The 55,966-nt window shown below is 54.8% G+C and overlaps 1 protein-coding gene across 6 annotated transcripts; it reads left to right on the top strand.

The window, feature by feature from the left end:
• Nucleotides 1-8,035: 8,035 nt before the first annotated feature.
• ADGRG1 (adhesion G protein-coupled receptor G1) lies at nt 8,036-54,238 on the top strand. Of its 6 annotated transcripts, XM_027516456.1 has the most exons (15): nt 28,223-28,430; nt 28,795-29,017; nt 38,796-38,889; nt 39,440-39,862; nt 41,451-41,583; nt 42,444-42,591; nt 42,963-43,094; nt 43,684-43,800; nt 44,012-44,057; nt 44,317-44,420; nt 45,134-45,252; nt 47,674-47,942; nt 49,253-49,361; nt 50,908-51,176; nt 52,780-54,238. In XM_027516456.1, exons 3-15 carry the CDS (start codon nt 38,802-38,804, stop codon nt 52,908-52,910), a joined length of 2,088 nt encoding a protein of 695 aa, XP_027372257.1. In that variant the 5' UTR covers nt 28,223-28,430; nt 28,795-29,017; nt 38,796-38,801; the 3' UTR covers nt 52,911-54,238. The 6 variants fall into 6 exon arrangements, with proteins under 6 accessions (XP_027372254.1, XP_027372258.1, XP_027372255.1 ...); XM_027516453.1 differs by lacking the exons at nt 28,223-28,430; nt 28,795-29,017 and adding an exon at nt 8,036-8,147 and having other exon boundaries at nt 52,780-54,222; XM_027516457.1 differs by lacking the exons at nt 28,223-28,430; nt 28,795-29,017 and adding an exon at nt 16,232-16,803 and having other exon boundaries at nt 52,780-54,222.
• Nucleotides 54,239-55,966: the final 1,728 nt, after the last annotated feature.

The following is a 55,966-nucleotide window of genomic DNA, read 5'->3' as shown; positions in this document are numbered from 1 at the left end:
ATGTTGGGAGTATCTATACCATAGAAGTCTGCACATGCTGCAATACAGATCAGGCCTTGATCGCTCGCTTTGTTGGTCATCTCGCTAGACTTAAGGAAGTGGTGGAGAAAATAGCGATAGAGCACATTCAATGCCGTGTGTCACGTCTGTGGCTGTTAGGTCGTGAAAGGCGCAAGACAACAGAAAACTGTTCTCCCATTCAGCAGTATATTCAGAAGCTTATCTGAGTCAGCAAGAATTCCAGGCTTTGAGGACTGTGATCCAATTCAGTTAAAAAAAAGAAATCACTCATGTCACTGATGAACAAGAAAAGTTCCAACATGTCTTTGTCATTTCACTCTTGTCTTAGATGTTGATACAAATAAAAATTTCAGTGTTTGGGACTTTCCTGGCAATTCAGTGGTTAAGACTCTGAACTTCCACTTCAGGGGCCACAGGTTTGATTCCTGGTCAGGGAACTAAAATTCTGCATGCCATGCAGTGTGGCAAAAAAGAAAGACAGAAGGAAAAAAGAAAATATCACTGTTTATGTCTGAACAATACACAGAGAGCCAAGTGTTACTGTTTAGCTGCTCGCTGTTGGTGAGGGGCAGGGGAGGCCAGCCCGGGACCCAAAACTGCAGAGGGCTGTTGGGCAGATAGACAGAGAGACTGCCTGATGGATAGACAGGCGACTACCTGACGGATGAACAGATGCCAGCCTTCCAGCTCTGGGGAAACTAGCTACTGTGGATGGACCAGCCTCAGTGTCTCCCTCCTGGATGGGAAGGGAGGTTGCCCTGCCCTCTGCCCTGGTGAATTTCTGCACAGTTCTTGCTTGACCCCACAGGACCCTTGATCCTTGACCCAGCCTTGATCAACAGCCTTGACCTAGTCAGGGCAGAGACTAGGTCTTCAGCTACTCTCCTTAAAATGTAAATGGATGCCCTCACCCCTTGCCTGAGTCCACCCATGGCTTCCTCCTGCTCTGGGATCAAGATTGCACCTCCCTCCCTGTCTCCACGGCCCTCCTTTCTGGCCTCATCTCTCTTGCCTCTGTGCTCCAGACACATTTACTAGCTGCCTGTTTCCCCAACGCTCTGAGTTCTTCTCCCACTCTGAGCCTGTGTGCACAAGCGGTCCCTTCTGCCTGGTACTCTGTGCCTCAGGCTCATTCTTTCCCAGACTGGCTCTTCCTCACCCACCAGGACTTTATTACAAATGTCACCTTCTCCAAGAATCCTTCCGCGCTTACCTGGCTAAAAGCAGGTTCCCTGTTGCATGTCATCTCTGCCCTTACGTGTGTGTTTTTTTTTCCTTTTTTTGCCTTCTGCATTGCCCTTACATTATATAGAATTATTTTTCTTCATATTTATTGAATTACTTGATTCATGAATTACTTCACTGAATCTTTTTTTAATCCTTCACCCCATCTGGCTATAAATTCCATGAGGGCAGAGGTGATGTCTGTCTCATGTTCTAGGAGCTCAAGGGTGAGGTCTGGCATTTAGTGGGCCCTTGTAAAAATGTTTGTTGAATGAATGAATGAAATACATTTACTGAGAAGCTGCATAAAAGAGACAAATTATGGTCTAACACAGATATGGGTTCAAATGCTAACTCCGGCACTCATGGGCGATGTGTTCTGCGGTAGGTGACTCAATTTCTTTGGGGCTCCATCCCCTCACCTATAATAATAGCATCCCTCCATCGCATTGCTTCCTATGGAGCATCCCATGGAGCATCCCTCCATAGCTTCCCTGGTGGCTCAGCTGGTATAGGATCTGCCTGCAGTGCAGGAGACCTGGGTTCAATCCCTGGGTTGGAAGATCCCCTGGAGAAGGGAAAGGCTACCCATTCCAGTATTCTGGCCTGGAGAATTCCATGGACAGTATAGTCCATGGGGTCGCAAAGTCAGACATGACTGAGCAACTTTCACTTTTGATCTTTCAATAGGACTGTTATGGGCATTAAATGAATCTGTCCATGCAGAGTTTAGGCTTCCCTGGTAGCTCAGATAGTAAAGAAACTGCCTGTAATTCAGGAGACCCAGGTTTGATACTTGGGTTGGGAAGATCTCCTGGAGAAGGGAATGGCTACCCATTCCAGTATTCTTGCCTAGAGAATCCCATGGACAGAGGAGCCTGATGGGCTAGTCCATGGGATTGCAAAAAGTCGGACATGACTAAGGGACTAACATACACTTTAAAGCTTTATAAAGGAAAGGGCCTGGCACAGAGATGCTCAGGAGAGTTGGATGGTAGTATCCTTGTAGGTAAAGTGCTGAGGACTTTTGAGATGGTGGGACTCACGGCAGGCTGCTCCCAGTAGGCCATATTGGTGTATTGATTATTTTGAATTGAAGTTATTCAAGGACCAGCTGATGCAAGAAGGAAGCTCTGATCCTCCTCTGTCTCCTTGAAAAGCAGGAAACAATTCTCTGATGTGAAAGGTGCCCTTCCTGTGGATGGAGGAGGAAGGACACCCTTATCGCCAGAGACAGGAAATTTGGGCCGAGAAGCTGCATAAACAAACCTTGTTACTTCTTTCCTAATTTACAGCCCCGAGTCCACACTCTTGATTATTTCTGGCTGTGCTGGGTCTTCGTTCCTGTGTGGGCTTTCTCTAGTTGTGGTGAGTGGGGGCTACTCTCTAGCTGCGGTGCAAAGGCTTCTCATTGAGGTGACTTCTCTTGTTACAGAGAACAGGCTTTAGGGTGCATGGGCTTCAGCAGTTGCAGTTTGCGGGCTCTAGAGCACAGGCTCAGTAGGCGTGGCACATGGGCTTAGTCGCTCCACAACTTGTGATATCTTTCTGGATCAGGGATGGAACCCGTGTCTCCTGCGTAGGCAGGTGGATTCTTTACCACAGAGCCACCAGGGGAGCCCCCCAAACTCTGTTTAGATTCTTCACTAATTAAGTGATAAGTTTCTTTGTCCTGTTAATTCCTCACAAATGTATTGTTTCTCTGTCTAAAAAGTATAAAACCTGCCAGCTTTGGCCACTTCTTGGGTTCCATTTTTTCTTTCTTTCTTTCTTGGCTGCACTGCATAGCTTGTGGGATCTTAGTTCCCAACCAGAGATCGAACCTGCGCCCCTTGCAGTGGAAGCACACAGTCCTAACTCCTGGACAAGGAAAGCCCCTTGGGTCCCGGTTCTGAGACCTCCCTGCTCACGAATTAAAATTTGTTTCTTTTTCTCCTGTTAATCTGTCTTGTGTCAATCTTATTATTAGTACATCCACAAGAACTCAAGCGGAGTAGGGTTGAGATGCCCCCCTTTCCAACAGAGGTTCAGAGGCTGAATTCCCCTAGGGAAGAATGGGATAACTCCAAGAGGACTGACTATTTGGAAGAGGGGACATTTGAATCAGGCTATAAGGGCAGAGGGTGGGGTTTGTCTGGGCAGACACGGGATGGGAGATCAGGAGAGGTGAGGGACACTTGGTCCCAATAAGGGACCCGCGGGCAGGTCAGGGCCACGCTGGGACTATGAGAGATTCTTCAAGCTTTCCCAGACATAGCCCCGGCAAGAGCTGCCCTGTTCTAGGCCCACAGCTCCTGCCCCCACAGTCTCAACAGCTGGTTTGTAACCCATTTCCTGTGTTTGGTTGCTACCCGGGGAGTGCTGACTTCAAGGAGACATGGGGGGGACCCAGCAGAAAATGTGACTCAGTTGTCCTAGAACTCAGTCAACTCGACAGAGGACCCCGGGACCACAAAAGGACAGCCTCTGCAGGGCCACGGAATGCCAGGGATGTGGCCTGACACCACCAACACACTAGGCTATGAGTAAAGTTCTCTCTCTGGGTCGCCCTGGTCTCAGACACTTGGGGACAGACCCTCGACAGTTGTTGGGATGGTGAAATGAGTCTTTTGGTTGGCAGAGTGGTTTCAGAGTGGTTCGCTGCCCTAAGTCTCCTCCTGTGATTCATTTGAAAACACTGTAGCATGGGTCATCTTATTATGTCCATTTCACAGATGGGAACGCTGAGGCTCAGAGGAGGGCCCTGGCCCGTTCAGCCTCACAGAGCCAGTGAGCGGCAGACCCAGGACTGGAACCAGCTTCTCCTGACCCTCAGACTGGGTGCAGATGAAGGAGCAGGTACAGACAGAGCCTGGAACACGTGTGTCCAAGGATGCAGAAGGTGGGGAATGAACTTCTCGTGCGAAGCAGGGTAATTCACTTGGCTCTCTCTCTGCCCATCAGAGCAGGGAGATGTGGTTTGTACACCCACATCTGGCCGGGGAGGTCACTTTCTTCCAAATGTGGCCAAAAAGGAGGAAGAGGCCAATTCTGTTCAATTCAGAGACAGCAGCAAAAACCATAACGGGCTTTGAAACTGAAAGTCAGTCTTGTCTGACTCTTTGCGACCCCAGGGACTATACAGTCTTTATAAGGTCCATAATTTCATTTCCCCTCTGCGTGTGGGTATGGCAAACACTGACTGAGCCCTTACCACATGCCAGCCACTGTTGGAAGCACTTAGCATTTTCTCATTTAATTCTCATAGATTGATACTGATATCACTCTAATTTTGCAGATAAGCAAACCAAGGGTACAGGAGGCAAACTGACTGGCAAGAGGAGCTGGGATGTCCCATCCAGGCAGTCTGCTCTAGAGCCCCACGCCCAATCACAGCGCTGCTGCCTGCCCATCCCAGCACAGTGAGAGCCGTGGGTTTGTTGAGAGCTGTGGGCTGTTTGCTTTTGAAAACATAAGGAAGGTCCTGGCACCTAGGAGTCATTCTGCAAGTATCAGTTTAGTGAATGGATAAGTGCATTAGTAAAAAATGACCCATGTGAATTAAGCTGTGATTAGAAAATTATTTTAGAGATCATTGAGGAGAATTCACGCACAGTTCAGTGGTTAAGAACTCTCTGCTTCCATTATAGGTGACACAGGTTTGATCCCTGGCTGGGGAACTAAGATGCCACATGGCATGGCCAAAAATAAATAAATAAATAAAGACCATTGAGTCCTCCTCACAGATGTGGCAAGTGTCTTTTCTGCAACACTTCAGCTTAGCACTCCTTGGTTTCCCCTGGGGATGGGGAGCTCACTCCCTGACAGTGGGTAGCACTAGCTCTCAGAGGGAGCTTGGACTGAGCCCGAGGCCCTGCTAGAGTGTGAGATGTCACAGCTGGGGACCCTTTACACCCCTTCACACGTCCCCCTTACCCCAACAATGAAGGGGTCTGCATTTCCTGAGACCTCTGAGTGGGGGTAGGGTTGAGCAGAGGGAGGCGGGGTTCACCTAGGGTCAGATAAAGGGCCCCAGTCCTGAGTCAGACTGTCTGGGTATGACCTCAGATGTGTTACTTAACAATCCCCCCACCCAACCCCACCTGTATCTGTAAAACATGAAAAAGCAGGTGTAGCGGGGAGTTGAGGGGATAATCTGCAGGTCCTGGATGGGGGCTCCTAGAGACCCAGCCCCCAGCCCCACAAGTTCTTCTCAGACACCTGCTCTGACAGGGCACTTTCCCATCCGTCCCTTCTCCTCCTCCTTTTGCCGCTGGAAGAGAAGCAGGGCCAAGGCCTGTGCTTTTATTCCATAGATGGCCCAAGGCACAGGTGTTAGGCAACCTCCCCCAGGTGCATCCAGCGAATGACGAATGACGGCTCCAGCCCCTCCTGTTCACCTGAAAAGCCTGCAGATGACATCACCAGCCAGGGCCCTGAGGGCACAGTGGGGCAGTGTGGAGGTTGGAATGCTGGTTCAGGAGTGGGGGAGTCACCAGCAGGTATACAGGAAATCACAGGGACTCCCCCGGTGTCCTTATCGGGGTGGGTGGCATCTCTGGGGCCACGGGTGCCGCTCTCAGAACCCCAGGGAAACTCCGTGGTTTTAGGGGTCAGGCTGTCTTCCTGCAGGCCTATTTCTCCCTGACACCCCACTGCTCTCCTGGTGCCCCCATCTGTGCTCAACTGTGGGCACATCTTGCTGCTGAGCAGAGCAGCCACCCAAGCTCATGGGCAGAGCAGCAGTCGTATCAGCAGTTAGAAATTTCCCTGGGGTGAAGACAGGAAGGTGATCTGGGGACCACAAACTGCAGTGGGGTATGGGCTAGCCTCCGGAAAGGGGCTGAGCTGTGGCCAAGAGGCAGACCCTCCCTCAGGGAGTTGGATCTCTCCCACACCTCACCAGACCCGCATCCCTCCCCTGTTCCCGTCTGTCCATCCATCCTTCCTTCATCTCCCTGAGCTCATCTCTACTTCGACCCCTTTATTCAGCAATGCCCAGCTCCTCCTTATTCCTCAAATGCATCAAGCGGCCACTCACCCCAGGGCCTTTGCACATGCTGTTCCTGCCCCCAGAATGCTCTTGCTCCAGACATCGCAAAGTCCACCTCCCTCATCACATTCAGCCTGTGTCGTGTCATACTCTTGGAGAAAATCAAAACCAACGCTCCCTCCTCCATCCTTCCCTGCCTCCCTTGCTTTATCTTGCTCCATAGTTCTTATCACTGAAAATATTTCATATTAATTTCCTAATCAATTTATTATCTGTCTCTCTCAGCTCTAGGAAGGCAGAGGTTTTTCGGCTGTGCTGGGTCCTCGTTGCTGCGCGTGGGTATTCTCTGGTTGCAGTGAGCAAGGCTTTACTCTCTAGTTGCAGTGCATGGGGTTCTCACTGCAGTGGCTTCTCGTGTGGAGTACAGGTTCTAGGGCAGGGGCTTCAGTAGTCGTGATGCATGGGTTAGTTGCCCGCTGGCATGCGGAATCTTCCCAGAGCAGGGGTCAATCCCATTTCTCCTGCACAGGTAGGTGGACTCCCAACCACTGGACCACCAGGGAAGTCCAGGCAGAGATTTTTATATTTTGTTTGCTGCTGTGTCCCTCGTGCCTAGAACAGTGTCTGGTACGCAGTAGGCCCTCAATAAGCACTCACTAAATACGTAGCTGAGTCTGTCCACCTGTCCATCTGTCTGTCCATCCATCATCCACTGCTTCTCCCCATATTTGCTCCTTCACCTACCAGTCACCCAGAATTTCTCTGCACTAGGCCCTGTGCTGGGGTGTGGTCGTCTGGCAGGGTTCACAGACAAGGAAAGAAATGACTCTGACCCTGGGGGATAGGCCCCAGAGGAGGGGAACCCATGGGAACCCTGTGTTGGGGTGGCGGTGGCAGGGGGAGGTGAGGAAAGGTGCTCAAGGCGTATTTATGTGGCTCAGGGCCTCACCTGGGGCCGAGTCCGCAGTGGCTCCTGGACTTTGCCAAATGAATCAACAACGGCCTGGATGGCTTCTTGGAAAAAGTAGTGGTTTAATTCTCAATACTATGGCACTGGGGTGGGGGTGGGCAGGGAAACAAGCCACCTGTGGAAGTGGGGCCAGAACTGCTGGCCTCAGGCAAGGCTGCAAGGGTGATGCAGGGGCCAGGCGGGTAGCACTGGGCAGGGGAGGTGGGGGTGGGCACGAATGGTCAAGAGGCCCAGGCCTCTGTGGGGACCTCCGGGATGGATGGAGCAGAGCCTGCCTGGACTACTCCCCACTGTACCCCTGGAAAGCTGGCGCAGCTGCCCACAATCCCTCCCATTCTTGCCCCCATCCTTCCTCTGTGTCAGCTCCTCTTTGTGCCCCACACGAGGCTGAATATCTGACAGCAGGGACCATGCCCCCAGTCCCCAGGCCCCAGAGCCCCACCCTCGCCTTCTGTCTCCAGCCAGCTGCAGGCTGTTGGCTTGTTCCTACTGCAGGCAGGTGAGTCTGGGCCCAGGCTTCAGGTGGGGTCTGAGCTCGGAGAGGAGGCAGGCAGGAGCTGGCAGAGCTGGTCATCACATACGGTGATGGGGGCAGTGACGCCCACCAGCCTTGGGGAAGGGGGCACTGAGACTCAGAGACATTGGGGAACCCCTGGAGGGCCACAACCCAGGAGGCCCCGAACAGAGGTGCAGAAAGCCCATTAAGGGCTGTAGTGAGGGCCGGGGAGGCTTCAGCACCCAAGAGTCCAAGTCAGCCCCTGCAGGGAAAGCCAGGAATGAGAGAGGGAGGCAGGAGCCGTGGGGCCACCGGAAATGGGAAGAGACACGCACGCGGGCGGAGCCATACCTGGGCCTGCCTGCCCAGACAAGCTCCGGCTGGGTGCCTGGGAGCCCTGGGAGAAGGTGGACGGGAGGAAGTCGCACAGGCAGAGTCCGGCCAGGGGCCTGTCCAGACTTGAGGTAAGAAGCGGCTGCTTGGAGCGGAGAGGTTGGGGCAGCGTGGCTCCCAGCCTGGCTCACTTGACCTTGGCTGATCTCAGTCTAATTCCACCTCTGAAGGCAGGTGTGCGGCCCAGCAAGGACTCAGGATTCTGCGCTGACGTGAAAGTCCTGGCGGTCCCAGGGTGGCCCCTCGGGGCTCTGAAGGGGGTTTGGCCATGCTCACGTGCTGGTCATCAGGGAAGCTGGCAGGCGCGGTGTGCTCCCTGGGCTCAGCCGGGGAGACTGCGGAAGGTGGGGGGCCGAGGGGAGGCTGCAAACCTCGGTGCTTGGATGGGGAGGCAGGAGGCAGGCACCCAGCACCCAGAGCCTACTTCCACCAGCGATCTCACAGGAAACCGGTTTGGGAGCTGGTTGGCCCAGGTTGTCTGACTTTTGACAAGGCGGGGGAAGGCAGTCTCCCTGGGTGAGACGGGCCAGGGTGCGGGCCTGGGGGCGTGCCTGCCCCTCTGGCCAGCACAGGGTCCTTCCCGCCGCTCCCCAGACCCCTCACCTAGCAGTGTGTCCCGTCCCAGCCTGGAGGAAAGGGCTGATCCCACCACTGCCTCCTGTGGGAACTAGGGCAGCCTGCTGTCTCTGGGGTGGTTCCCTATCTGCCTCGAGGGAGGTGGCAGGAGCGGAGATCTGAAAACAAAGACGGGAGCAGACATCTCCAGCCCCACCTCCACCCACACACACGCTGTCTCCTGGCCCCACACGGCAGCCAGATGGAGGTGGGGGAATGGAGCCGGGAGGGGGCCTGGCGCCCAGCCAGCTCTGCCCCCACGAGCTTGGCTCCCTGGGGCGTGTGGGAAGCAGAAAGGGCTCCCCATGTTCCCTCTGTTAATTAGGCCACCCCTGCTATTGAATGTCTGTCATCATCGCCCCATTACGCCTCCTGAACCATCTGCGCCCCAGCACTTATGGGGAGACCCTGGGGCGCCCTGGCTGCCAGGGCAGAGGCGCAGGCGGGAAGTGGTGCTTCTGGGAGATGCTGGGGGCGTCTCCCGGGGTGAGGATGGCCTTTCCACAAAGTACACCTGCCTCTTTATTTATCAAAAGAGGAGTGACGGTAGCCCCGGGTTCCAGGTAAGGACTCTGAGGCACCCTCTTTATGGCTCCCAGGTGCGTCTCCTGCAGCCAACCCCTTCCACACAGCTCTGTGTGCGTGTGTGTGTGTGTACGCTCAGTCGTGTCCGACTCTGTGACCCCATGGACTCTAGCCCACCGGACTCCTCTCTCCATGGGTTTTTCCGGGTTTTTCCAGACAAGAATACTGGAGTGGGTTGTCATTTCCTACCTCAGGGGATCTTCCTGACCCAGGGATCCAACCTGTGATTCCTGCGTCTCCTGCACTGGCAGGCAGATTCTTTACCACTAGCGCCACCTGGGAAGGCTGTGCTGTTGCGTGCATGCGTGCATGCATGTGTGCGTGTGCGTGTGTGTGTGTGTGTGTGTCTTGCCGGGGGTGTGGCACTGGCTGCCTGGGAAGGTCAAAGTAGAGAGCCTGAGCCCTGGGGAGCCTGTGGCAGTCAAGCAAGATGGCACCCTGTTACCCCACGATGAAGCGAGATCTGACGTCTTTGCCTGCTGCTGTGCCACCTGGCGGGTAGTCGCTCAACCTCTCTGGGCCTCATTTGCCTCCCGTGACTCAGGAGTGGTGATGCCTCACCCCTGACCAGAGACACCTGGCCCAAGTCTTGGGTGTCTGAGTAGCTGCCACCCAAACCTCACAGCCCAGGCCTGGGGGTGAGCACCGACCAAAGGGGCACAACCATCGAGACATCAGCAGCAGCTGGGGTGGCCAGCCTGGGTCTCCTGTCCAGAAAGGGAGGCTCCTATGGAGGAGTGAGAAGCCTCTTCTGCTCCTCCTAAGAGCCAAATTTCCCTTGAAAAGAGAGCCTGGAATAGTGAGAGCAACTGTGACTGCACTCCCTGGAAGCCCTGGCCTCAGACAAGCCTGTGCAGGCCCATGTTACACCAGTGAACACAGGCTCAGAAGCTCGAATCTGGACAGTTGGATGCCAGGTCCTGGGCTGTGCTGATTGGAGGACTTTGGGAGCAGTGTTGGGAGGAATCCAGGTGGGAGAGGGGCAGTAGGGAGCCTCCTAATCACCAGGCGAAGAGTCCACTCATTGGAAAAGACCCTGGTGATGGGGAAGATTGAAGAGAAATGGAGAAAGTGGTGGCAGAGGATGAGATGGTTGAATGGTATCAGTGACTCAATGGATACGAATCTGAACAAACTCTGGGAGATAGTGGAGGACAGAGGAGCCTGGCATCTTGCAGTCCGTGGGGTTGCAAAGAATCGGACACGACTTAGTGACTGAACAGCAGCAATTACCAGGTCTCTCCCAGGCAAGCCTGCCTCAGAGCAGAGCACCAGAGGTCCCCTTGGGAACAGCAGTTCTCCCAGATGTCAGCCCCCCAACCCCGGAGGAAGGCTGCACCCAGCTCACCAGCTCCAAAACCCTGGGCTGCAAAGGGGTGCCTGATACGTAAAGACAGCATGGGATCTCACCTGTGGAACCCAGACCTCTGCGTGCCCCGCCCTGCACCTACTTCCTGCAGCAAGGGTGGTTCAGGCTGGCGGCCTGGGGAGTGGGATCGTGGAGAGGGCTTGCGGCCCCCGTTTGCTGGGCCTGCCCTTGCCCTGGGTTCAGGGGCTTCTGGAGGCAGTAGTGTGGTCAGAATGGCCTTCCAGGCCTGCTCTGGCTGGATCCAACCTTCCTGGCACGTGTACTTGGGGGGCTGGGCTGAGGTCAGACATTCCGTCATGCCCAGGGAGACGGGGTGGCTGCCCTGTCTACCTTCTGTCTTAGGTAGCTGGTCACCCAGGCGTGCCTGCCTCCGGGGAAGGTCAGAAGGGTGGTCCGGGGAGGCCCAGCCAACCTGAACTTTGTCTAAGGACCTGCATAATGTGTCTATGCAGGAATAGGGCGACTGCAGGAGGTGGCGGGTGGGGGAGAGGGGTGGCGGTGTCTGTCTGTCTGTCTGGGGCAGGTCCAAGGACACTTCTTGTTGGCATGTGGTCAAGATGCCACTGGGAACAGGAAGAGGGTATTAAGGGAAGATGCTGGCCTTGAAGTCAGATCCTGTGTGACCTTGGGCTGGGTGCCCTCCCTCTCTGAGCCTCCATCTCTCCCTTCAGCAAAAGGGGCAAGACTTCCTCGGCAGGGCTGTGGGAGAAAACATAAGTCCCCTGCTTGGTACACAGTGAGAGCTCAATAGGGGCGCATGGACTCTGAGTCTAAAGCCTTCAGGGGGAAAGGTGGCGAGAGGTCAGTGCTGGGGACACAGGAGCCCAGCGGTTGGTATCCAGGGAGTGTCTTTTTCCCCAGACCACAAGCCCCATGCTTTTGAAACCTGATGCAGGTAATCATGGGTGGGGCACCTTCCTGGTGCCTTGGGAGGAGCCAATGGGGTTGAGTCTGTCCTTGGCCCTCCAAATAAGGCCTCAGAAAGCCAGCTTGGACCTGGGTGACCCCTGTCCTTCATTCCAACGCTGGAGCTGGCACCAGCCTCTTGCACCCCAAGTCTAGACTTGAATCTCCATTAAACCTGTCCCATTGGCTGAAGGATCCTCTAGCTCTCCTGTGTCTTGGATTTGTCAGGCTCCCTGCTCCTTCTCCAGCTGGGGGATGGGTGGTGGAGGCAGGCCCAAAGCACCAGGCACACAGCTCCCTTTGTGAGGGCGGCTGAGTCACATGGCCTGTGCCAACCCCCTGCGCCCTGGGGTGGCTGTGATGGTGTTATCATGGGACTGTGACTGCCCCCACGCCTGTGGCCAGGAAGCTTTCCCACGGGAATGAACAGGGAGGTGGCTGACAGCATTGGCCACCAAGTACATAGTCTGAGTCACAGGACCAGGGTTCGAATCCTGTCTCTCATGCGGATGCACTGTGAGGCTTTGGAAAAATTCTGAGCCTCCGTCTTCATCTCTGTTAAGTGGGAACAGCCATCACTGTCTTTAGAGGAGACACTGGACATGAAAGAGCTTTGCAAATGGTGGAGTGTGGGCCTGTGGCATTTGCGTTGACTTGGTGATAATCATGATATTGGCCAACATTTGTCAAGCACCTACTGTGTGCCAGGCATGGTGCTCCGTTATTTTCAGGGACACTCAACTTGCAAGGGGGAGACGCCTGAACTTGGACAATTCTTTCCAATAAGAACCCACCCATACACAGGCAGTGGTGACTTTCCTGACGGTGGGCACAGTGCTTCACTGTTTGCAAGGCTGCCCAGGCTGGAGGATTAGAGTCGGGAAAGGGTGAGGCCTCCAGGAAGAAGCCCCACTGTACCCTCCTACTTGCCCACGCCTCTGCCACTGTGACCACCACGAATGTCCTGTCCTCCCTCCTGTACTGGGGACCACACGTCCTCCCACTGTGCTGACAGCCTCACCTCTGTCTCCTGTGCAGGCTTCTCTGAACAGCAAAGCCCTTGCAAATACATCAGAGTACGCGTTTGTGCCAGGCTGGGCCAGGAGCTTGACGTATGTGGCCTCATTTATTACTACTGGTGGTGCTGTTACCATCTGCACAGATGGTGGATGGCTAGAGATGCTGCCTGAGTCCCTAGGCTGCCAGACCCAGGAGCAGAAGCCCGTTGGCCTGAGCCCAGAGTCTGAGTCCAGCCTCTCAGCTGTAGCATTACCACCTCTCCTCCGTCCCTTCAAATGAAGCCCTTTTCTGCAACTTTATGCACTCTCCACCCCATCTCTGGCCACTATCACCAGCCAGTAAAGTTCATGACCTTCCCTGGCCCTGAGGGACCCCAGCCCTTCACCCCTGAGCCCTAGCTATATGTTTCCAGTGAGCTTTCGGAAGGTTCCCCACTATATCACAAGGATACCCCATTCTGCTGTGCCCGAGGGCAGCCTCTTCCCTGTCACCCAGATCTGCAGTCTGTCCCATGCCCCCTGCATTTCTGGACAGTCTATGACATTGTATCCCCTCTCATGTGTGGAGTGGGGGTCCCAGCCTCTGCTTCTCATTTCTTGGACCAAAATCCCTAGCCTCCCACCCGCTTCCATCTCTAAAGCCCCAGCTGGGCTCTGGCCTCCCTTCCATATCCCATCCCCTCAATGCTGGTGCAGCTGCTAGAGCAGACCAAGGTTCCTCCTGCTTGAATAAATGCTGGGACCACCTAGGATCTTGTTTAAATACATACTCTGATTCGGTAGGTCTGGGGCACACCTGAGATGCTGGATTCCTAATGACTCCTCTGATCATGCTGTAGGTCTGTGGACCACCTTTTGCGTGCTGGTCACAAGAAATTTCCTTCCCTGGCTTCTCAGCAGCATTGATGAAACCCCTTCAGAAGCAAACTCCCTGCTTTCAAGATCTTCCTGAATCTGCCTTCACCCACTAATTAGATCCTACTTCTTTCCAAGGATGCCTCCCATGTTGGAGGCTTCTCCCCTCTCTGTTGATGCTGTCCCCTCTGCCCAGAAAGTCCTTCCTGCTGGTCTCTGTTCATTGAAACTGATTCTTTGAGACCCAGCTGCTCTCAAGGGCCAACAAACCTGTTTCAAACCCTGGCTGTGATCCTCAGCCTCTCTGAGCCTTGTCCCTCTTCAGTGGAGCAGAATAACAACTGTCCTGAGACGCAGGGGAAATCATGACTGTGATGAACCTAGCAGGAGCCTGGTGCCTGGCAGGTGCTTGGTTAGAGCCCATGGGTTGGAGACCCAGACACAGGCCATTTGGGTCTGAAACACAAGCATGACCAGCCCACAGGGTGGAGGATACAACGAGAATTCAGATAGAGCTGAGCATTTTACTCAGAGCCTATGGACACAGCCCTGGTAATCAGTCCCGGTAGCAGTACTAGGAACAGGCAGCATGCGTGCTAAGTCACCTTAGGCATGTCTGACTCTCTGCGACCCCATGGACTGCAGCCTGCCAGGCTCCTCTGTCCATAGGGATTTTCCAGACAAGAATACTGGAGTCGGCTGCTGTTTCCTCCTCCAGGGGATCTTCCCTACCCAGGGACTGAACCTACGTCTCTTCTGTCTCCTGCATTGGCAGGCAGGTTCTTTCCTGTAGCACCAGCTGGGAAGCACAGTAAGAGGTAGTGTTGTGATTAATAATAATTTATTTGGTTTCTCTTCTCCGACTCCCAGAGCTCCCTGGGGCTCTATGGTGCTGATAACTGACTCCCCAGTGTTGCTACATTGTGAGCCAGGCTTGTCCCCCAACCCCTGGAGCCTGGCACAGTACCCAGCAGATAGTAGGTCTCTGAGCAGGCTGATGGTGAGAGAGCAGGCAGAGCCTGGTGAGCAGCTCCTGCCCGGCTGAGCCACCTTCTAGGGCCTTTCCTACGTGGCCAGGGTGGCAGTTAGCTCCAGGCTTCTGCGTCCCTTGCTTGGACATCCAGCTCAGCAAGTCCCTGCCAACTGCAGAGTGGCGCTGCTGACCCTCCATCTGCACCCTGCTAGCCAGTACCCTCTGTGGCATGTGTGTGTGTGTGTGTATCTGGTTGCTGTCTGGCTGGCCTGGATCCCGGAGAACAGCTGAGGCTGCTCCAGTGACCATCTGGCCTGGCCCTGAAGGACAGACCTTAGGGGAACTGAACCTTAGCAGTGATGATTTGCCCAAAGACATGAATTTAAGAAATCCTGGATCCTTTTCCTGGGTTCTTTCCTCCCTGTCCTTTTTCTGGTGAGGAAGAACATCTTCACCCCTTGTTTCTTGGTCTCCAATGTGGACTGGCCCTTCCTGCCCTGGCCATGAGGCAGTGCTCACTGCAGCCCTGGGAGGGAGCAGCCAGCTGGACACAGACCCAGTGCCCACCTCTCCCAGGCAGGGGCACAGCTTGGTCAGCGGGCTGACTGGAGAGCACAGCACTGCTTTCCAGAAGCTCAGGCCTGGGGACTTCCTTGTACCCCGCTATGTAGCTTTATTGCCCTTCCTCTTCCCTGCAGCTTGATTTATACGAGCAGGTAAGGGATGGACTTCACCGGCAGCAGCCCCTGGCCTCCTGGGCTGCCTGAAAAGCTTCCATTCATGCAGCAGCAGGTGAATGATCCAGGCCCTTCTGCAGATCCCCGTGAGAGAGAAGGGACCTTAGGGCCCTGGGCATCCATTGTGTCCAGGGCCCGCTCCAGAGGCCTGGGAGTCTAAGTTCATGAGCGGTTAGGACGGATGGCTGTGGAGCCAGACCATCTGGGGTCCTGTCCCACCTCTGCCACTTCCCAGCTGTGCTATCTTGTGCAAGTTAATTCCCTTCTCTGGGCTTCCTAGCTCTTCCTTCTGCTTCAGCACATTCATGGCGAACATTGACTGAGGGCTCATCAAGTGTCAGGCGCTGGTCTGAGCAACGAGTTTTCCCATGGTGCAATGGGTATGGCGCCAGGGAAGAGTCTGGAATGTAGTAAATGGTCAGTACATATAATCCTTATTATTAATTATTATTATTACTGTTGTTATTGTTGCTCTCATCACTTGCCCTCATTAGGCTATGAAATCCTTCCAGCATCTGTGACTTGGAAATCATTGGTTCACATTGCAGGGATGAGGGAAGATGAGGGATTCCCCGCCCTCCACAGTGGGGGAGCGTGGGCCATCTGAAGTTTTCTGACTCCCAGGATGGCCGTGAAGGTTAACAGTGAGAGGAAACTGCAGACAGAGGCCAGTGGCCAGAAAGGGAAAGAGAGAGTCAGCCCATTTTCAAATTTCTCTCTCTGAGCTTTCGGAGCCCCCTGGAAGGGTTCCTCCCCTGGGCCTCAGTTTCCCCCTTTGACCCAGCAGACAAACTGGAAGGCCATTTCAAGAAGCCCCTGGAGTCTCAGACTGCAAGACCTGAGTCTGCTGAATGTTGTGAGTGCTTGGGGAGCACTGAGGTGGGTCCCTCTGCTGGGAGGACGAACTGAGGCTCAGGGAGGAGTCAAGGTCAAGTGGCCAGTTGTGTGTGGCCTGGCTGGCCGCATGCCAGGTGCTTGACACCGCCCCCCCCCCCCCCCTTTCCACGGAGTCCCTTCCGCTCTGCTGGTCAGCACCGGCTCCTGCCTGCTGCCAAGGAGGCCGGCCTTTTTTTCAGGAAGGGGCAGTTGTTGCCGGGCCCTGGGTGGAGGCGGCGGCATCGGGGCAGACTGTTGCCATAGTAACCCTGGCCTCTCTGCGGGAACTTTGGGGAGAACAGCCTTGGGGAAGTAACAGATGGAGGGCGAGGAGGCAGTTATCTCTGACCAGCATCCGTCCACAAAGCCTGGCACCTGGATGGGGGGTGGGGGGAGGTGAGGCCAAAGTGCCCCCTTGCCCAGTGCTGAGTCATGGGCATCCCCCAATGTCCCCGCCTCGGTGCTCTCAGCCCTGCCCCCTCCCAGCCTCCCTGTGAGAAATCCGTGTGACTCACGTATGGTCCCGTCATCCCCGGCCGAGCTTGGAGGAGGGAGGAGCCCAGCTGGGGCAGGAGGGGGGTGTCCTCCCCCACCCCCTGCAAACACACCCCGGAGCCTCCCCCGGCTCCACACTGGCTGCTTGCCTTGCACTGCCTCAGGAGAGGGAGTCTCCACGCGCACCAGCTCCCTCGGCCCCTGCGGGACCACGGCTGGCAGGTTAAGCCTCAGAGGTGGATCTTTAAAGGTGGTTCCGCTGCCTGGTCCCACACGGGACCTTCTGCTCATCACCAGGTACCGGATCAAGGGCTTGACGGCAGGAGGGAGGCGGAACGGGGGTGTGTGCGGCTGAGGGTGGGGTGGCGGTGGAGCGTGGTTCTTAAGTCTCTAACCCACACATGAGCAGGGCTGTGCCGGGGCTGGAGAGTTGCAGGCAGATGGACAGCGAGATGCCGCGGGAGGGGGTGGAGCCGGAGAGGGTGGAACCTCTCAGAGCCGTTTGTTAGCGGGGGAAACTGAGGCTGGGAGTGGTAGGGTCCCTGGGTCCGACAAGCCTGGGTCTGCTCCGTGGACGGGGAGGTACCGTTGTCTCCTGCTCCTGCCGTTCAGATGATAGAAGCAAGGTTGCTGAGAGGGCAGGGGGCTCACTCAAGATCACAGAACAAGTGCGGGGAGGGAAAGCCAGACTCTGGCTTCAGGGAGGAGAGGATAGGGCAAGGCGGCTGGGCAGGGGCACTTGAGGGGCAGCCTTGCCTGTAGCTGCCCTGGGGCTGTGTGTGGGGACCCCCCCGCCGCCCACTGAGCCAGGGGCAACGTGGTTCTTCATGGCCCAGGCCCAGCCTTTGGGAGGAGACGAACCTGGCAGTGGGGTCTGAACATGGGGGACCTGAGATGAGAGAGAGCATCCTGGGAACCAGCGGCAGTCGATGGGGAAGTGCCCCCGGCTTGCTAACCGCCAGGCCCCAGGTCCCTGTCTGCTCGGAGTTGATAGGGCCTCCCCACCTGTGGGACTTCTGGTTTCTTTCCCCACCTCCTTCCCAACCAGCCTCCTTCCTGTGGTGCCGTTTCATGGGAGTTAGGGTCTCCCATGGCCCCCACGGAGGTGGCTGGTGCTCATTTTACTGAGGAGGGTTGCGGGGGACATGAGTTGAGGCAGGGGCCCCTCTCACCATGCCGCCACCACTACCATCCTGCTTGGAGCAGCTCTTGCCTGGGTGAGGTGGGGTGGGGAAGAATAGCCTTTGTGGCTATAGAGGGCCCAAGAAGTTAATTATATAAATAATAATTGAGTGCCTACTGTGTGCCTGGTACTGTTCTAGGGGTGGGGACTCATTTGAATGAGACAAATGGAGTGTGGGTGGTCCAGAGCCAAGCCCCTGCCCTACCCACCCCACCCCACCCACGCTTGGGCTATGCTGAGGGCAGAGTGTTGATTCCTTGGGATTGAGTCGGGGAGAAGGGTCTGGAGTCAGTGAGAACCATCAGGGACTGAGTTAGTCCCCCAGATCCCAGGCCAGGGTCCCCGTGGGGTCTTCCCTGCCAATGACCAGGGTAGGACTAGCTCTTGGAGCCAGACCTGAGCCCCTTTGCTGCAGGGACCCCAGGGGCCTGAGATGCACCCCCACCTTGGTCTTAGCATCACCACAGCCACCTTGCCTTGCCTCTCTCTCTCTCTGGGTGCAGTTGGCCCTGCTGATAAGTGGAAGTGTGTGTTGGGGTGGGGGGTGGTAGCTGGCCCGCCTCCTCTCCTGGGCTTGGCTCCGAGAGGGTCAGGTTGTGAAGGACACCATTCCGGGCGGGTGTGGTTCTGAGGGAGGCAGAGGCTCTGCTAGACAGCCTGCTCTGTTGTTGCCAGCCTTGGTGGTTCCCTGGGCCACTGGGCAGGACACCCTCAACTTGTTAGGGATACAAACAAACAAGACAATTAGGATCTGAGGCCAAGGAAGGAGATAAGCTTGCTGACGGAGGAGGAGAGAGTTTCCTGACCTGGGAGGATGGGAGGCTCCGCAGAGGGCATAGAGGTGGCCTTGGAGGCTGGTGGGGAGAGGGGGAGGGCTGATGGGGTGGCAGGGGTGGCATTCCTGGCTGAGAAACTGCAGTGGGAAAAGGTTTAAGAATGATGAGAACTGGGGGGACTGGAGCAGATGATGGTACTGGAGAGCTGGCATGTGTCATTTTGGTAGCCTGAGTGCCAGGCTGGCGGGTTGCAATCTGCTCGCAGGGGAAGGGATGGTGGGAAGACTTGGCAGTACTGCAGCCAGGCCAGGTGGGGGATGAGGGGGAAGTTTCTGGGGGTGTGGGCTGCCACCCAAGCTGGATGAGAAGGGCAGGATTGTGATTGGGGTGGGAGGGTCTGGCTACCCCAGGCCCAAGGCTCCTGTTTGGAGGGAGGAGTTTCATGGCTGAGGGAACAGAGTGGGGTAGTGGTCGGCCAGTCCAGGAGAAGGACAGGTACAAGAGGCGGCAGAACTGTGGCCAGTCCATGTGCAGCGGGGGTGGGCTTCCTAGCAAGGTCCAGCATGACAAGTGCAAGACGGGCAGGGCAGAGTCTGCCATGAAGGAGGCCACGTGGACGGTGCTCTGGTTGAGTCTAGCCCCGGGTCACTTCATCCTCAGCAAGACCTGCGTGTGGATGGTGGATGGCGGGGGCTGGAGTGAAGAGTCAGGGGCAGGGCTGGTGGGGAATGGGGGAAATGTGACCACACAGCCCCAGATCTCACTGCTGCCACCCCACCTAGAACCAGAGCAGGTTCAGCACCCCCAAGCCTGATCCCGGGGCAGCCCTGTGACTCTGTGTTCTGACTCACAGCAGCTGGGACATCACATGAGCAAACCCAGCAGCTGGGGGGACCAGGACCCCAGGGACCAGGCAGATGGCAAGTGGGGGCAGGGCAGGCCTGGCACCGAGGGGCCTCTCAAGTGGCATGGAGTCCTGGCTGGACCCCAGCCTCCCCAAGCTTGCCCTCTGCCAGTCTGGTCCTCTCGCTCATCAGGAGTTCCTTGGGGCCCCCGGGGAGCCCTGCAGATTTGGGGGTCAGGTTGGAGCTGCTGGAGGAAGGAGCAAAGATACACATTTTCGGACCCCTGCCCGGCGCCTGCCCTGGCACAGGTGGGCTGAAATATCCCCACCCCCTGCAGGCCCCTCAAGCCCCAATTCTGGTTCCCTGGGGGCTTGGCTGGACCAGAACAGTCCTGGATCCTTGCTGCCCTTGCACTCTGCCAGGCCTAGGCTCGGCGTTTTGAACACTCCTCTATTCCCACAAGCTACAAGCTCCTGGTGCACCCATTTTAGAGATGAGAGCACTGAGGCGCAGGAGGCTCCTCCAGGAGTGACCTCTTATCTTGGGGGCTGCAGAGTCTGGGCTCTTGTCCACTGTGTTCTTCTGCCCCTCTCCATGGGAAGGGGACTCCTCAGCCAGGCCGGACTCCATGCTGGGGGCAGAGGACATGTGCCCTTGTCCTGAACCCCATCCTTGCCACTGTTAAGCCCATGTGCTTTTAAGGCAACAGGACCCATGGAGAAAGCAAGGCCACTTATCTGGGGAGAGCTTTGTTCCTCTCGGGTTGTGTGAACTTGGGTGTCTGCGCCTCATTTTCCTTATCTGGAAAAAGTAGATAAAACATAACAGTATCTACTTCAGGGGCTGTTTTGAGCCTGAAGGACTAATGTGGTGAATTGCTGACACCAGCGCTTGTCCCACAGGTTAGCCTTCACTATTGTGATCTCCTCCTTGGGCAGAGGGGTGCACGGAGGCCCAGAGACACGTAATAGCTTGAGGGGGGACATCTTCCTGCCTCCCATCCCCCAAGAGACCGAGAGCTACCTGGGCATCAGCAGGAACCGCCCCCCTACCCCCCCACCCACAGCCTGACTTGTGTTTTGGCGGGGAGGCCAGGGTGGTGGGAGTTGGGCTCTTGGGCTGGCGCTGGCTCAGGCTCAGGCAGCTTGTGGCGCACTTGGCAGTTCAGGCAGGCTGAGATAAAAGCTGAGCCCTGGAGGAGCTGGCAGGGCTTCCGGGCACCAGTAGACAGGCTTCTGCATTAGAGAGAGATGGCCTAGGGGTGGGGGCCTCTCTGTCCGGGAGCCAGCCCAGCTCTGGTCCCCTGAAAGGCCGGCGGTTAGACAGCTAATGGCTCCAGCCTGGCTCCCAGGGCCACTCACACTACCTCCAAGATGAGCAGCAGTGAGCGATCAGAGCCACCTCTGACTTCCCTCCAGTCCCGGGTCTTTGCCTTCCTCCTTCCAGAAGCCCTGCCCTTAGCTCTCTGGGCCCAGGGGTGAGAGCAGAGGACTTTCGGGCTTGTATCCTGCTGCCTAAGGTCACAACCTCCCAGACCTCAGTGTTCACACCTGTGCATCGAGGTGACCCCCCCCACCCCAGGATTATTGCTGGAATTTGGGGGAAATGGCTGCAAAGCATGTACTCAGCACAGTGTGCAGCATTGATGGGTCTTCCCTAAACCTCTGCTGGAAGTCTGGGCTTCAGGTTTGGTCACACGGTAGTTCAGTTAGAACTGAGTTTACATCCTTGAAAAGTGACCTTGAGCAGGTGGCTTAATTTCTCTAAGCCTCATTCCTTAGGCTGGAGAAGGCAATGACACCCCACTCCAGTACTCTTGCCTGGAAAATCCCATGGACGGAGGAGCCTGGTGGCCTGCAGTCAATAGGGTCACTAGGAGTTGGACACGACTGAGCGACTTCACTTTGACTTTTCACTTTCATGCATTGGAGGAGGAAATGGCAATCCACTCCAGTGTTCTTACCTGGAGAATCCCAGGGACGGGGGAGCCTGGTGGGCTGCCGTCTATGGGGTCGCACAGAGTCGGACACGACTGAAGTGACTTAGCAGCAGCAGCAGCAGCATTCCTTAGGCTGTCAAACAGGCAGAAGGATACCTGAATCCCTAAGTGAGACCCTGTGGGAATCATCTGAGTCAGCCCCGGGCTGTAGGGGCCCTTGAACAGTAGACCCCCCCCATTCCCAGCTGTTCTGGACCTTTGCTTTCCCATTGCCCAGCTCAGCTGTCCCCCTGGGGGAGGCAGCACAAGATGGGTGGCTCTGGGTTGCCCCATTCTGGCCCAGCTGTGTGAACTTGGACAGGTGTATTAGCCTCTCTGTGCCTATTTTTGTTATCTTCAAATTGAGGATAATAATGGCACCTTGGGGCTTCCCTGGTGACTCAGTGGTAAAGAATCCACCTGCCAATGCAGGAGATGCAGGTTTGATCCCTGGGTTGGAAAGATCCCCTGGAGAAGGGCATGGCAACCCACTGCAGTATTCCTGCCTGGGAAATCCCATGGATGGAGGAGTCCATAGGGTTGCAAAAGAGTCGGACACCGCTTAATGATTCAACAATAATAAATAACAGCAATGGCACCTTGAGAGGGTTAAGTGAGCCAAGAAATCTCAACCACTGGGTATAGGGCCTGGCACACCATTAGCGATGTCATCGCCACTCTTCTGGGCCATCACCGAGCCCTTCTCTGAGGGAGCCACAGTGAGCTTATCACAAGCATTAGCCCTGTCTTCCCATGACATCACTGGGAAAGGACCCAAGCCCCAGAGAGGCCCCCTGGACACCCTCATCCAATGGCCTCTTGATCTGCTGGCCTGAGGAACAGTCCCAGAATGAGGGTCCCTCCTGCCCCTGGAGACCCAAGGCCTGCCTGGCTTGACCACTGTCCCAAACCTGCAGGGGAGACCTGGGTTTGAGCTGGGCTGGTCTCCTGGGGTAGCTGAGTCCCCTTGACCCCTGGGCAGTGAGGGTGGGGGTCCCTGGCTGAGTCTGGCCCTCAGGGGTGTGGCTCTGTGGCTGGCATCCTGGTTTCTGACCCTATGGCAGGGGCACAACTGCCCAAACCCACCTGCCTTAATGGTGACAAATGTGAGGGGTGACCCCAGGGGGCAGCTGAGTCATGCTTGGCCTGGCACCCTCTGCCCACTGCTCCTCTGCTTTGTCACCAGTTCAGTGTGTGTCAACCGCCCTGGGCGACTCCTAACCAACCCCCCAGCCCTGGTGCGTACAGCTCCACTGCCTACAAAGACCTTCATTCAGTCGTGGTGCAGCTGCCCTCGGAGTTTTGAATCTGTACATTTCACAGATGAGGAAGCAGGCCAAGGTCCCCTGGCCGGTCAGAGATAGTCTCCTGACTCCGAACCTGGATCTTTGCCTGTGGCCCCGCAGATGATGTTCCCAACTGAGGTAGTGAGTTCCCCGCACCTGCTGGTATTTAAGTCTGACAGGGAAGTTGTAGGGGGACCTCAGATACCATGTGGGGATCTTCACGGCTCTTTCCAGTCCTGAGCTTTTCCGACCCTGCCCATTCTAGCATCAGGCAATGTTTGTGGGTAGGTGGCGCCTCCATATAAAAGCCCTCTCCAAGTCTTGCCAGTACACCCACCATTAGAACCATCCATTACATCTTCAGAGGCTCCTCAGTTCAGTTCAGTTGCTCAGTCATGTCCAACTCTTTGAGACCCCATGGACTGCAGTACGCCAGGCTTCCCTCCCTGTCTATCACCAACGCCTGGAGCTTAGTCAAACTCATGTCCATTGAGTCGGTGATGCCATCCAACCATCTCATCCTCTGTCATCCCCTTCTCCTCCCGCCTTCAATCATTCCCAGCATCAAGGTCTTTTCAAATGAGTCAAATCTTCGCATCAGGTGGCCAAAGTATTGGAGTTTCAGCGTCAGTCCTTTCAATGAACACCCAGGACTGATCTCCTTTAGAATGGATTGGTTGGATCTCCTCACTGTCCAAGGGACTCTCAAGAGTCTTCTCCAACACCACAGTTCAAAAGCATCAATTCTTTAGCCTGTAAACAGCTCAGTAAGCTGGATGGGAGGCACAGAGGGCAAGAGGACATCAGGGGAACAGGACAGGCGTGAGGAAGAAAGGTCTGATGGAGGAGTTGGGAAAGGTGGACACCCACCTCCTGAATTATCAGGTACCCCTTGCTCTCCCTCATCCAGTAGGTCTGCGCCTGGTAGGTGTGTGCCTGGCCTCATGGCACTTCCCCTCCCCCACACCTTCATGTGACATCACCTGGTGAGAGCTGCGGACAGTGGGCAAGGCTGGAAGGAATCCTCATGCAGTTTCCTCAAAGCTGTACTTATCCTTTGTCCATGACCACATCTGCCACACCCGCCTGGGGCTCTGCCACCTAGGTACACACCCCAGACCAAATGGGCAGAGTCTATTATTCAGTTCCTTGGCTAGAAGCCGAGAATATCTGGGTCCTAGTACCTGGGCCAGGTCTGGAGGCAGTGCACATTGCCATTTGTGGTGGAAAGGACAACCAGGGTCTCCCCAAGGAGACCCTGCAGTGGGTGTCAGTGCATCTGGGAGTCTGGCCTCTGCTCTCCCACCCGGGTTTAGGGAACCAGAGTTGGGAGCTGCAGTAACTAATGACCTGGAAGGATGGGAGTGCTTGCAAACCCCATGAGCCTATGGGTGAGGGTCTGACTTCTGGGCTGGAATGCTTTGGACACATCGTGTAGCCTCTTGGGTCTCATGTCCACTTCCCTGGAGTGGCTGGCAACTCCTCTCCATGTTCTGGAGATTCCAGGGCTGGGGCTGGGGGCATCACAGGTGAGGGAGTGCATAGAACTACCTGTAAGTTCAGTTTCACCGCCATGTGACCCCAGGAAAGAAGCTTCTCCTCTCTGAGCCTCAGTTTTCCCAGTTGTAAAATGAGCTTAATAATACCTACTCCTCTCAGGGCAGCTGTGTGCATTGCAGAAGGTCAGGTGCACATCATGTGGTTCATGCTCCCTCATGGTTCCTATCTCTGCCCCAGCTCCATCATGAGTCTCTGCAGGCTGGTCCTAGGGATACACCTGCCTCCAGGTGCCTAGACCCCAGGATCCTCCCTGGCCACAGGCACATACCATTTCCCCTCCTTGCTCCACTCTGGGGAGCCCACAGGGAGTCCAGATGGGAGATTTGGCATTTGGAGCAGTGGGTGCACGACCCACCTTCGTTGGTAAATTGCATGCCTGGGCCCCCTCTCTCCTGGGGCCATGGGAGCAGGTGGTGGAAGGTGTAGTAGTGTGTACTCTGCCTCCACGTAGAGAGAAAACTCTAATTTTGATCACAGTTCAGACAGGATCTCAAACATCAAATAATCCAGCACCTGTGAAAGTATGTCTGTGGTCCCACTGGTCTAGGAAAGCCTTGGGCTTCCAGGCTTGTGCACAACAGTTCAGTTCAGTCATTCAGTCATGTCCAACTCTTTGCGACCCCATGGACTGCAGCATGCCAGGCCTCCCTGTCCATCACCAACTCCTGGAGCTTACTCAAGCTCATGTCCATTGAGTCAGTGATGCCATCCAACCATCTCATCGTCCCCTTCTCCTCCCGCCTTCAATCTTTCCCAGCATCAGGATCTTTTCAAATGAGTCAGTTCTTGGCATCAGGTGGCCAAAGTATTGGAGTTTCAGCTTCCACATCAGTTCTTCCAATGAACACCCAGGACTGATCTCCTTTAGGATGGACTGGTTGGATCTCCTTGCAGTCCAAGGGACTCTCAAGAGTCTTGTCCAACACCACAGTTCAAAAGCATCAATTATTTGGCGCTCAGCTTGCTTTTAGTCCAACTCTCACATCCATACATTGCTAATGGAAAAACCATAGCCTTGACTAGACAGACTTTGTTGGCAAAGTAATGTCTCTGCTTTTGAATATGCTGTCTAAGTTGGTCATAACTTTCCTTCCAAGGAATAAGCTTCTTTCAATTTCATGGCTGCAGTCACCATCTGCAGTGATTTTGGAGCCCCCCAAAATAAAGTCTGCCACTGCCATTGTGCACTACAGGACTTCTTAAAAGCCTTTATCAGGTGGCTCTGGATGGGAGGTGAAGTTTCAGGTCCTGTCCTGGCTCTCAGGCTGTGCACAGTCTTGGAAGCCCCTCTCTGGCCAAGCCTCTGGCAGCGATGTGTGTGCCCCTAACTCAGATAGAAGCTGGGAAGCGGGGACGGCTCAGTGCTGGAATCCCCCTGCCCTAAGCATCGGGAATGGCTCCTTTGGAAACAGGCTTGGAGCCAGCCTGGCCTGGTCAGACTCCCAGCTCTGTCTCATTCACTCATCCATTTATTAACTAGCTGTCATTGAGCATCTACTGTGGACCAGGCTCTGTGGCATTAGGTACTGGAGATACAAGTGCTGAGCAAGATAGATAAGAAAGAGCAAACACAGAGAAATGGATGACAAGCAAATCACAGGGTCATTTCAGACAATGTTAAGTGCTTTAAAGTTTATTACATAAGGTGACATGGAAGAGGAGATGAATGGGGAGGCTATTTTGGTTGGGTGGACGTGGAAGGCTTTTTAGGAGAGGGGAGACTTGGATTAAGACTTGAGAAGGGGGACTTCCTGATAGTCCAGTGGCTAAGACCCCATGCTCCCAATGCAGGGGGCCTGGGTGCAGTCCCTGGCTGGGGAACTAGATCTCACATGCTACAACTAAGAGTTTGCATGCCACAGCTAAAGAGCCTACATGCCGCAGCTAAGACTGGGCACAGTCTAATAAATATTAAAAGAAAAAGAAAAAGTCTTGAGATGGAACCAGTCAGGGAAAGAACCCAGAAAGAATGTTCTATGCTGCGGGGAAAGCAGGTGCAAAGGCCCTGATGTGTGTCTGGAGATAGAAAGAAGGCTAGTGCGCTGGACCTGGTGTACGTGAGGAAGGGTGGGGGTGGCATAAGGTGGAGGAAATGGAGCGGGGTCACTAGCTTGTTATTTTGGCAGTCATGTTGCTCTCAGAGCATCAATTATCTGATTTATGAGGCTTATCACTTTGTCCCCGATCTCCACCCTGGTCAGGAGTGTTGTGGGTGTTAAGTAAGAATCTTTCCGGCAGACACTTGGTTATGGGCAGCTATGCGCTACTGTAGGTTTTTTTTAAATTCATTTTGATATTTGGCAAAACTAATACAATTATGTAAAGTTTAAAAATAAAATAAAATTAGAAAAAACAAAAAAAACCAAAAAAAAATTGTTATTATAAGTGCTTAGTGACTATGGGTGGGACCAGGGATCCTGGGCCTCTCTTTCTCTGCATGTGGCTGCAGTTAGTGAGTACCAAGTGTGTGTACAAGGCCAGGGGTGCCCCATCTGTGGCCCCCTCTCTGGCTCCCCTGAACCACAGCCCCCCGCCAGGTCCTTTCAAGCCTAGGATCTTTTGATCCACAGCGACTGCCTTCTCTGGCCCAGCAGGCCCTGGAATCCTTTCCGGGCGAAGGTTCCACCGAGAACAGCAACTCCTTTCTTTGCTTTCTTTTCCTCTTCCTCTGGGCGCCAAAAATAGTGCCTGAATAGGACACAGCTCTGCGCCGCCAGTGAGACAATAGCCCTGGCTCTGGTCCATCAGTGGTGGGGTAGGGGGGCGATGGGAATGCAGGGGCGCACCATCCCATGGACCCCAGCTCCTGCTGCTTTTCCCATGGCCTCGGCCAGAAGCCAGCCCAGAGCCCCCTGGAGTGTGAGTGCCGAGGGGATCCTTGCTTATTCTGGGGAAGGGCTCTGAAACCCTGGGCTCCTTGGCGCCCTGAGCAGCCCCATCCTGTCTCTTAATCAGCTGCTGGTCTGGAGCTGAAGGCCCTCGTGGGGGCGTCCACAGCCCTGGGCCTCTTCTGGGCCCTGTATGGCACACAGAGGCCATCCTGTGGCTTTGATGTCCTTTTGCCTTTAACTCAATGGCTATGAAAGACTTTTCAGAGGTCAAAGAGATGTGTCCTCTTGAAATGAAGTGAGCCCTCATCAATGGAGGTAATCAAATAAAGTCCGGATATACATTGGATGGGGGTGGGATTAGTCAAGCATCAGATGGACACTGGGTCTTGATGTCTTCATGCCTCAGAGGAGATCATGGTTTGAATTCCATACATCTCTCTTACCAGTTAGGTGGCCTTGAACAGGTCACATCATGTGCCTGAGCCTCTGTCATTCCATCTGTAAGATGGGTTCAACAGGGCTAACCTTTAGAGTGGTGGAAATGGATTTCCAAAATGCCCAGTGGAGTGCCTGGCACATATGCAGGCTTGCAGAAGCTTTGCCTCTGTTCTCTTCCCTCCTCAGACAGGTACTTACTCTAAGGCATAAAAAGGACCCACTCTTGGCCCCTAGGGAGCTCTGGAGGAAAGCCAGGGGGAACCTCTGACTCCAGGGCTAATTCAGGAGAAAGATTCCTGGTGGGCTGTGGATATCTGGGACGGCTTCCTGGAGGAGGCACTCCTCTAAGACATTTCCAGGGAAGTATTGTACATATTCTGTGCTCTTGGAACCCAGTGGTGGGGATTAGATGGGTATCCAGGGGGATCAAGCCAAGGCCACAGGCTGGCAGCCTCATGGGCAAATATAGCTGATAGCAGACACTTTTGATCACAAGGGTAGACCTCACTAGTGTTCTAAAAAGATTTGGATTTAAAGTAAATGTTGACGAACTTAGGCAAGTGTTCCCCAGTGTTCCCCATAACTTAATGTACTAAACTCTGCCCTTCTTCCTGCCAGCTCCATTCCTGGCCGGCATCTGAGTAAGGGGATATGGGCACAGGACAATTAGGGGAACTGCGCTGTGCTGGGTTGGAGTTGGGTGGTGACGTAGTAGTCACTGCAGCTGCCAATGGTTGCCAGGGCAACGGTTGCCAGGGGTTGCTGTCACCTGCGCCCCTTTTCCTGGGCTGTGGGCTGGGGCTTGCAGCCCATCTTCCCGCTGCTTTGTTTGAGGCTCTGGTGAGGAGGCGGGAGCCGGAGCTGGGGTAGTTCAGCTTCAAAGTGCCCCTCTGGCCTCTTGGACTGGGAAGAAGCTGACCCACCGCCTCAGCAGGCTGCAGCCTGCAAACAAGGCAAGCCCTTAGCCTACTCATTCACGCGCTTTATGTATTGATAATCCGCTTGACGGCACGAAGGAGGAATCCAGGTATGATTCTTGCCCTCTCTCTCCATCCTTCTGACTCCCGCTCCCCAAACCCCACCCCCACTTCTCATCTCTCGCCTTTTCCTTGTCCACCTTCCCTGCCATCCCTCTCCCCCTGTATCACCTTCTGCTCCCTCTGCCTCTCCCTCCCATCCCCACAACCGCCCTTCCTCCCTAAACTGAAAGCTTAGCTGATGGGGAGGGTGGGGCTGGGTGTCTGTGACACCAGGGGCTCAGATGCGACTCCGAGGGGAATTGGTCAGTGAAACAGACAGCAGCCCAGAGTGACGAGGAAGTGGCTGGGGGTAAGGGCCTCATACCCCACATTCCTTCCCTCAGCCACACTCCAGCAAAAATTCAATTTCAGTTTATGGGCTGTACCCCCGTCATCGAAGACAAGCCTCTGCTGGTGCTGGGAGTGGGTGTCCAGAGCCTGCGGCGGACAGAGAGCAAGAGTGTTGCTGGGAGGGGGTCCTGACAGCTCCCAGGACCAGGGCTTCTTCAGAGGAAGGGATTCAACTAATACCAAGCAAACACATTTCTGGAAGCATCTTTTACTGGAAATTTTAAAGAGAAGCCCTTTCTAACAGGTAATGTCAAGCAGAAATGGACTGCAAAATCGAGAGCCTGTGCTCTGGAGCCAGGCCCCAATGCTGCACCTCAAGCCGCGTGATCTCCAGCAGCCAACCTGATCTTCAGGGCCTGTTTCCTTATTTGTTAAATGGACAGAATGGTATTTGTCTCAGATTTGGGGGAGGATTAAATGTGCTCCTTTGGGTGGAGAGCTTAGAATCGAGTCTTGCATCTTCAGAGAGCTTCCTTTAGTGCTAGCTGTGTGGCTGGAGGTGGTGAGCACCCCGCCCATGGGGGTATGCAAACAGTAGCGGAGGACCAGGTGAGGCAGCGCTGTGTGCTCAGTGAGCTGGGGTGGGATCCTAGTCTGTGCCTCCACCGACCATCCCTGGAGGGAGCGGGAACCTCAGGCTCACCCTGGCCCCCAGCCCCTGTTGGGGAGGATGCCTGGCTATGTGTCGGGTTTGCCCCTCAGCCAGGGATCTGGGACCCGGAGGAGGAGAAAGGAAAGGGAGGGCTGGCAGCTGACCTTGGGAATGCTAAGGGGTCCTATGCTCCAAAGGCAGGCATTCTGCCAAGGCCCCAAGGAACTGAAACACAGCCCCCAAAAAATGAACAGGGAGGTAACTGGGCTGACCTTGTATGCCTGGCCTTAGCCACTTTTGGAACACAGATGCAGAAGGGAAACTGCAGCCAGACAGCTGAGGTCAGTCTGTGGTTTGAGAGAGAAGACAGGCTGGGCAGGAGGATGGGATGGCCAGCACTGTTTTCCTCCCCGTTCGCTGTCAACCAGGAGGTAAGCTCTTCCCTTCCCTAGAAGCAACCTGGGGCTCTGGTCTATGGAGAAGACAGACGGGGGGACAGGGATCTTGTCACCTCCTCTGTAGAGGAGGAAGCTGAGGCCCAAAGAGGGGACTGGGTGCTACAAGAGTCCTAGGACCAGTTAGGTGTGGCACTAGTTCAGGACCCTATGGGCTTCTCTGATGTCTCAGGTGGTAAAGAATCTGCCTGCAATGCAGGAGACCCAGGTTCAATCCCTGGGTTAGGAAGATCCCCTGGAGAAGGAAATGGCAACCCACTCCAATATTCTTGCCTAGGAAATCCCATGGACAGAGGAGCCTGGCAGGCTACAGTTCATGGTGTCCCAAAGAGTGGGATATGACTGAGCGATTAACACACACACATGTCTAACTCCTGCCACCCCTACTCTGGGAGTGTGCATTCCCTGGGCAGGTGCTGACTGGTGAGGGCCCTGAGGCCCAGCTTCAGCTGCTCCTTGTGGGGAGGGCTGTGGGGAGCCCTGCATGTGGGTTGCAGGCTGCCCCAGGGGCATGGAGCTGTGCAGGGCTGGCACCACTGTCCCAGGACTGCTCATGACAGGTCCTGCTGTCTGAACACCACCCCCAAACTGGGCCTGACCCAGACCTTCCTAATCCCTCCCCTTCCCTGAGGTTCTAGATTTTTTCCATCCTCACTCAGATTCCAAAAAGGTTGTGATTCTCAGCTTCTAAAAGCTCTTGCCTCCCCATCACTTTTCTCTCTCTCTTTTTCTCTCTCTGCTCCTCCCTCATTCCCTTTCAGTCCCAGCATTCTAAGTGTCTCTGCTGCTTGAGGTGACTGTGGTTGACTTTAATGGCAATCTAGAAACATGCTGGCACTGCCCCTTTTTCCAAGAGCTGGTGCTGCCGGCCAAAGGGAGGTGTGATGGGGCTGCCATTACCCCAGGTTCCCCCAGGACCTCTGGCCTGGAAGTGTCAAAGATGGTGATGAGTTGCCCTGGGGAACATCACAGCCTAAATGGCTCCTGTAGCCCATCTCCTGCTAGTTAATGGCCTTTGGGACAGCTCAGAGGGGAGGAGAGGGGAGGCAGCTGGAGGGGGAATGCTGACAGCTTTCTTATCTGTGTGGTGTCAAGATTTCTGAGCGCTCCTCTTTTCATATTGGTAACAGGTGTTCTGCAAAAAAAAAGCTCGCACCATCACACTGGGCTGGGAAACTAAGCTCAACCAAGCTCTGTGGATTTTCTTTCTGCAGCACTTATCAGAGCCTTTGATATGTTAATTCATATGATCAAGTAGGACCTGCAGTATTTCTCTAGCTTGGGAACTAGTGCTTCTTAGGGAGGAACTTCCCTGTAGCTCATACAGTAAAAAAATCTGCTTGCAGTACAGGAGACCTGGGTTCGATCCCTGGGTCAGGAAGATCCTCTGGAGAAAGGAATGGCAACCCACTCCAGTGTTTTTGCCTGGAGAATCCCACGGACAGAGGAGCCTGATGGGCTACAGTCCATGGGCTTGGAAAGAGTCGGACATGACTAAGTGACTAAGCACACACAGCTTCTTAGGAAGTGCTTGGCTAAGTTACCTCATAGTAAAGTCAGGGAGATAGTTCCAGAGAAGGGAAGGAAGGGGCTCTGGTGACCGTAATGGCTGAAATCACGGGCTTTGATGTTTGGTAGACTAAAGTCTGAATCCTGGCTTGGCTACTTACTTGCCTGAGTATCACTTAGCCTGTTTGGATTTCCATTTCCTTTTTACATTGGGGCAATAATAGTATTTGCTTTATAGAGTTAAGGTGAGGATTGAATAATTATTTGTGAAAAGTACCTTGCACAGTTTTGGGCACCAAGTGAGTGCTTGCTCAATGGGAACTGTCATCCCCCGCTCCCCTTCTTGGATTCCAGCTCCTTTTTGCTGTGCCAGCTAGACCTCTGTTTATTGCCGTCTGCTATTCTGCCAGGCACTGCAAGGCTGGAGTGCAGGGCAGTCGGGGGAGGATGTGGAGGCTGAAGGCCAGTATATGGTCTGGGATCCCACTGGGGTCTGGTGGGGGCACCTCCTTCGTTTGTTGGGTACATGGCATTTCTAAGTTAGACCTTTACAGATTTGGCACAAGGTTGGCATCCAGTGGGGAGGACCGGTGTGTGCAGAGGTTTGGAGGAGGGAACACTCAAGCCCAGGCAAACCCAGAGCAAAGCAGAGCAAGCCCAGAGCAAACACTCTGATGCAGATAAAGCAGGTGTCAGGGTGGGTGGCTGTGGCTAACTGGCTCTCAGGGGAACCCGGCGTCCTTTCACCTGGGCAGGTGCCCCTCTCCTGCCCTTCCTCGGTCTCCCCCCAGGGCCGGGGCCTGTCTGGGCACGCGGAGGGAGCCGTAGCCCGGGGACCTGCTGGACGGAAGCCGTGGGGCGGCGGGGCCTGCGCTGACGGGGCAGCGCTCCAGAATGTGGGACTCATCCTGGGCAGTGAGCCGGCAAGGCCTTGGCACCCGCCGGCCTCCGGGAGGCAGGCAGCTAGCTTAATTTTTATTCTTTTTAATTGTAGAAAAATTCCTGGAACCTGAAGTCACTCTGTTTTCCCCGGCCAGGCCAGAACACCCTTCCTGGGGGGAGTTCTGTGTGGCCACCTAGCTTGGGCCTCGGTCACCCGGCCTGTGACTGAAGGTGGGGAGAGACGGGCTCCATGTTTGCAAGTGGTGCCCCCTGGAGCCCCGGGCTCTGCTGAGGGGCTGGGGGACCGGCTGAGAGTGAGGTGTGGTCGGGGGTCCCACTGGGGTCTGGTGGGGGCACCGCCTTTGTTTGTCGGGTACATGGTGTTTCTAAGTTAGACTGCATTTATGAGAGTTTGGAAAGGGCTGATGGAGGGTCCTCTCAGCCCCCCACCCCACCCCCATGGAGGAAACACCTGCTGCAGAGCCTCCGCTCTGTTCTAACGTCCCTCCTCACTCCCCTACACACCCGCACACATGAGCACACACACATGTGCACACCTCATGTGTTCTACCCTCAAGGACTTCATGCTCACCCACCCCTCTCTTGGCCAAATCCTTCTCTCCTAAGGCCCTCTGTCCAGGGCTGGGGGAGGGGGAGCCAGCATCTCCATGTTGTCCCCCATCCGTGTCCCCACCGCCTCCCACACTGACCAGCAGCTGAAGATGAGGGCTGGAGCTGGGAAGCTGGGCTGGGTCCTCCCACTGCTGGCCCTCCCCGCAGGAGGGCAGGACCAGGCTCACACCTGGAGACCCGCTGGGGCAGGGGCTCCCCTCCCCCTCACACCCCCCTGCTCCCAGCTGTGCTTGGGGAGGTCTCTTAAAGGTTCCAGGCACCCTGATAAATGCTAGGTGAGCCACCCAGGACTGTGATTCATCCTCACTACCACTGAGGTGGAGACGAGACGCCACGGGGGAGGCAGGCTGCCCTGGCTCCCGTCCAGAGCGAACTGTTTACCACCCAAGTGATCTGGGGTGGGGCCCCACCCACCTCTGACTCTGTAAGACAGGGCTCCTGGTGGTATCCCAGCCTTGTAAGCCAGTGGTTCAATGCCCGAGGAGTGCTGGTCAACGGGATGCCTGGTCCAGCTGGACTCCCAAGCCCCACACCCGGCCTGGAGCATCTGCCCCTCACATGCTGCTATTGTTTAGTCACTCAGTCCAACTCTTTTGTGACTCCATGGACCGTAGCCCACCACGCGCCGCTGTCCATGGGATTTCCTGGGGAGAATACTAGAGTGGGCTGCCGTTTCCTTCTCCAGGGGATCTTCCCAACCCAGGGATCCAGCCCGAGGCTCCTGTCACATCTTCTGCATGGCAGGCGGATTCTCTACTGCTAAGCCCCTCACACGTGTTCTATCACACGTTTGTGTATCCCTGACAGTACCCTGTGTGTGTGTGTGCACGTGTTTTCATCCTAATGTTACTACTCTCCTGTCAAAAAAAGGAAAAAAAAAATGAAAAAAAACCCCATCAAGCTCATAGCAGCTACTGGGTACAAATTCCCCCCTACTTCTGATTTGCTGAATGAAGAAAAAAAATCTTTTGTGCTATTTTCAGAGATACTCAATGTCAGTGTGGAGGGATCTGTGATAGTGCATTTCAGTGAACTTCCTGGGGTGGTTATGACCCATTGTGGGTTTGGGCACCTCTGATATGAACTCCTTGTGGCAAAGGTGGGCATATAGGGTTGAGTATAGGCTGTGGACTGCCCCCTTCCCCACAACACCAGAACACAGAAGTTAATTCTGTTAGGGAAGTTAGGGAAAGCTTCAAGGGGAGGGCGTGTCTTCACTGAGTTTAGAAAGATGAGTTTGTTCTTGGAAAGAGGGAGGTGATCCAGACAAAGAGGCTGGTCGGGGGATGGATAAGTCTGCGGTCCATGGCGTATGTTACTGGCAGGAGAAGGCCTGGGGGCCTAGGTCATCTTCCTGGGGCGGCGCCTGCCCGGGAAGGGTTAACCCCAGAGCCACCAAGGTCCTGTCCACTCAACTTCCACCTCCATCCTCCAAGGAAATGGGTTTTCCAGGGGCCTGGACTGGGCCAGCAGTGACTCGTGGCTCTAAACGGATGGCAGAGGAAGTGAGTCAGGACTCAGGGGAGAAAGTGAGCCATGAGTCCCCTGCCCGTTACCCTCTCCCCTACCATGAGGATGGGCAGGGCTGGGCCCGTGCTGGAGCCGGGGCATCTCCTCCTGGGCCCAGCCAGCCCAGGGGATGGGCAGCCAGGAGTCTTAGCTTAGATGAGCCCTGGCCCCTCCGCTCTGCCTGGATCCTTGGGACTCTGTCATGGTGGCCCCCATTGTGTCAAACTGGGCCGGATTGTTTTGTTCTCTGCGTGTGTTTACGGAAGGCCTGAGGTCAAGGGCAGCTGCTCTAGAAGGGGTGGGGCAGGGGGGGGCCTCTTTTGGGGACTCAGCCCCCTAAATTCTCTCTCCCAGGCTGGAGTTGCCTGCACAGCCTGTGGTCTCGGCTGTCACCCACCCACCATTTCTCTCTCCTTTTGTTTGGGGGTCTCCCCAAACCAGAGGAGCAAGCATCTCTAGAAACTATTGGCTCCAGCTCTCCAAGGAGTTCTCTAGAATGACACCAAGGTCCGTGTCTTAGCTCCACCAGTGGGGAAGCTTAGAACAGACAGCCCTGCCCTAGTCTCAGTTTTCTGATCTGTAAAATGGCAAAGCAGCAGGACCGGCCTCACAGGGTGGCTCTGAGGATCTCATGAGAGTGTAGGTGGTGCCCCCGTCCAGCCCTCCTGTCCCTCAGAGGCTTCTGGGGACAGGCTCAGGTCCGTGCTGTGAGGTGGGAAGTTTTCTGGGTGGGGTTTCAGTCTTCCCAGAAAGGAAATTTCATGCTCGAAGAATTTCCGGTCAAGGCGCTTTGGAAGTTGAGCTGGCTGTGGGGGCCACGAGGGGGTGACGTGGAGGGTGGGAGGGAAGGTGTAGGAGTCAGGACCTGTGACGGGCCCAGGGGCCTGGGTGAGGGGCAGGCGTGAGCTGGTCAGGAAGGATACAGAGGTATTGAGCCGATATCTATGGCACCTGCCTTGTGCATATTCCTGCTCTAAATCCTCTATAGATACCAATTCATTTAATTCTCACAGTGACCCTTGCGATAGTCTTGATTTTTATACCTATTTACAGATGACAAAAGTGAGGCCCAGAGAAGGTGAGTAACTAGTCCAGAGACACATGGCCATTGAGTAGAGGAATTGATATTTAAACCCAATCTGGCTCCAGAGTCTACTCTACTAAGGATGGGTTAAAGGAAAGCAGGCAGTCCCTCCCCCTCAAATTCCAAGAAAGTCTATGAGGCTAGAGTTGTTCACTTTGGAGTGGCTGTTCAAGCAGCCAGGGTAGAGTGGGGATGACCCAGGAATGTCAGAGCATGCCATTGACCCCTATCTGTTGGAATCATGGCATTTCACAAATGTAGCCTCACTTGTATCCCTCTGGTGATGGGAACCTCATTCCCTCTTTATGCTTTTTTGTTCTCGAAGAGATCAGTCCAGGAAGATAAATGAAAACAGATGACTCTGCCCTGTCCTAGGCACTGTATACTGATAGCGGTAACTCACTTTGAAAGTCAGTGGGCCAGAGAGATACTTGGATTCTAGCCAGCTCCATCCTTGCTTGCTGTGTAAGGTCAGGAAATCACTGGCCCTCTCTGGGCCATGAATGCAAATGCCGTAATGAAGAACTGGGGCCATATTTGCAAAGTGATCTGTGAACTCTGAGTTCATAGGTATAAAGCAAAAGTCAAAATAGGGGTTGGGGAGTTGCTTGGAGGAGATGTCGTTTGTATTGGGGATCAGGTACAGACAGTGACAGGGACTGGCAGAAAGGAGGAGGAAAGAGAAGGGGTCCAGCAGAGATATACTTCTGTCCCCAGATGCTGGGTTTCCTTCCACTGTTCTAGAGTGACAGTTTCAAAAGGAGTCCAAATGGGAGATACTGCTTTAGAAAGATGCTCGGTGTTCTCCTTACTTCAAGTAATAAATCCTTCATTCCCCCTAAAAAAAAAAAGAAAACACCAAAACCCAAAAGGAACCAAAATCCTCAGAGAGGATGCAGAGTGAAACATTAAAAATCACAATTTAGGAAATAGCAGCCATTCCCCCAAAGACTTCCACTTCTTTCTTCTCTGGGGTCTTGTGATATCACCAGGGCAGGGTGATGAACCCAGTTGACCAACGATTAGACTGACCAGACCCAAGAAATTAGGATTCCGTTATATATGTTGGGATACTGGAGACTGGCTTGAGGGGGCCAGGTCATTTCAGTGACTTCCTGTCTGGGCCACCCCTTCATTTTATGCTGCCCTCAAATAGTCCATCCAAAAGTCACTTTCTCCTGGAAGCCCTCCTGGGTTCCCCCAAATCAAACTCCTCACATGCCCCATGGATGCCAGGCTTCCTTTTGTCTGGCTTGTGGCAGATGACTGCATCTGTCACCACAGACATATGCAGCTCCCCACAGGATGAGGGTGTCTGTTCATGACTGCCAGCACCCAACTCAGTCACTGGGCCAGATGGCCGTTGGGTGGGCAAAGCCACCCGGCATCTCTCTGTAAGTCCCAGAAACGGAGGTTCCCTGCCAGTCACTACAATCCTGATCAGGCAGGGAAAGCCCTTGGCCTCTGGAACAATTAAATGGGCAAGTCGTTTAATTCCTTGGATCTCAGGTTCCCTATCTGTGAAATGGGTCGAATGGTAGGGCCTATTTCACAGGGTTGGAATGAGGATTAGCATACGTGTAGGGGTGAGGAGGCTGGGTCAGCACAGGCTGGCAGATAGTGGGTACTCAGCTAACAGAGGCTGGGGGAGTGACCCATTCTACACCAGGAGAGGGTTGGAGGGAGCTGTCTCCTCCCCAGCTTGGACCATACTGTTTCTCCCTGCCAGACTGGGACATCCCTCTGCCTTTGCAGCTGCCTTGGGAATGACTCCCCCTGGTGGCCATACCAGGCAGTGCCTCTCTCCTCCAGCCCCTGTAGAGGGCGCTGTGACCGCACTGATCCTTCACTCCAATACCCCTGCGGCCCGGATGCCCAGTAACCTCTGTGAACACTGGGCCTGTGCAGAGATGGATCAGGAGCTCCCTGTGGAGGAGGGGTGCACCGTCCTGTACCTCCCAGAGCTGGCTAACAGGAGACCCCTGGCTGGAGGCGGGAACCAAAGGAGTCTAGGACCGACTGTAGAGAGGTTGAGGAAGACTTCCTGAAGGTGTCCTCTGAGCTGGGTCTTAGGGGTGATCATGGTGAGGTTCCTGGAGGAGAACCCTGAGAACGTCCTTTTCCTTGTTTCTGAAGGCCCGGCGCGGGCAGGGTCGGGTGGTTCCTGGTGATGCTACCCTGGTTACCCCATCACTGCTGGGTTCCGAAGGGAGGTACTATTCTTAGTCCTGTTTTCCCTGACTTACACAGGATTATGCAGCAAGCCAGAGGTGGAGCTGGGACTTGAACTCAGTCACTGCCTTTTTTTTTTAATTAAAAAAATTATTTAAAAATGTATTTTATTGAAGAATAGTTGATTCACAACATTGTGTTAATTTCTGCTTATAGCAAAGTGATTCAGTTATGCAGTACTTATATACTCTTTTCATATTCTTTTCCATTACGGTTGGTCACAGGATATTGAATGTAGTTCCCTGTGCTACACAGCAGGACCTTGTTTTTCATGCATTCTGTGTGTAATAGTTTGTATCAGCTCACCCCAAACTCCCAATCTATCCCGCCCCACCCCCCTACCTCTGGGCAATCACAAGTCTGTTCTCATTGGTGTCATATTGTAGATTTCACATATAACTGATACCATACTGTACTGGACTTCCTGTGACTTGCTCCACTTAGTGTGATCATCTTTAGGTCCATTCATGTTGCTACAGGTAGCATTGTTTCATTCTTTTTTATGGCCAAGTAGGATTTCATTGCATATATGTACCACATCTTTATTCGTTCTTCTGTTGATGGAAGAATAGGTTGTTTCCATGTTTTGGCTATTGTGAATTGTGCTGCTGTGAACCTAGGGGTGCATATATCTTTCTGAATTATAGTTTTGTCCAGGCATATGCCAAGGAGTGGGATTGCTGGATTATACGACAACTCTGGTTTTAATTTTCTGAGGAGCCTCCACACTGTCCTCCATAGAGCTGCACCAGTTTACATTGCCACCAACAGTGTGGGAGGGCTCCCTTTTCTTCACACCTTCTCCAGGATTTGCTATTTGTAGGCTTTTTAATGATGGCCATTCTGACCTGTGTGAGACACCTCATTGTAGTTTTGATTTTCATTTCTCTAGTAATTAGCGACGCAGAGCATCTTTTCACATGCCTATTGGTCATCTGTGTGTCTTCTTTTGGCCACTGCCTCCTGATACTCCGCTCCTGGCAGCGCTGGGGGAGGTCCACGGACTGTTTCCACACATGCCTCCCTGCCTCGCACCCACATCCATACTACACTGGTTTGTCCCTCTGTAGGGCTGGCAATCCCCCTGGGGATCAGGACCTCGGCTAACACTCCTGGCCTCTTTCAGGCAGTGATGTCTCGGGTGCCTTGGGGGAGGAAGATGACTGCCCAAGTGCTGCTGCAGATGCCACTGTTCCTGCTGGGTCTCTTCCTGGTTCCAGGTAAGTTTTCCTGGAGGTGCCTTGGGACTTCTGTTAAAATGCCATCCTTGTGTTAAGAACCAGCACATCCACTAACCCCTTTGGGCAGGCACAGGCCTGCAAATACAGCTTAGCAAGTAGACGGTACCTTGGAAAAAAGATAGAGTCTCCCCTTCATCCTGTCAAATGCAGCCCCCGGCCCCAGTACACAGCTTGGGGTGGGTTTGGGCCCCACCCGCCCCTGCAGCCAGAGCACCCCTGTGCAGTGCACAGCCTGCGCCGCTGTCTGTGGCAGGCATGGCCTCATGAAATATTTTATTGCTATTTAAAATATTATTTTGCCTTTGAAATTTTTTTCTTTTCTTTCTTTTTTTTTTTTTAAACTGATTTTGAGTTTGTTCTTTTCCTATTTTTAAGCCAACCATCTTGGAACAGGGTAGATTTATATTTTTTGAAACCCTTTGAAGTAGGTCCTTGGAATGTGTGTGGGTCCCAGGCACTGGGCTCCTGTGTTCTGGGCCTAGGGCCTGCCTCCAGCCCAGAGTCTCATCTGCAGTCTCTGCCCCCTCAGGTGCCCATGGCGGGGGCCCCCGGGAAGACTTCCGCTTCTGCGGCCAGCGGAACCAGACGCAGAACAGCAGCCTCCATTATAAGCAGGCGTCCCAGCTCCACATCTCCATCAGGAATTCTGAGGAGGCCCTCACCATCCATGCCCCCTTCCCTGGAGTCCAGCCGGCTTCTTGGCCATTCCCTCTTCCCAGGGGCCTCTACCATTTCTGCCTCTACTGGAACCGCCATGCAGGGAAATTGCATCTTCGCTACGGCAAGAAAGACTTCGTGCTGAGTGACCAAGCCCTTGACCTCCTGTGCTTCCGGCATCAGGAGGAGACCCTGGCCCCGGGGCCCCCGCTGTTTGCCACCTCAGTCAGCTCCTGGTGGAGCCCCCAGAACACGAGTCTGCCCAGCGCAGCCAGCTTCATCTTCTCCTTCCACAGTAAGGTGACTTCCAGGCAGCAGAAAGGGATTAGCCCAAGGCCTGGAAACTGGAAAAGCAAAGTGCACGGGGGCTGGGGGCGGGGCGCTTAAAGCGGTCTGGGCTGCCTGTCATATCATGCAGTTGGGGGGGCTCTGTTCACAGGCAGTGGGGACTCAGGGAAGGTGTCTGAGGAGTGGAAGAGTGTGATGCAAGGTGTGTTTGTGGGAAGACAGGGGTGAGGGCAGAGGGGTGAAGTCCCATCCTGCGGCTGCAGCGTAGGTCCAGGTAAAGGAAGACAAGAGATGAACAGGGTGGGAGCAGAGAGAATGGAGAGACGGAGCTAGAGGTCAGGAGCTGGAGGAAAAATTCTGCTTCGTTAGCCTCATCTAGACTGTTTCTTCCCATTTCACAGAGGAGAAACTGAGGCTCAGTGAGGCACAAAGTTGCAAGAGTAAGGAGTAAGAGAGGGAGCCAGATTTGAACCCAGCAGCTGACTGGCTTGGGCCCGGGGGACAGGAAGAGAGGTCAAAGGTCAGGAAGTGGCAAGGCTCGAGGCTGACACTGAGGTGTGCAGACTGAGTCTTCTGGCTGAGATGTGACAGGTGTGGCCTGGCCACTGCCTTCTATTCAGTGTGGAGTGGAGGCAGGGAGGAGGGGCTGACCAGAAGGAGCTGGAGGCTTTACTTGGGGTCCAGGATTTCCCTGATTCTGGTTCCTTTCAGGCAGCTCCAGTTTGGGGCAGGGCTCCCAAGAGAGGGGGCACAGGGCTTTGAATATGTTAGCATCTCCAGGCCCATGGAAATGCTAAGGGGTGGTGGTGGGGTGGGAAGAGGGATGGAGGGGGCAGAGCTGGGGCAGGTGGGGGCGGGTAGACGAGGGTCCTGTCCCCAGGCCCAGATTCTGCCCCAACCTGGGAGGGTTTAGGGCAAAGTCAGGAACAGCTGTAAATTGGCCTCCTGCAGAGGAGATCTGGCCTGGTCTTACTTGGCCTGTACAGAGTTTTTGGAAAACATGAGCCAGGGTTTTCAAATGACTGAAAAATTAGGCTTTCTGCCTTAAAAATTCAGATGTGACCATGGGGCCTGCCTTATTTGATGGCATAGGGCCTGCCCTCTCCCACTATATCCCTATTTCCATCTGCCAACTTCATCAGAGTTCCATCTAATCCCTGGAGATGCCTGAGTCTGCAGCCCTTGGGTGCAGGGTAGCCTGGGTGGAGGCCCTGGAGCCACCAGAGAAGCCCCCCACCCCCCAGCTCCTCCTGAAGGAGGCCTGGCTGGTCCTGGGGAACTGGCCCTCCCAGTTCCCTCTGTGTGGTCAGAAGGTTGCCTGGGGTAGGGGTAGGGGTGGTCTAGTCCACCCTACTGGGGCTGGAGTTTCTGGGAGCTCCGTATGACAGAGGCCCGTCTGGCTGGCTACATCTCTGAGTGACCTGGGGAAGTCTACCCCACTACCTGGAGCCTCAGTTTCCTGTTCTGTAAAATGGGGACAGAAACTGTCAGAGTCACAAGGGGAGTAATTGAGAGTGTGATGAGTGTGGCCTGAGTTGAATGAGTGGAACCTCATTCAACAGCTTTTGGTGGCTCTGTCCATCCGTCTCCCTCAGATCCCCCCCACAAGGCCTCCCACAATGTCTCGGTGGACGTATGTGAGCTGAAAAGGGACCTCCAGTGGCTCAGCCAGTTTCTGAAGCATCCCCGGAAGACCTCAAGGAGGCCCCCCTTCACCTCCATAGGCCAGTAAGTGTGGGTCTGCAGCATGTGGGGTTGAGGAGGAGGCTCCCCCAGACCCGGGCATGGCAGGGATTTGGAGTGGGAGACCGTAGAGACCAACCAGTCCATTCTGAAGGAGATCAGCCCCGGGATTTCTTTGGAAGGAATGATGCTAAAGCTGAAACTCCAGTACTTTGGCCACCTCATGCAAAGAGTTGACTCATTGGAAAAGACTCTGATGCTGGGAGGGATTGGGGGCAGGAGGAGAAGGGGACGACAGAGGATGAGATGGCTGGATGGCATCACTGACTCGATGGACGTGAGTCTGGGTGAACTCCGGAAGTTGGTGATGGACAGGGAGGCCTGGCGTGCTGCGATTCATGGGGTCGCAGAGTCAGACACGACTGAGCGACTGAACTGAACTGAACCGTAGAGACCTCCCCTCGGTCTCCATCTTGATTCAGTCCCACAGGCCAAGCCCCACCACCTGCCTGAGTCAGAAAAAAAAAGTCTCTCTTACCAGCACCCACGCCCTCCTCTCCACCAATAAGGAAAAAGGATTGACCCATTTTACAGCTCAGCAGACTGAGGCCAACTGATGGGTAGGGCTGTCCAGCGGCACAAAGTGGGTCGGTCCAGGCAGAACTGGACCCAGAGCCTGGTGGCTGAGTCTGAGGATAGGACCCCACCCCACTCCTTTCCTGTTTGCCCTGAGGCCCCAGTTTCCTCCACATCGCCCCCGCAGGTCATTCTGTCGGGCCCCACACTCTTTCCTGTGTATCAGCCTGAGTCGCCTCTCTGCTCCCTCCGTCTTCCTGCCTGCTGGCCTACCTGGATCCACCCCTCACCTCCAGCAGTCATCTCTTCCTCTCTCCCCCTGCTTCCAGGCAGCTGCAGAGCCTGGAGTCGAAGCTGGCCTCTGTGAACTTCACAGGGGACGCCGTGTCCTTTGAGGAGGAGCGGATCAACGCCACAGTGTGGAAGCTCCAGCCCGCCTTCAGCTCGCAGGACCTGCACATCCACTCCCGGCAGGAGGTCAGGGGTCAGGGTCGGCAGCCAGGGCAGGAAGCAGATGAAGAGGCTGCGAGCGCTCCCTCCCCACACCCCCTCACCCTTCATATCCCCCAGCACACCAAGGGGCCATAGGCAGGGTCAGTGTCTGACACCCAGACACCGCAATAAACATGATTCTCCCAGGCCCTTATCCCCTGGGCTCTAACCACAAGACTCCATAGCCAGCACTGGTGCCAAGGAAAGGAGGAGTGAGTAGGGTTGCTGTGAGTCTGGCTTTGTGAAGGAGGTGGGCTTAGAGATGGCAGCATGCAGGAAGGCGTGTGCTGGGGGGACATGGCAGGGGCCTGGAGGTCCACTTCTGGCTGAGCCCCAGCAGGTCCTCTGGTCTGCAGGAGGAGCAGAGTGAGATCCTGGAGTACTCGGTGCTGCTGCCCAGCGTGCTCTTCCAGAAGGCCAAGGGCAGGAGACAGGAAGCTGAGAAGAGACTCCTCTTGGTGGACTTCAGCAGCCAAGCTCTGTTCCAGGTAGGGGGTGGTTGTCCTTGTGCCCTCCCTTGGGGAAAGCAGCTTCTGTCTAACAGAGAGGTGGAAGGTAGGCATTGAAGGTAGCCCTCTCCTCCAAGAGTCCTTGCAAAGTCAGAAATCAGATGGCAACATGCATGACATTTAGAGCTGCTGCTGCTGCTAAGTCACGTCAGTTGTGTCTGACTGTGCGACCCCATAGACAGCAGCTCAACAGGCTCCTCTGTCCCTGGGATTCTCCAGGCAAGAACACTGGAGTGAGTTTCCATTTCCTTCTCCAATGCATGAAAGTGAAAAGTGAAAGTGAAGTCGCTCAATTGTGTCCGACTCTTAGTGACCCCATGGACTGCAGCCTACCAGGCTCCTCTGTCCACCAGATTCTCCAGGCAAGAGTACTGGAGTGGGTTGCCGTGCTGGGAAAGATCTAAATGGTGTTATTCTTATTATGGTATAAATGACTACCTATGCAAGAACTGCTTCCAGAGGGAGACTCAAAATCTGGGAGCAGTGTACTGGGCAGAGACAAGAGTGTACTCTTCTTCTCAGTCCTGAGCCCCCTCCCTCCCCTCTCCTCCATACCCCATATATCTAGGATAAGAATTCCAGCCAGGTCTTGGGAGAGAAGGTCTTGGGTATTGTTGTGCAGAACACCAAAGTAGCCAACCTCTCGGAGCCCGTGGTGCTCACCTTCCAGCACCAGCCACAGCCGGTGAGTGTGAGCCAAGCAACCCAGGGGACAAGGGTCCCTGTTTGCCCATGTGCTCCCGTCTCTCCTCTCTTCTGAAAGAAAACTGATTGACTGGCTGAGGGCACTGGCCAGTCAGGTCAAAATAGGGTGGGGCCCTGGCACTGGCCCCCTCAGCCCGGCGGGGAAGGAGCAGACTGCCACAGGGCCCCCCCCTTCTTTCTTGTCCCTACAGAAGAATGTGACTCTGCAGTGTGTATTCTGGGTTGAAGACCTGACATGTGAGTGTGGAGGGGGCTCTGAGCTGGGCAGGTACCTGGAGGCAGGTAGTGGGGGTCCTAGAGGGTGGGGTAGATGGAGTTAATCAAAGAGGGCTTCCTGGAGGAAGGTAGCTTTGAAGAAAGAGTGATGGCAGGTTAGGGACCTGCTGAGGGAAGCAAAAACTCAGAAGGGGGATGCAGTCATGCATTTGTGGGGTACTGGGGATGACAGTGGGGGTGCTGAGCTTGGTCTCAGAGCCTCATGCTGGCCCTTCCTCAGTGAGCAGCCCGGGGAGCTGGAGCGACGCGGGGTGTGAGACCATCAGGAGAGAGACACAGACGTCCTGCCGCTGCAACCACCTCACCTACTTTGCAGTGCTGATGGTACATGAGCCCCTCCTGCCCCACTGCCGCCACTTCTCACATATATGGCATTCATTCCTCACAGCAAGCCTCAAGATGACTCCTGTTGTTGTCCCATTTTATCGCTAAGGAAACTGAGGCTCAGAGAGGTTAGGCAATTTACTCAAGGTCACACAGCTAGTAGTAAGTAAAAGGTCTCTGAAGTCCTTGCTCTTTATCCCCCAATTTGGGTGCCTGATACAAACAGGTTCCTGATCCTAACCTAGGAGTCTGATTCTAAAGGGCTTGGGTGGGGGCAGGACTGTGTTTCTGTAGAACCTTCCAGGGGATGCGGAGGCCCAATGAGGTGGCCCCCAAGATGTCTTTGTGTCTTACATTCCTTCTCCCAGAATTTTAGGACTTCCCATCTGAGGGACCAGAGTGGTCCTCTGGTGCTCTCTGGGTATCAGGAGCTCACTCCCTCCCAGGAGACTTATTTCTGAGTTGAGTGTTCTAGAAACAGAGTTAGTGCCAGGACAAAAAAGGGGTTCTCTGGTGGAGGCTGCTGGACCTTGGTGGGGACAGGGATCCATATGAGAATGTGGTGAAAAAATGCACTCATGGGACCCCACTCTGCTCCGCTGGGGGGCAAGAGTGGCTCATAGATGCCCAAGGTCCTGAGGGACCACGGGTTAGCCCCCGACCTGGGCACACCCTCAGCACGGAGGCCAACCCCGACCCGCCCTGTGGCCCAGGTCGCCTCCTTGGAGGTGGACGCCGTGCACAAGCACTACCTGAGCCTCCTCTCCTACGTGGGCTGCGTCATCTCCGCCCTGGCCTGCGTCCTCACCATCGCCGCCTACCTCTGCTCCAGGTAGGGCCTGGGGCTGGGAGGGAAAGGGGAAGAAGGGAGAGCCTCCATTCCCGGCCCCCGCGCTGGGACCCCACAGTCAGGGAGACCTGCCCTGGAGACGGGCCTGACTGACCCCGACGTGTGTGTGTGTGGTTTGTGGGAGCCCTGGGAGGTTCAGTCAGCTGACCTTCCCTCCTCAGATCTGTGATATTTGGCTAACATCGCACTGACAGTTTATATTAGCTGCCAATATTTAAAATTGGGCGAGTTGACGTAAGACTCTAGATGCCTGTCTTTGAAGGACCAGATGTGATTCCACTGGGGGCGTAAGTAATATGATGCATCTGGTGATGGTGACAGTGAACAATTACATCAAGCTTCCCACATGCCACACCCTGTTCTTTTTTTTTTTTTTGAACATATAGAATACATTCCTTTATTTTAAATATCCCATTGTTTCCCTCTATTTTAAATGCATTTCAATACTTTATTTGCTTAAAGGCTACTCAAAGATTTGCAAATTTTTTTTAGTGCAATTTTTTTCTTTTTTAAAAAAATTTATTGATTTTAATTGGAGGCTAATTACTTTACAATATTGTAGTGGTTTTTGCCATACATTGATTTGAATCAGCCATGGGCACACCCTGTTCTGAGTGCTTTAGATGAACGAGGTTCATCCTCACAAGGGTCCTATGAAAGAGTGCTCAGAGAGGGTAAGTGACCTGACTGAGATCACACAGCACGGAAGTGGCAGAAGCAGCCTTGAACCGAAGCCCTCACGTTCCAGGCCTGCAAGGCCCCAGTTACTGAGCTGTCTGGCCATGGCCTCTGTGGAAAGGCAGAGCCTCCAGGGTTCTCCCCACCCCCATTCCCTGGTGTTTGTTTTGAGGCCCGGCCTCCTGGCTCCATGGAGAAGGCAATGGCACCCCACTCCAGTACTCTTGCCTGGAAAATCCCATGGATGGAGGAGCCTGGTAGGCTGCAGTCCATGGGGTCGCTAGGACTCAAACACGACTGAGCGACTTCACTTTCACTTTTCACTTTCATGCATTGGAGAAGGAAATGGCAACCCACTCCAGTATTCTTGCCTGGAGAATCCCAGGGACGGGGAAGCCTGGTGGGCTGCCATCTCTGGGGTCACACAGAGTCCGACATGACTGAAGTGACTTAGCAGCAGCAGCAGCTCCTGGCTCCATGGAGGAACCTGTCACCCTAGTCGTCTGGATGCCTGAGGAGAGAAGAGGTCACCTTTGGCAGAGTGAAGAACGCCTCCCCCACCCTCAGACGGGCTTGTGTGTGGTGTCTAGATTGTCAGAGCTGGGCTTCGCCTAAACTGAAGTCCACCTGCAACTGGGGCCTAGAGCCATTGCGGTAGAGGGGAGACAGCCTTAGATCTGGAGTGACACTTGGAGTGTGCTCACTGTCCTCGTGGGGAGGAGGGGAGGGTGCAGCCGTGTGCAGGCACGGTCACAGATGCACACGTGGTGGGCTGGAGTCGGTGATGAAGAGAGACGGCTGGCAGGCTTAGTGGAGGGCCAGGAGTCGGGGCACAAGCCCCCCAGCACTTACCCAGGACACAAAAGTGCCCCAGCACACAGGGACGGGAACGCTTCGGGACTGAGATCTTATCTGTTCTGGGTGCTTTATATCAGTGTAACCCTCACCACGCGCTTGGGGGGCCAGTCTTCCCACTTCACAGAGGAGTAAACTGAGGGTGAGGGGCGGGGCCAGCCAATTGTGGTGCCTGAGTCAGGGGCACAGCAGGCGTGGAAGTCCAGGATGGCAGGTGTTCTTCTGCGCCCTCTGGGACAGGCAGTGGATGGTGCCAGGCAGGGCACATTGGGGGCAGAAAGGCTGATGGTGCCCTGGACCACGTAGTATCTCAGGATGGGGGCAGGGCAGGCACACACAGACTTGCAGACTTAAGGGCACAGGCACACACAGCCTGTGCTCACAGAGGTACAGTTGTACAGACAGACATGGAACGTGGGTGGCGTGGATTCTCCAAAACAGCAAAAATTCCAGTCTTTCCCTTCTGACTTTGGGAGTATCTGGTTGATGGTCGTGTCTGTGTAATCGGAGCATCTATGCCTAGCTGAGGCTGCTGTTAAATGCACATACAGTGCCCGAGCCTGTGGGTGCTGGATACAGGGTAGGTGCCGAGGGACAGGTAGGCAAGAGCCTGGCTGCAGCCACAAGAGTAGGACAGGAAGCGTGTGTGTGTGTGTGTGTGTGTGTGTGTGTGTGTGTGTGTGTAGTCTGGGAAGGCTGCCTGGAGGAGGAAGGCTGCCTGGAGGAGGAGGGGTGGGTGGGTGGGGGTGGGCCCTCCGGGGTGGGCCCTCCCACCTCCCACCTCCCACCTCCCACCTCCCACCTCCCACCTCCCACCTCCCACCTCCCACCTCCCTGCCTTCCCACACTGACCGCCGCCCACCTGTGCAGGAGGAAGTCTAGGGATTACACCATCAAGGTGCACATGAATCTGCTGGTGGCCGTCTTCCTGCTGGACGTGAGCTTCCTGCTCAGTGAGCCGGTGGCCTTGTCAGGCTCCGAGGCTGCCTGCCGTGCCAGCGCCATCTTCCTGCACTTCTCTCTGCTCGCCTGCCTCTCCTGGATGGGCCTCGAGGGCTACAACCTCTACCGACTTGTGGTCGAGGTCTTCGGCACCTATGTCCCAGGCTACCTGCTCAAGCTGAGCATTGTGGGCTGGGGTAAGTTAGTGGAGGGGGTTTGTGGGTTCCCCCCAGATTGGCCTCCTCCTCTTGGCTTTTGACAACAGGTGGGCACTTCATTCCACTTCTCCACCTACCCTTCTGATTATTCCCTCACTGCTTCCTTCACTCAGCCATCCTCAGGGGTTCTTTACCTTGGCTGGATCAAGGTCCTCTTTAGTAGGATGAGGCGATGAGCCCTGTCTCCAGTAAATGCTTACATATTCTCTTCATCTCTGTTTTACAAGTGGGGTTTGCAGACAGAGCTGCCATGTGCGGATGTGCAGGTTGGGCACTGCTCAAAGGCACCCAGTCGTGGATGAGTGGGACTGTAAACCAGTCCTCACATAATGCGCTTAGGCTGGTGGTGGCCCAGACTGTGCATCCCGATGAACCTCAGATAATGAGGTTCCCAATGGCTCTGGCATTTGTTCTTAGCCAATAGCAACCCAATTCACCTATGGCCTGGTCTCTCTTTTGTCAGACCCGAGGCCTAGGGGCACATACCACAAGTCCTTTTGATCACTGCACAGGCCCATCAACCTCCACATGTCCCTGATCCCAACTTGCTGCTCCTCCCATATTTTTCATTTGATTCCTTCTTGGTTCTTATCATTGATTTATATGAAATTCCTTCAGAGTTGGCTGTTTGTCAAAATCCAGGTGTTTAATGGTGGGCAACCCCTTCCAGGGAGCTCTCAGGCTCCACCTAATGGACAGAGTCAAAGCCCAGAACAGACATTCCATTGGAACATAACTCTAGATGTCCCCCATTGAACTGTCCTCCACTCCACCAATGTCTGCTTCTCTCATTTCTCCTGTGACATCCAGCCCCCCAGCAGGGACCTGCTGGCCCTTTCCCTTAGGGCCTTTCAGGATGGCGAGGGGGCAGGGGTTGGGTTAGGGGAGATAGGTCCCCCTTTGGGAAACCAGGAGCTTCCTTCATAGCTCAGTTGGTAAAAAGTCTGCCTGCAATGCAGAAGACCCAGGTTCAATCTCTGGGTCAGGAAGATCCCCTGGAGAAGGAAATGGCAACCCACTCCAGTATTCTTGCCTGGGAAATCCCATGGACAGTGGAGCCCGGCAGGCTACAGTCCATGGGGTCGCAAGAGTAGGACATGACTTGGGAAAGCAGAACTGGAATAGAGAAGGGAATGTCCAAGCTTGGAGGACTTGCCCCAAGTGGAGCTGGCTGGGCTCTGGGAGCTGAGGTCTCAGAGGGAACGTGAGAGGAAGAGGGCTCACCAGAGGGAAGGGGAGGCCAGACCTGGGAAGGTGGGAGACGGAGCTCCCTGCTTTGCTGTCCACAGGCTTCCCCGCTTCCCTGGTGATGCTGGTGGCACTTGTGGACGTGAACAACTATGGTCGCATCATCCTTGCCGTGCACAAGACCCCCGAGAGCGTCATCTACCCTTCCATGTGAGTGGCTTGTGCAGTGGGGGCAGGAGTGTGGTCCCCATGGTGCAGAAGTCAGAGCAGCCTGGGCCCAGGTCACACTGACCAGGAGACTCTTGGGTGATGGGTGCTGGGGGTACCGGCCTGGCCTTGGCTGGAGCCCTGGGCTGAGAGTGATGCTTCTCTCCGGGAGGGTGAGAACAGGCCTGGATCTGCCATTCACTTGCCAGATAACCTTGCGCAGGTCCTGGCCCCACTCTGGGCCTCAGTTTCCCCACTTGTGTGTGGGGGAGTCTGAGCTGGAGCAGATGAACCTCTAGCATGTTCCTTTGCTGCACACTTCTATCTCCCTCCCCATGGAAAGATGGAAAGACTGAGACCCAGAGAAGGCAGGGATCCACATCACCCTGCTCAAAGGTACCCAGCCAGGAGATGAACGGGGCTGAAATCCAGTCCTACATTCAGCTAATTCACCCAGGCTGGCGTGGCCTGGCCTGTGAGTCCCTCTGAGCCTAGAGTAGAATCCAGAGCTCCTGAGCCCTAGGCTAGGAAGGAATCCTTTCCATTCCTTCAGTGTTTGAAAAATTTCAGTTTTTTGCATCATAATCTTGTGACTTTTGCCTTACCTTGTATCATCCATATTATTATTGTTTAATGTTTTCTTTTAAATCTTCTGGCTTGTTAAATGTATTTTTTTAAGTCATAGTACACATAAATGGGAAATAAGCATTACTTGTCATAAACAGTGAAAAGTCATGAAAGGAACAAGAAAACCCTGCTACTAAATTCTTGATGAAAGCGGTGAGCCTAAGTCTGGCTCTGTTTGAAAAGGGAGACTAGCAAGTGTTCAGTTCAGTTCAGTTCAGTTGCTCAGTCGTGTCTGACTCTTTGCGACCCCATGAATCACAGCACACCAGGCCTGCCTGTCCATCACCAACTCCCGGAGTTCACTCAGACTCACGCCCATCGAGTCAGTGATGCCATCCAGCCATCTCATCCTCTGTCGTCCCCTTGTCCTCCTGCCCCCAATCCCTCCCAGCATCAGAGTCTTTTCCAATGAGTCAACTCTTCGCATGAGGTGGCCAAAGTACTGGAGTTTCAGCTTTAGCATCATTCCTTCCAAAGAAATCCCAGGCCTGATCTCCTTCAGAATGGACTGGTTGGATCTCCTTGCAGTCCAAGGGACTCTCAAGAGTCTTCTCCAACACCACAGTTCAAGAGCATCAATTCTTCGGCGCTCAGCCTTCTTCACAGTCCAACTCTCACATTCATACATGACCACAGGAAAAACCATAGCCTTGACTAGCCGGACCTTTGTTGGCAAAGTAATGTCTCTGCTTTTAGCAAGTGTTAAAAGTGTTAAAAACATATTAGCACCAAACTAAGCCTTTCTCTTGGCTGTAGAGAAGGAATATAGGATAGTTGAAAGAAGAGTGACTTTTTGGCCCTTGAGTCAGTGGTGTCTAAAGTAACTGCCCTGTAACTGGGGCTCACCACGGTGCTCGCCCATGGCCCAGGAGGCACCCTGTGAGCCCGGCCTTGCCCTGAGCCTTTGTACACTTGCCCACAGGTGCTGGATCCAGGACTCCTTGGTCAGCCATGTCACCAACCTGGGCCTCTTCAGCCTGGTGTTTCTGTTCAACACGGCCATGCTGGGTACCATGGTGGTGCAGATCCTGCGGCTGCGCCCACACGCCCAGAAGTGGCCCCACGTGCTGACCCTGCTGGGCCTCAGTCTGGTCCTCGGCCTGCCCTGGGCCTTGGTCTTCTTCTCCTTTGCTTCTGGCACCTTCCAGCTTGTCATCCTCTACTTCTTCAGCATCATCACCTCCTTCCAAGGTAGGTGTGGAGAAGACCCTAGACCCTGGCCCAGGAAGGGTGCCCAGACATAGAGAACAGGTCACGGATGAGATGACCCAGATGACCTGAAGCCTCCCCTTCTCTGGGCCTCAACCTTCCCGTTTGTAAAGTGGGGGCCTCTGGGCCACAGTTGACAAGTCTCTGTTTGTACAGTAGGTACTGATGAGTACCTACTCTGTGTAGACTCGATGTTAAGCCCTGGTGCTCCAGTTGTGAACTAGCCGGGCAAGAGCCTTGCTCCACAGAGCTCATCTCTAGTGGGGAAGACCAAGTGTGGCCCTGAAGACCAAGGGCCACAGGCATCAGAGGGCATCTGGGAGAGGAAGGAAGTAATAGTGGGCAAGGTGATAGACAGTCTGAGCCTGCTAGGGGACACTTGGAGGGGGAGGCCCCTCCGTTTAGGAGACATCCAGAGACAACAGAAGGATCCAGCCATGGATCCAGCGCGCCCTTCACTTCCCCTCCTTCACAACCCACCCCCATTGCACGGGGACCCCATGGAGGCCTCGCCTTCCCTGTTTTCCTGCCCAAGTCCTCCTCCTACCCAGCACGGTGAAAAACAAAGGTGGATCTCTCCACCCACAGAGAGATCAAGGGTCCCATTACTCCAAGGGTGTTTCTTGGACCAGCAGCATCAGCAGCATCAGGAGCTTATTGCAGATGCCACCTCTGGCCCGCCCCAGGCCTGCTGAGTCAGAGTGCTCCTTGTTACAGATGCCCAGGCGCACCTTAGAGGCTGAGGAGACCTGCTTTAGGGCTGGAGCACTCCAGGCAGAGGGAGAAGCGTGAGCAAAGGTCCTGAGGCCAGAAGTAGGGTGTGTGTTGGAGGAACCCTAAGGAGGAGCTGCGTAAGGGGTAGTGAGCTTGGGGGGAGACGGGGAGGAGGTGAGGGGGAGGAGCAGAGGGGCTGGATCCTGGGGGCCTGGCTTGATGCCATGAGGGTCTGTTCCTGCTCTGCCTGCACCCCTCTGCGCCCACCCCCCCAACATCACACACACACACACACACACACACACACACACACACACACCTTTGTTTTTCACCATGTTGGATAGGGAGGACAGCTTGGGCAGGAAAACAGGGAAAGCAAGGTCTCCATGGAGTCCCCATGCAATGGAGTGGGGTGTGACGGAGGTGAGCCTTTGTTTTCCCATCTGTGAAGTGAAGGGAACTCTGTAAGGATGCCGATCAATTCACGCATTTACTGAGCTATTGCTAAATCACAGTAGTATTATTTGGGGAGAAATACTATCACCTGGTACTTAAGCAGGTGGCTCCAGAGCCCGCCCACTGCTGCTGGACCCCTGGCTCAGCCAAGCCCCTTATCTCCCTGGGCCTCAGTCTCCCTGTTTGTGAAACAGAATGGTAATAACGAGGCATGGTCTCAAGGGAGCTGGAGAGACTAAAGTGACATGATGCACAGAGCGTTGCCCAGTGCCTGGCGCAGTCGGTACTCCTGGGATCGAGTCGTTGTGGGGAGCCTGTGATGGGGGTGTGGGCAGACATGGGTCAAAGTGGACGGGAGTGGTGTCGGGGGGGCTGCTCCCAGCCTCTGAGCCCTGTACCCCCTTGCTGCCCACAGGCTTCCTCATTTTCCTCTGGTACTGGTCCATGCGCCTGCAGGCCCAGGGTGGGCCCTCCCCTCTGAAGAGCAACTCGGACAGTGCCAGGCTCCCCATCAGCTCGGGCAGCACCTCGTCCAGCCGCATCTAGGCCGCCAGCGCCCCCCACCGGTGTGAAGAAGCAGAGTCACCTGTCTCTCTTCACTGCTACCTGCAGCCCCTGCAGCCAGGCCCAACCCTGGGTGGGCCAGCTGAAGACTTGAGAAGGCCCAAGGACCTTGGAGGGATGGGGCTGTTGCCATGGCAGCCAGGAATTCCCAGGCTGGGTCTTCTGACTACTTGCCTCTTGGGTCCATCTCAGGGGACCCAGGAGTGGGACTGAAGGCTGGTCTTAATGCACCACCACTGGACCGGCCCTTGGAGCTGGGGGTTGGGAGTCTGCAGGACTTAAACCTTGGAGGCTGGTGGTACCCTTGGTCCTGTGCTCTCGCCCAGGACAGAAATGTGCCATGGCTGCTCTGTCTCTGGTGATCACCACGAGGGTACTCTGTAGCCCCATTCATTTTAACCTAAGGATGGCATGCAGGGAAAATGGGTCGAGGCAGAGCTTTGAGACAGACCCCTGGAGGAGCACAGCTTCCCTACCTCTGAGCCCAGGGCCCTCCCCCTTTGTCAGCCTCCCCAGCCTTCCCCTTCCTGCTCCTCCCTTCCTCTTCTAGGACCTCTCTAGCCTTCCACTCACAGCCCCAGGGTCCCTGATTCCAACCCTGGACTTTGGGCAGTGGTTCCCAAGAGCCGCCTGGTGCCTGCTGTAAACCTTTATTTACTGTGTGGGCCTTTGCCTGCCCCTGACTCAGGCTTAGTAGAAACATTTCTGGGCTGGGCTAGGTCCATCTTTCCATCTGGGCCTCTCCAACGCTGCATCACCCTTGCTCACCACTGCCGAGCCCACACCTCACAGGGGCCCACAGCTTCTCCCGAAGCCCTCTTGCCTCACAAACTATGGGACATTGCAGTCCAAAATCGTTTCCACCCCAGCCCTCCAAAGACTGAGACACGCCTCACCTGATGATGCTGGTAGAGCCTGACGTGCCCCTTAGCGCCCCCTGCAGGCAGTTTTGATCACACCGCAGCCAGTCACAGTTAATTCTGTTGGAACAAATGGTCGTTCCCCTCTGTGAGTTCTCAGTCTAGTGTGGGAACCATGCACAAACACAAGAACTCTTAGAGCTGCAGGCACAGGGTTGGGGGAGCCATCACTCCTAGCTGGGATTCCAGGAAGACTTCCTGCAGGACAGCAACATTTGACCTGGCTCTCAGACTCAAAAATGGGGAGGATTTCCTTTGTAATTACCAGTCCATTTGTCTTTTGATATTAAAAAGAAGTATGTGTTCATCGTAGAGAATTTGGAAGCTGTAGAAGAGTGCACAGAAGAAAATAAAAGTCAGTTGTTGTCACCTAACCAACAAATGCAAACATTTGGGGGCGTTTCCTCCTGAACTTTGTTCTGTGCTTCTAGTAAGGGTCACTGTGGGGGTGGGGCGGGGGGGACAGTGGAGAAACATGAGCAAGAGAAGACGGCCATGTATAAGAGAAACCTACTGGAAGTGTTATCAGGGCAACGGGGAGGAGAAATGGCGACTGGGTGTCAGCACTGGGGAGGCAGTGGCAAGCGGTGGGCTCAGTGGAAGGCTACGAGCCTCACGCTGAGGGTGCAGCTGCTACTCAGCTCGAGCCAATCACCACCTTGCAGGAATGAGGGCCCGTGTAGCCAAACCACACCTGCCTTTTATGAGGAGAAATCCAGATTGTGCTGGTGTAAAATCCCCTGATTTAAGAAACTTCACTAGGGACTTCCCTGGGGGTCCAGTGGCTAAGGCTCCGCTCTCCCAGTGCAGGACCCCTGGGTTTGATCCCTGGTCAGGGAACTAGACCCCACGTGCCTCAACTAAAAAAATCCCGCATGCTGCTACTGAAGATGCCACTTGCCACAACGATCAAAGATCGTTGATCAAAGATCAAAACCTGCGTGCAGCAACTAAGACTTGGTGCAGCCACATAATTAAATAAAAATAATAAATATGAAAAAAAAACCTTAGCTAATCCAAAATATTCGCCGGTCAAAGAAATCACATTTGAGGGCTGAATTCAACCCTTGGCTGGTCACGGGACGTATGTAACCAGTTTACTGACCAGTGTGCAGTGGGTGGGCTGCAGGAATAAACTGATTGGACCTCTCTCCCATCACTGCCTTCTACCTTGTCCCGTCAAGTCTCCCCTCTCTGTCCCGTGACACAGGTGAGGCAGGTCAAATAGCTTCTCATCCCCCTTCAGTTTACGGAAGCAGCCTTGTTTGATCACGGCTCTTTGTGTCTAAAGGTCCAGTGTAGCTCCAGCCCTGGCCCGCATCTGAGCTTTCCGTCCCCGCAGTCTCCTCCCTCCTGTCCTGGCTGCTCCAGGAGGAACATGGGCTGGGGAAAGTGTCCCAGTCTCCAGAGATGGACAGGAAGCGGGGTGAAGTGCCCTGGCAGCCAGGGATGGGCCGGCAGTGATGTCACAGGCTTGAATGTGGGATCTTTGGGGACCTGCCCAGACCCACTTCCATCGGTCCCTGCCTCTGCCTTTCTCCAAGTGGTGGGCTCCTCTTGTGCTCCAGCCCCTGAAGGCAGAGGACAGACCTCCTCTCCCACTCCGTTGTCCCGATTGCGCATCTGGGTGGGATGCACAGAGATCAGGGCCATCTCCCCTTCAGGGACCTCTCTGGGAGTCTCTCAGACCAAAATTACTTGGCTAGACCTTAGGAAACACCTCCAGCCATCCTCAGGGAGGGCAGGAAGGGCGACCCAGCCCCTTCCTCCAGGCCGGGAGCACGCCCCTCAAACAAATCCTCCCACTTCAAAGGCCTCTCTGGAGCACCTAGTGTCTGTTTACGGGGCCAGCTCAGGTAGTGGGGACCGGGTTTCTGGTCGGGTCTCATCCTCTCGTGACAGCCCTGAACGGGCCATCTGACAGCTCTGCGGTGCTCCTTAACCCAGATGGTTCTTATCACACACGACTCTGGGCTGTGGGACTTTGAACAGTAGGACCACTGGTCTCACCAGGCTTGTCTCCCTGTTTGTGTGGGAAATGGGCTGGAATAGCCAGGGGGTGAAAGCTGGCTGGGCCTGTCCAGAGTACCGGAGGCCTCGCACCAGGAGACTCCAAAC

Source organism: Bos indicus x Bos taurus, chromosome 18, assembly GCF_003369695.1.
Source record: "Bos indicus x Bos taurus breed Angus x Brahman F1 hybrid chromosome 18, Bos_hybrid_MaternalHap_v2.0, whole genome shotgun sequence".
Classification (NCBI taxonomy): Eukaryota; Metazoa; Chordata; class Mammalia; order Artiodactyla; family Bovidae; genus Bos; species Bos indicus x Bos taurus.
This window is presented reverse-complemented; position numbering and strand designations above follow the sequence as displayed.

Coding starts and splice junctions, on each gene's coding strand:
- ADGRG1 (XM_027516452.1), top strand. CDS start 29,749: ATGGGATGGCCAGCACTGTTTTCCTCCCCGTTCGCTGTCAACCAGGAG. Junction 44,421..45,133: donor CCTACTTTGCAGTGCTGATG/GTACATGAGCCC, acceptor CCTGTGGCCCAG/GTCGCCTCCTTGGAGGTGGA. Junction 51,177..52,779: donor CATCATCACCTCCTTCCAAG/GTAGGTGTGGAG, acceptor TGCTGCCCACAG/GCTTCCTCATTTTCCTCTGG.